General features: G+C 34.4%; 1 long non-coding RNA gene across 1 annotated transcript; it reads right to left on the reverse strand.

The window, feature by feature from the left end:
* Positions 1-8,659: 8,659 nt before the first annotated feature.
* On the reverse strand, positions 8,660-49,629 carry LOC150007385 (uncharacterized). Its single transcript, XR_016511815.1, has 3 exons — positions 49,482-49,629; positions 35,087-35,203; positions 8,660-8,835 (listed from the first exon to the last, which is right to left on the reverse strand). It is a non-coding gene; the product is annotated as an uncharacterized LOC150007385 (long non-coding RNA).
* Between the last annotated feature and the right edge of the window lie 22,460 nt (positions 49,630-72,089).

Consider the following 72,089-nt stretch of genomic DNA (forward strand, 5'->3'; position numbering starts at 1 on the left):
TATATTAAAAACCCAGGAATAGGTACAAACTATTAAAAATAATATATTTGGTAAAGTTAAAAAAACACAATCAACATTTATAAAATAAAGAATTTTTCTTTACACTATCAATAATCAGTTAGAAAAATAACAAAAAGCAAGAACTATTTCAATAGTCAAAATTAACTCTACTACATATTTGATGTTTAGGAATTACCAAGGAATGCTACCAATTAACAGGGAGCATTTTAACCAAGGGCTGTCAGAAGGAAGTGAGGAGGGGAGGACTGGATAAAAGAAGGTGAAGAGATTAGCCAAAGAACATATATGCATGACCTAGGACACAGACAACAGTGTGGTGGTGGCCAGAGGGCAGGGGCATGAGGGCAGCTGGAAGGAGGGTAAAAGGGAGGAAGAGGGGGATATCTGTAATAGTATAAACAATAAAAATAAGTTGAAAAAGAATATAATAAAATACATGAATACATGAAGAGCTTTATCATGGTCATGGATAGAAAGACATTAATTTTCCTTTGAGGAAAAGGTAAAATAAAAAAAAGAACATAGTTACTTTGCATATATTAAAATATACAACAAAGCCAGTTATTAAAGTGTGATATCGGTACCAAACACTAATAGACAAAAGAACAGAATATATATCGGCAGCCGTCCGTCTCGAGAGACGATGGTGTAGCTTCTTAAGAGTCTATCTGCACCGCCGAGAATGGCTGTGCAGTCCAACTCGGGAGTGACACGGTATCTGTCTCCTCCCGTGTTGAATCGACATCTTGCGATGACGCTGGAGTGTCCTCTCCAGTGAAGCTGAAGCTACAGAGCCTGGGCAGGGTGATATGGAGGGTCTGCTGTTGCCCATGCAGCAGACCCCCCCTCTCTTCGCAGCTGAAGGATCCAAGGGAAAGACGGAGTCAATACAGCTTGGCTTCAGGTGCGCCGCAGGAGTTGCCGGTGTTGACTACAACGTCAAACCGCCTTAGGGACTCCGGCTCCGGATTTTCTGTCGGGGTTTACTCCCTTAGCCTTTCCCCTGAAGAGGTATGCCGCAAGGCAGCGGAGGTTTTTTGGAGTCAGAGTTTTCCTTCTCTGATGTGCCCTGACTGGAAGATCGAACCAGCGACACTTAGCTCACAGGCCGACGCTCAATCCACTGAGCCAAACCAGCCAGAAAAGAACAGAATAGTGACCCTATATTTAGTATATAACTGAAGTAACACCACATTTAACAAAATAGGGCTTATCTGGTTGATTGCACTGAGAAAGTTGAATGATACGGGAAAAATTTAAGAAGTGTTTTTATATCACATATGAACATATATAAATAAAAACTCAAGTGGTTTAATACCTAACTGTGAATGGTTAAAAACAGTAAATCTCACAGAAGAAAAGACAGGAAACTGTTATCATAAATCTTAAAAGACTCCAAAAAGGGCAATTTATAAAAACAAAAAATGTAAAATTTCAAATTTGTGGAGGATATTTATAACATCAACACTGAAAAAATTAATAGCTAAAACATTGGAAAAAACTTCTTATTTGTTAAAAATAAAGAACATCCGCTAACATAAATATTAGGAAAGAATGTGAATATCAATTTGCAAAAGAGGAAACTTAAATGGTAAATATTCACATGAGAAAGATATCCAACTTGGCTAACAATCACAAGTGCATACGTTAATTCAATAAAATACTACTTTAGTGTTGTTTACAATTGGTAACTGAGGTGACATGAGTGAGATCATTCTAAACCGAGCAGTCTCTTCAGTAAATAATTAGAGACAACCTAAGTGTCACTAAATAAAACAATATTTAATGTATTATAAATCTACAGTGTGCACTAATGCAGAGCAGTCAAAAGCAAAGAATTATGTAAAAGTGACATGACTATAAAAATAAATATTGAGGTAAAATGGAAAGGAGAATATTATCTATAGTGCAATACTAGTTATGAAAATTCCATAGACACAAAACACATATTATTGGTTCTGAAATACACAAATGTAAAAATACATGATTGAAATATAAATTGCAATATGTGCTTTAAATTCAGTAAAATTAGTGTCTATTGAGATAAGTTGATATAACTGAGACAAAAAATAAAGGTGAATGCACAGATTCATGTTGGAGCCAATAACAATGATTTGGTGTGGTCTGAGAAACATGATCAATCTGGTCCTGTGTACTTTTGATCTTAATTAAATTAATGAAAACACATAACCTATTTTAAAATTTTGGACCATGTCCAAGAAAGTTCTTTTTATTCTTTATTATTTACTAAATGTTTCTAGTAGGAGATAAAGCAAAGGACTACATTTGGGGAAAATCAAATCAAAATAAAAACATTATACCAAACTAAACACTAGTTCTTTCATGTAACAATACTTATTCAGCTCTCACTGATGAGTAATAAACTCATGATTAAAATATTAACTGTCTTTTTTTAAAACAACTTCTAATGTTAAGTATAATCATTATTAAAAACTGAAAGTTTCAATTTACTGAAAGATAACTGGAATGTACTAAATAATAAAGCTTCAGAATACAAAAAGCAATTTACATAAATATGAGAGAAATTTGCAAATATCTATTGTAGTGAAAGATTTTGACATATAGCTGACAATTAGTAACAGTTCAATCAATTAAAATTAGCAAAGTTTGTGAAAGATTTGAAATACATAATTAAAAGCTTGATTTGCTGGAGATTATATTCTTTAAAAATACCAACCATTTCGAGAAGAAATAACAATGTAACACCTAGGAATAAACACAACAAAACAGGTATATATAAAAAGAGTATAAATTTTTATTAAAAGACATTATGGCTAATGTCTTCTTAGGTAAGAAGATTCCATATGATAAATACATCTTTTTTTTTTCCAAATTAATCAATAGATTTCATGTAATTCCAGTGAGATTGAGTACTATAAACAACAAATACTCCTGAAAAAAAATAAGAATAGAGTGTAAAGCTAATGAAGGCCATGTGACATTGTCACAGGAATAGATAAACAAAAGTAGGATGGAATAGAAGTATCAGAAGCAAAATCAAATTTGGCATATAAGGCAAGTGGATTTGAAGAACACTTGGAAATGAGTGAACCAGTAAATAAATGGAGTTTATTTATTGTGTATCATTAAAAAATAAGCAAAAAGAGTTTTCTACTTCTTACCATACATAAAATTATTTCTTCACTGACTGAAAGCTCTAAAGCTTATGTAAAAATAAAAAATAGAAAAGGAGAGAGTAAATGATATGAAACAGTATTTCATAGAAGAGGTTAAAACCTTGGTTAAAAAATCAGTGAAATAGTAAAGACCACATTAAAATATTGTTTACTGCACACTGTTTGGGCAAAATTTAAGAAGTCTGGTAATTTTCAATGTTGAATCAATAGAGACTTTTAAACCATTTTGAGGGGTGTATAATTTGAAAACATGAATCTCCATATAATCTAGAACAATTGAACTATGATGTGTGTACAAGAAATTCTAGTGTAAACATTAAGAAACATATACAAGAAAGTTTATTGCATTCTTGTTTATAATAGCAAAATCTGAAAATAGTCCAGTTTCTTCAATCGGAGATGGACAAGTAAAATTGTGCCTTTGAAAAATAAAAAATCATAAAACAGTGAAAACAGATATGTCACTTATATTAAAACTGTTGAAGAGGAAGGAGGAGAAAAATAGGGGTTAGGAAGGAAAAAGTGAATGAAAAAGACAAATTCAAATAGTAATTACCTTTTTAGAGGAAGCAGAGGCAATGGATAAGGAGCAAACATAGATTTTGGTAATGTTCATGAGATTCTGGTTTTGGGATTGGGTGGTAGGTTCCTAAATTTCCTTTTTTTGTTGTGGACTTTATAACTTCTACATATACACTGCACTCTTTCCTTTGTAATTTAATGTTATTACGCAATATAAATAATCTAAAAATTACATAACATGTAATGCAGCTTCATATTTTTCACCAATAAGACATACCAGCACACAATAGACTCTTTATATGTATTTAATAAACCAAAGGATAAACAATTAAAAACACATTTTAAATATTTACAGTGGAAGGAGAAAGACTTCAAAATACTTAGGAAAAGAAGGAGGGCAAAATAGCGTAGAACAATAAAGCATTTTGATAGAGAACAAAGCCCAAGTTTGGACATAAAAGAAAGTCTACGACTGAGAGGCATTACTTAAGCCACTGAATCCACTTAACCAGATGTCATTTCACTTACAGGTAAAGAGAGCTGTGGAGCTCTTTGTATTTATAATCTTAAAATCTTCTTAGGACCAGAAGACTAAGGCCAAACAGAAAGAAGTATCATCAAAATCTAAGAGGCAGAATTTATTTGTAAAACATTTAACAGGAAATCCAATTCATAAAACAACCTTTTCAGACAGAGGCCATCAGAATTTTAAGATTCTTAACAATTATCAAATACCCTTTCAAGTTTCTAAAGTGCTAAACTTGTTTTTAGGTAGAGTGAAATTCTCAGTACCAAGGTATCAATTACCTCATTTTTATTTTAGGTCGACAAAAGGAAATTAAAACTAATTACTGCGTTTGTGTGAGTGCTACAATTTTCTGAAGGCTTGCAAATGAATAATGTTCAATTGATAATTCAGAGAAAAAGCCTTTATCAAATGGATATATTTCTTTTGGTCGGTTTTACAAATATGTGATTGTTTTACATAAAACTCTTGGCTAAGTCACAGAAAGAGCTATATTACAATCTAAGAATGTACTTCTCACACAAATCACATAACATGGTAAGATTTTCTCATCACTACCCTGCAAGCCTTAACTACATAATTTAGTGGTTAGGAGTCCTTCTGCAAAGCCAGGCGACCTTGTTTCAAATCTTTGCCCTAGAAGTACCTGTATGACTTTGGGCAAATTACTTAATTCCTTTGTGCCTTAATTTCCTCATCTGAAAGTGGGAAATGATAATATTTAATCCATAAATATATTGCCAGAATTTATATCCAACATGTGGTAGAAATATCAATAAATAATTGTTTCTTAAATATTTTTGTAGTGTTACAACAAGAAATAATTTTCAAATAGCATCAAATATCAACTTTGAGGCTTTATTAATATTCCCAGACACATTGCTTAGCATATGGTAGAGATTTAGCCAAGAATTGCAGAATAAATACATTTGGAATATACTGTTCATCCATTTTCTCACAAAAAGTCTTTCTTGGCAAGCTATTAGCACTGATTGTAAAGAACACATAGCACTGAGAAGTGGCTGGGGCAGGAGGTATGACAGAAGTCCGACTAGAGGGATATAGCATAAATGTTGCACGTATTCTCCTCTCGCTATCATACTGTCATCTCTATACTTCACACTGGTCAAAGGTACTAGGTTAATGAGAAATTCACTGGACTCTTCATTCATTCAAACAAAATTTATCAAGAAGGTTCTGGATAACAGTCACCATGCTGTCGTCAGTAAACAAAATGTTCCAGTTCCCATGGAGCTGTTGCAAGCACAGGTGGAAAAAGAAGGAATTGGGAGAGGTTATTTTTTTTATTTTTTTATTTTTGTAATTTTCCTTAAAAAATCCACTGATCTGGGCAAGGAAGCAAATTACCTTACCCCAAATTTATTTGAGCTACAGTGATTGTGGTAATGAGTCCAATTAGAGGGTATTCTCACTTGTTAAGACTGGAGACACTAGCTAGTAGAACTTTAGAGTGTTCCTAGAAAAATAACACTTAATATGCCATCATAAAGATTAATTTATTGAGCGAATCTTGGTGCAAATTGGAAGTCACATAAATATTCTTTTTATTCCTCTTAGCTTGTACTATATAGAATGGGTATAAAATTAAATGTACATGGTATTAAAAACAAGCATGTGCATACACATCCACACTGTATTACTATTCATGATACACTAGCTGGATTAAATTTTAGTACAACGTGAATTTAATAGCTATGATTGCTTATCCTGTTTCCTGAGGCTAAGCTAGTTCCTTTTGAAAGGGTCTGGCCATTGCAGATATTGAATTCAATGTTTGTTCACTTTTAATCGAGATTTTATTACTCAGTCTTTTAAAAGCTATCCCACATGAAAATATCATTCCCTTCTCCCTTCCTTCTCTGCAACCACCAACCCAGAAAAAGGGGGATTTAGAGCTTACTCCAAAAAACACACAAAGTATTATAATGTAGCATGATCTGGCTTTCAAATCTTAAAGGCTGAAGCGTGACTTTGCTAACTTGCAGTAGGCCGTGTAATAATTATGTTGTGTGCTAAATGGCACTTTTTACTTTTCATTTGTGCTTCAACACTCAGTTTTCAGTAGATCATTTAGAGAGGATCAGCATTCTTTGGAAACTAAAAACACACCACAGGTCAGAGCAGCACGGCCTGATGGGAAAAGAATGCAGCCCACAAAGGTGGTCTTTGTGAGACGTGACGACATGCTGGTGTCTGTAACAGAATTGGCAGGCTCACCGCTTCCCCTAGTGTCTGCTCCTGAAATACTAAACTCATCTGTGTTGCAAGGCACCACTAAAGGAAACAAGAAGGCTTTCAAGGCACCCAACCTCTGTTTCAGAATAAGGATTAATTTCATATGTTTCGGTGAAATCCTTCAGTAAAGGAACTTGACCTTGTGTGGTGGGTTTTGGTGAAGAGCCATTCAGTTCGTTAACTTTTTAAATGCTATTAATAACTCCTAAGGTTCAAAGTAATAATCGATATAGGAAAATTGACAATTTCTAGAAATGTATTGAGTGCGCTATTACATTATTCTTTTCAGTGAGTCTTGAACTGTTTTATCAACAAAAACAACTAACATTTTATAGTTGGTGTTCATTTCTTCAGTCCTATTTTGAAAACGAGTCACTTTGAAGTTCTATAAGCTACATCAAAAGTGATTTTATTAGTATTTGAAAATATTTTCTATTTGAAAAGAATCTTAGGGATTTACACTTTGTCTAATTAGCACATTGAATTCTCTTTTTCAATTATACCTCACAAAATAGGCAGCCTGCCAACTTTAGCACTGAAGGTGAGGGATCTAAACTGTTACATCTAAATAAGGCCTAATTCCAATGGCTACACAACTCTGCATTCTAGTTCCTTTTAATAAATTCATTGTTTATAGTGTCATTTTAAAATATTTTTTCTCAATTTAAAATCACCATATTCTTCAACCATGGTAGAATATGTAAGAATGTTCTGTGTTGGAATTATGAGGCAGCAAATATCTTTAACACCTTATTTTTCAGGCAATTTTTTATAGTTTAAAGCACTGAATTATTTCCTTCATCACTGTACGAAAGAGTAGTATTAAACATCATTTGTATCTATAAGTGAATTAAGGTTTTCTTCAAGTGTAAGTTTTATTAGAACCAATGTACATCACTCTACCCTACAATTTTTAAAAAATTGGCATTTTTTTCAAGAATCCTCATATTTTTATCTCTCCCGCCTTTTTTAGTCATTAAATGTTACTTTTTTCTTAGTTTTTATTTTAATGTATATTAACAGTCACACCCTTCTCACTCTGTATTTTCTTATCTTTGTTTCTATAATAATGATGTGCTCTACAGTCAGTATAGGCATAGAATTTTCCACTTTACAAATACTTGTGAGTGTGTTGTCACATTTGTTCTTCACTCTCACCTGAGCTGGTGAATGACTTACCCAACATCAAAGCTCTTCTTCATGGCAGCACAGAGACACATCTGAACTCATGATTCTAAAATCCCCACCCTTTCCTCATTTCACAGTTTTTTTCTTTTGTATTCAATAGCAAAGTATTGCTTTTTATGTACATTTTTTTCCATCGTTAATAATATAGTGCATGTTACTGTTAAATGTCAGCTGAGAAGTTATCTAAAATGTCCTGCCTGGTGGCATGTTTGCCCACAGAGAAAAAAAAGATCTGTGCTCTTCTTAGTCATGAAGTCATTGATTTCCAAATCCATTTTAAACAGAAATCAACTTGTGTAAAGGGAATATACTTTCAGTTAGAATGAGATAAATGAAAATCTCAAAATTGAGAAAAATCAGTGTGAATCTTAGGTAGTAACTGAGAATGAAAAATGTTAACAGTGATTAAAATAAAAAGAAATATCACCTCATAATTGACTGAAAGTTGTTCTCTAAAGTACTAATAGCCTATGCCTTTATCTCTGTAAGGGTAGATTATATAACATTTTTCTGTATTTTCTTGTCTTGTTTTCACAATGAATAATATAATAGAATTACAGATAAATTGTAAATGAATATTATGTCAACCTCTAATTCTAATGTCCTAGTACTATTTCTATAAACTACATCAATTATATTTGTGTCTAAATTTTTGAAAACATCATGCACATCCTATTTGGGACCTTACTGTTATCATTTATTATTATATATAGAAGATTATTCTGGTTAATTGCAAGTGGTTATATTTTCATGACTTCATGTCCAATCATTATTTTTGCACAGCAGTTTTCATTTATTGCTGAGATCTGTGGTTACTCTTTTATGTGGTTTGAGGATAAAATAGATGCTGCTCATCTGTGGGAGGCCATAGGTTTTAGGTAGTGGGATTATATAATTTATGCTCCACAGAGGAATACTTTTGGTATTGAAAAAAAGCACCAGAAATAATTTGAGGCAATAAATTAAAACTGTTATTTTCTTGGGAGAACTGAGATACATGGTCACTTTAGTTTTAAGTAAGTCCACAATAGTCTGTTCTTTTATAAGCCATTTTCTTAGTCTGGTGCATATTGCCACATCATCAGCATTAGCATCATCATCGAGGAGGTTGTTGACCCTTCGGTAAGGAGTGTTCCCAGCTTGGCCTTGTTAAGCAGATATAACCTTAAAAGAATGAAAAATATAAAGTCCTGAGTAAAACTTTTCAATTCTCTTTTTAAGATAAAAGTTAAATCAATTATATTATAAGTATAGACATTCATCCATTCCTTGGTCTTTGCAGTAGAGATTATAAGGTCTATCAGTACTACTCACTGGGAGCTGAAATCAGAGAAACTCTTACAGGATTAACCCAGTGATATGAATGGGGTTAAAGGGACCGATGAATCCTGCAACAACTGATCTTTAAAGAACCTCTGTCTTTTTCAAAGGGTAAGATACATTCATAAGACGTAGCACGTGCACATAAATATTATAGAAATGATAGTGCTGAGATATTCTCACTTTAGATACTCCCATCACAATTTTAAGATATCAATTGCATTTTCTCCTGAACCTCCTTTGGTGCTCTGGTGACTCTGGGTCCTGGGGCAGGGTCTGGGCACTACAAGTATCTTTTATTACAGACATAGCGCATAACTTGATGAGCAAATTGAACATTTGTTTCCTGAGAAACAGTTGTGTATTTAAGTTAGAAAAGTGAGTGCACAATGTGGCATGACTCCAGAGAGACACAAGTGGCTGGTGGCAGAAACTGGGAAAGAAGTGGGGCTGAAGTGTCATAAAATATTTAAAAAGCAGAGTGCAAGAGAGAGCCCTAGAAGGTTCAGATCAGATGTTGGAAACTAATTTGAAACAACGTAAAAGACTCAGTGTAAAACACATACGTGCATTCTATTTGTTCCTAGGACCTGCCTACAGCATTTATTTAAACCAGGATTTATGAATATGGCAAAACAGTTAAAAGAAAGGAACTCAGCCCCGGCCAGTGTGGCTCAGTTCATTGGAGCATTGTCCCATAAATTGAAAGGTTGTGGGTTGAATTCCTGGTCAGGGCACATTCCTAGGTTGTGGGTTCTGTCCTCGGTCAGGGCACGTACGAGAGGCAACCAATTGATGTTTGTCTCTCATGTTGATGTTTCTCTCCCTCTCCCTCTCCCTCTCTCTCTCCTTCTTCCTCCATTCTCCTCTCTCTAAAATCAATAAGCATGTCCTCAGGTGAGGATAAAAATAAAAAATAAAAAATAAAAAATGAACCTACACCATGGGTTGAGAAATTCATACATTTTGATTATTCATCAGCTTTTAATGGTTATAAAGCAGAATTCAGATATGACATGGTAGTTCTCCCTCATCAAAGAATTGGTGGTTGCCTTTGGTCAGTCTGGCAAAATAATTGGAAGCCTCCTACTTTTAAGCCCCTACTTTCACTCACAATTATTCCCAGCCTACTAATTTGGTTTTTCAAAGTGATTTTTAAGAATAACCTATGAAAATTAGTACCATCGAATGCTTTGAGTCCATCAGCAAACACAGCAGATTTCCATCTACTGCTACATAGGCCACAGCTGTCACCCATACACAGTCACCACAAACATGATAGAGTCCAAAGGTAAGGCTGGATATAAGGCTCTTGCCTTCCTTCATCTCCTGCCTTTCTGGCTCAGTGCCCACTCTACCTCCAGCTTTGTTTACTAAGTTTTCAGTTTTCAAAAACTAAAATTTCCAAATGTCCCTCCTTAATCTGTAAGAGTCTAGAGGCTTTTCTACTCTGATTTCAGTTCCTCTGTCATTCTAATGTCATTTTCTCTTTATTTTCAAGAAATATCTAAAAATATTCAGACTGTTGATAGCATCATTACTCTCTTTCCCTAATATTATTATTGATTTGTTTTTATATTCAAATATGGTATGTTCTTTCAAATAGTTTTTAGGTACAAGGCGATAATCAGATTGTGGACTACATTGACCAACATGTTATGGAAGTTCCAGCTTTATTAAGTCTAATTAACAAACTTATAAGATGTGGTGGATATAAGCATAAATTGTGAGTTAACACATTCATTTCCTCACATATTTACCTTTATTTAATTTACTTTGGAGAGAACATTTAATTTCTACTTTCTTAGAAAATTTTAATTATACAATACAGCATTATCAAGATATTCTAATTTACCATTCTATTTTCTAATGAGTAACTGGAATACTTCCATGAAATAGAAACATACCTTTATCAACAACACTGGGGAACACAATTTTCATGGAGTAAGATCTGACAGTTGATTTTGACTAACTTTTGGCATCTGAATCCAAAAATTACTCCAGTTTTTCTCTATCACATCAACTTTTTAAGGTACAGGATACCCTCCCTTTGTCCCCAAAATCAGACAAAATGTACATACAAAGGAAAATAAAGAAGAAAATTACCTGAATATACTGTTGATTTAGAATTATTTTATTCATATAAAGTCAATTGTGTACAAGTAGTAAAGTTCTGCTACCAAACATACATATTAGGGTATTTTATCTTTTCAAATGATAGGCTAGGAAATGCCAAAATGAGATACTTGAAACAGTCTCCTCCAGTTGACAAAGCTTTAACAAATTGCTTCATGAGACCCAGTTTTATGTGCAGACGTGGGAATATGATGTTCTTTCTGTCAACAAGTGGCTCATGTAGCATGTTTGGATCACCAGGTTTGAGGTCAGATCTTGGAGGCCAATTCAACTCCACCCAATGCTTCTCATGAGCTCTGCTGTCTCATAAACACAGAGAACAGGGATTCCTGGTGTATCTGCATTGCTGACCAAGAAGGAAGCATACCATTTGAAGGTCAACACAGATGACCCCGTTGTGCTTGTGATATTGCAACAGATCAATTACTTTCTTTATGTCTTCATATTCTTCATGAAAACAAACTGAATAGCCAATTGGGACTGCACCAAATAAACTGCCATTGTGGAGGAGGGCACACTTCAAGTTCCACTTTGAGCTATCAGTGAACAGTCGCCATTCAATTGCATTCTAGATTGGAATTCCAATTCCTCCATTAAACCATGTATGTTATGGCAATACACAAAGCCACCATCACTTTGAAAATACTGCAGAAATGCACTTTCTCTTGATCAAAAGTAGGATGCCTTCGATTCTTTTTCAAGCAAGTTTTTCTTGTGCAGTCTTGATGCTAGGAGTTCTGAAGCCTTTCTGAATAGTCCCAAATCTTGTGCCAAATCATTCAACTCATGCTGATCAAACCCCTTACAAACTGAGTCATCTTCAATTTCAAAATCTTCATTATTGCTGTCATTTAGTTTTTCACCATGCTTCTGTTTTTCAGAAGAGCGTAGGTCAGTGAAAACTGGCACTGGGATTTCAGCTGAATGAGACACTGGGTGTATAGCTGATGGTAGACTAGGATACTCTATTTTACATTTATTTTGCATGTTCTATCCTGACGTTTTCACTACACAAAAGTTAACAGTCCCTTGAATGATCTCTGTGTTCTCACCAAACCATAGGTATACCATTTGGCCATTTATCACGTGTTCCCTTTGTCCACGTCTGCATCTATGTTAATCCACCTTTGAGATACCAGAAATAATACCCCTCTAAGGCATAACCATCCTAAGAAAACATATAATCTTGTTAACTGTCCTGTAATCCATTCTGGGCCTTGCTTTCTCCTACCTCCATATAATCTTCTTTATGTTCCCTTAATCAATTTGGCACAAATGAACTCTTATAAAAATTGTCTGCAGGTTTGGACATATCTTGTATCAGCAGATCTGAAGACTGAGCATTATAGACACAGGCTAGATATAGTTTAAAAGCTTTCAGGTGGGATCATATTGACAGGAAGAAGTCCAGTCTGCGTAGAGCACAAGGAGGAGACTAAATATAACTCATAAGACTCTTATGAATTGAATTCACATGGACCAGTCCCAGGGAGATGAATTATCCCAGAATGTACTTACTATATTCAGTTTCTAAATGTCTTAAGCAGAGGACTAGACTTTGGTTGTTAATACTCAACGAAAGTATTACCCTTAGAAGACCCTGACTAAGCAGCTAGCCAAATATCTATAAACACATTCTTTTCTTGAGTTCATTAAATGGATCCTGACATTAAAACAACAGTAACATTTTGTGGATTCTAAATTGTACATGTAGACATTATAGCCATGTTATAAAACATTAGATCTGTTGTAGCCTAGAAGTCCTTTGGAAGGATATATTGGCTCTCTATAGTGAAGAAAGCTTAAGGTCAAAAATAAATATATTTTCTTTGTATGTTATAACTTGGCTCTGATTTCTTGTGATGAGATTCTTGATCCTCATAAAGAAGATTATTGGACATCTTGAACTTACCATCCCACCCCCAAGAATCAATGCTTATTCAAGCCAAGTTGAAGCTTATTTTTGAAATTCAGAATAGGGTAAAATATCAATGTATTTGGAAAACACTACATTTGAAAGATAATTTGTCTATATTGTGCACTTCTTTTGTTCTTGATAACATCTTTTCTTTCACATATATCTCTGTGATTTCTCTGTACATTTTTTTTTCAGAAAAAGGTATCAGGTTTCCAAAAATAAGTAATACAACTAAGCAATTTCTCTCCTAGTTCATCTATAAAATAAAAAAAAAATTATGTTATCAGAATTGGAAAATCTCTTCGGCTTATCATTCATTAACTTTTCCCCTTGAAATATGATGACAGAGAGGAAAACATTGGCTCAATGGAAATCTCACTTTACATGCCATTTTAAGATTTCCATAGGAATAATTAAGGGTAGTTTAATGTGTAGAGTTAAATATACTATGCTCACATAGCAATTTAATTTATGATATTTATGTATATTTAAAAAATTTTAATTCCTGGATTCGTCGTCGGCAGCCGTCCGTCTCGAGAGACGATGGTGTAGCTTCTTAAGAGTCTATCTGCACCGCCGAGAATGGCTGTGCAGTCCGACTCGGGAGTGACACGGTATCTGTCTCCTCCCGTGTTGAATCGACATCTTGCGATGTCGCTGGAGTGTCCTCTCCAGTGAAGCTGAAGCTACAGAGCCTGGGCAGGGTGATATGGAGGGTCTGCTGTTGCCCATGCAGCAGACCCCCCCTCTCTTCGCAGCTGAAGGGTCCAAGGGAAAGACGGAGTCAATACAGCTTGGCTTCAGGTGTGCCGCAGGAGTTGCCGGTGTTGACTACAACGTCAAACCGCCTTAGGGACTCCGGCTCCGGATTTTCTGTCGGGGTTTACTCCCTTAGCCTTTCCCCTGAAGAGGTATGCCACAAGGCAGCGGAGGTTTTTTGGAGTCAGAGTTTTCCTTCTCTGATGTGCCCTGACTGGAAGATCGAACCAGCGACACTTAGCTCGCAGGCCGACGCTCAATCCACGGAGCCAAACCAGCCAGGGTTAATTCCTGGATTAAGCATTTAAAAAACAGAAAGTAATTTATATTAAATCCTGCCAAATCAAATTTATTTTATCAGTCCATAAAGGCTAAAGAGTTTAAGATGGGAATAGAAAGTAATTTAAGAATTCAAGAAGTGGAAGAAAATTTTCATTGCCTGACATAAACATTGAGACAATCTTTTCTTTGCCAAATAAGTTTGATTAGTAGCATTTTTGAGTCATCTCCCCTCCATGACAATAAATTATAACAGGTAACCTACAGAATGCTTAGAAAATGGAAGAAGTTTAGAGCTACTTGTTTCAAGAGCCCCTGCTAAAGAACTTTACATTTTAATTCAGTTATTTATAAATTCTACCACTGCTTTTGTAAAAGTAAATCAGAATGAATGAAGAACACTTTTATTTTTATTCCTTAATAACTTAACACTTGATCCTGGAACAAAGCTAGTTTTAAAAATTGATTTAAAAAATCTGTTAAGTCTGAGAATTCAATTGATCTGTGAGGTAATCCAGGGCAATAAATACCTTCACATTGGTGGGCCTGCTTATGTTCTGCTCAGAATATTTTAATTATACATCAGAATTATGTTTGTTGTCCTCAGACCTAGGAACATTGCACAAGGCCAGTCCCATGCCTCCCTTCATTTTTAATGTCCTCTCTCCTGTATATTTGTACTTTTAGAGGAACTTCTTGTTCCCATCAAATGAGTCAGACCAGTTGGGGACACTAATTTATTTTTAATGAGTGAGTGTCAATCCCAAACTAAAGGGGTTCTGTCATTCTGAAGAGCATAGCTTAAGTTTCTGGCAGGACTGCCTCTGCATTCAGATACTACTTCTACCTAGTTTCTGATTTATTAAATTATTTTATTAAGGAGCACTATCTTTCAGTCAACTATTGGAAATAAAGTCTCAAATCCAAATCTTCCTATGGTATGTTTAAATAGCTGACATAAGTAACCAACACAACCAAAGCTGATGTCTTCTTTCAGCTCAGATTTTAAAAGTGAGAGAAGGGCACTGAAAATTTTACAAATATTTTCAGAGTGCTAAACAGGCACGATATTTCCCTTTTAATGTAACTTGAGATTTCCTCAAACCTGGATGTTTGAGCATAAAAAAAGTGAATATGCACCTTCAGAATGCCCTTAAAAAAGGCAGCTCAATGTCCATGCTGTTGAAGTCCCATGGAGAAAATGTTAGACTGGGAGCCAGAAAGTCTGCATTCCCAACCCAGTGCCTCCATTCCATTACCCCAATACCCTTGATGGTTGTTTAAGATTTTGATGTTCCTCACCTATAGAATGAGCCTCAATTTCAACCTTCAGGCATGTAAACAGTGAAACAAAACAGGGTCAACTTGTAGTCACATTTAAAATCGCATACAGCTTGCTGTTTTTCAAATGTGTAAGGCAATCCCTGTGAAATGCTTTACAGATGTATTATGCCACCTAGATTAGATGTCCCATCTCCAGGTTTGAGGCAGAAAAAGAATAAGATTTATTTATTCTTTTCTTAAGAGTGAATGAGAATTAATAAGATTTTTGTACCATAATTGAGTAAAAGGAACTGTAATTGAAAAAATAATCTTTTGTTCTGTTTTCCCCCAATTGCCTCTGTGTGCTTCTTCTATAAAATATATTCTTATAATTGATTTTCCTTCTATTTTTAACTAAACATGAGTTAAATCCATTCAGAATTCTGGCCCTGTGTGTGTTATATTAATGTCCACTAGATATAGATACGAAGTTAGAAGGAAGTTTGGAAGAAGCAATTTTTAAAAACACAATTATTGAGACATTTTAAATGCACAACAGTGGTTGGAAAACTTTCCCATGGAGAGATCCTATAACACTGAGAAGTTAAACTTGGATTCATCTTGAAAAACTGAATCCAAACTTGGTGCTGTATACAGGATGTCATAAAGCCCATCTGGCCACATTGGTGGTGGGGGAACAGTCTGAAAGTGAGTGAAGGAGAAGATGGACTTCACACTCCATCATATTTTGGAAAGACAGGGCCTTCATATGACCTTGGGGCATTTAGCCTGCCAAGCAGTAACAATGAGGAAGAGAGCCAGGTATATTTAAACCTGTTTCAACTTGAGACAAACTTGACCTATTGTTTATATTAAAGCAAAGAAAACTGAGGGCCACTCTAAAATGCTTCAGTCTGTATAAAGTTTCCAAGATTATTTAAATATATGTTATTGATATTAAACATTTGAGAACTGATTGGAATGGAATTTAAATATAAGGAAACCCACTTTTTGGAAGATAAAAATGTATGTCACATTTAAAATATGTTACATATGTGAGGTTAGAGGTAAACCATAATTGAGTCTATAGCCTAGCAGATTGTTGGGGGTTCTTTATTTCATGTGTCCTTAGTGGGATATTTTGAATATGTTTTCTGATTAACAGAGAGGAAAAGAGGGGGAAAAAAGAATCAAAATAATGTGACTTCCTCTGGAGAAATGTGGTTTGAGTGCTTGAGAAATGAGTATATATATTTTTTCCAATTATAAAAAGAACTGGAAATAAAAAGGAGCAACTGTATTGTTTCTAATGCCTAGCTTTTTCAAGGCTCCCCCTCTTAGCTGCTTATGCCTCATAGATAATCCAATTTTTTTACCATGTAAACACCTACGGCACTAGTCCTGGAGGCATCAATTATAGGCTGAATAGGAAATATGAAATAGCCTGGCAAGAACTCTATCCAAAGGGTGTACTTTGCTTTGAGTGGTGACCAGTGGAGCTAATGAGGTCATCTACCTAAAGATACATCATTAATTAACAAATATAGACAAATGGTCGTGTTCCATATGCCTGAAGACACAAAGAAATCAATAAGCAGAAGCTATAAGGAACTAGACATTGGATGACAGTAGGAAGAAGTAGTAAGGAAAGAACATGAAGCAGAGCAGAGAAAACAGGGAGCTATTAACAGTAAGACTATTCTACTGAAATATATGAAATATCTGTTTTTGTGGGCCAAATACAGAAAAATATCCACAATTTTATATGATTTAACCTTGAAAACTAGTTTTTACCAGAAATTAGTTGGATCAATGTAGTGGTTGAAAGTATGTACTGGGAAAATAGCTTCCAGAGTTGCTGAGGTACCATAAGAACTCCCAGTACTGGATTTCATCTGATATTTTTATTCAGGATAGAGGTAAAAATGACTCTATAACTTACTATTTAATATGGCAGTGAACGTCTTTGTTCCACAAGATCCAAAACCATCTAACAGAGTCATCTAAAATAAATATGGAATTAGTAACATTGACATGCCCACAGCACTCTCAACAGAAAATAATCACCTAAATGGCAGAACATACCACTCTTTGAAGATGTACCAAGGTCATCTTATGTTTTGATTGTGGCAGAGGTAGTATCCTAGACATAAGAACATTTTGAGAATGCAAGAATCATCAGAAGTGAGTCCTGATAACTCAGTATATAATCTTCCAGCAATGAAAGAAAAATGAAGTGTATGAAGTGGCTCAAAGTTTTCACAGGCAAAATTTATTTGCCTTGAGAAAGCTCAAATTCTGCAACAGAGATAACATAAGATGACATTCTTTAACCAAAGGAAGCACCATAGTAATAAACTATAAGGCCACTGGGAAAAGTGTCCCCAAATGGAATAAGCAATGGAAATGAAAATGTGAGTTAAACAGTAAAGGAAACAGCAGGAACCAAGAGACAAATGAGGTTAATGGGAACTTGAGAAAGAAGGGCACTTATCTTCAAGGCTCCTTTAGTTTTGTGTATCAGTTAGGGACAAATATATTTTTTGACTTGAGTTATAAATGCTTGTACCCAGGGAGTACACTTGTACACTTTCAGGGGGATATAGGAAATACACTTCTTCATTCATCACCATGCTGATGTTGTCATCCAATGATGCATTCTTAGTCTTGTTTATAGCACTTGACAGTTGCTCAATCATATTTGAAGTTTTTGTATCTTTAGTTATATAAAATACTGTCCTTCTTGGTTTTGAATCTACTGCTTGATGTTTTTTTCCCTCTTGTTTTTAATACATGGTTGCATAAAGCTTTGACCTTGAATATAGACATTCTTAGTAGGAGGAAAATCATAGATGTGTTATCATAATCTTACTACAAGTTCCAGCTCTGCCACATTTTACTTGTGAAAAATTAAATAATTAAATTTCACAAGCCCTTCAAGTGTAATAAGAATCTCATAGGGCCCTGGCTGCTGTGGCTCAGTGGATTGAGCATTGGCCTGCAAGCCAAGTGTCGCTGGTTCGATTCCTAGTCAGGGCACATTACTAGGTTGCACATCAGGTCTCCAGTTGGGGACGCAAGTGAGAGGCAACTACACAGTGATGTTTCTCTTCCTCTCTTTCTCCTTTCCCCTCTCTCTAAATATAAAATAAATAAAAAACAAATAAATTATAAATAAATAAATAAATATAAATATATATATATATATATATATATATATATGAATCTCATAAGATCGCCATGCCATCCAAGTTTTTAAAGAGTACATATAACTTCAACCCCATCCATTGTCAAGGTCACTTTGCTCAGTTCAAGCCATATAGCACACCAACTTAGCATAACAGCCATGTTTGGTTGACAAGTTGCTGCTCTAAATTCACTGCTGGTGTCTGGTGTCTCCATTCCACCAGTTATGTTATATCTGAACTCTGCCTCTGCTGATTAATTCAGCAGTTGAATGCTCTGCTTAGCTCACAAGGGCCTGTCTGTTTCTGAACACTCTCTTGGACACTGCCACACTCTGGTCCGTGGAAGAACCCTAATTCATCCTATAGCTAAAAACACAAACTTATTTTCTTCTTGTTCTGTACTTCAGAAGTCCTTTATGGATTTCACTGGGCTAAAATCAAGGTGTTGGAAGGGCAGTGTTAAGGGGGAATCCGTTCAACTTGGCTTTCGCAGCTTCTAAAGGCTCTCTACACCTCTTGACTCTGATTCTCCCCTTCAATTTTATTTTATCTTTAAGATTTTATTTATTTATTTTTAGGGAGAGGGGAAGGGCGGGAGAAAAAGAGGGAGAGAAACATTGATGTATGAGAGAAACACCAATTGGTTGCCTCTCACATGCCCCAACCAGGGACTGGCCTGCAACCCAAGCATGTGCCCTGACCTGGAATCAAACTGGTGACATTTCACTTTGCAAGACAACACTCAACCAACTGAACCACACTGGTTATGGCACCCCTCTGTCCCTCTCCCATTTTAAAAACCAGCAACATAACCACTCTGACCCTCCTTCCATACTCAAATTTTTTTCTCTGATTCTATTCTTCCTCCTCCTTCTTTCACTTTGAGGGAAATTAGTGATTACATTCGGTCCACACTGATAATTCAGGATCATCTCCATATCATAAGGTCAGTTAATAAACAATCATAATCTCATTTTTATTTCCTCTTTTCCATATAGTCTAATACATTAGCAAATTCTAGAGATTTGGACTAGGACACCTTAGCAGGGGCATTGAATAATTGCCTATTTATAGAACCAATGGGGCAGAGTTTGGTGCAAACTTGGATCAGTTGGGGTTAGTGGACCCAGATTCTGCCCATCTATTTGTACTATTAAAAAAACTCTTATAATAGAGTTAATTGCATCTCAACATAATTATATCATATTGCAATAGAGGTAAACTTGGCTTCAAATTATTACACTAGTTCAAAAAGGATATCCTCTCTGCTGAGAGAAACAATGAGCTATGGTATTCAAGTTCCCAAATTCAATGCACTTGTCCCTGCATCTATCTCCACATCACTCCCAACCAAGGGAGAGAGCAGCTAATTCTAGCACCTTTTACCTATGCTTATCAATTTGTATAGAAATTTGTATTGGTTTCTCTCCTTCAAAAGATAGTATTGTTATTACTTTGTATTTGTTCTACCAACTATGTATTTAAAGAAAAGAAAAAGATTTCAACTTTTATAAAAAAATTTTCTAAATACTTCGCACATATCAAAATATGTTTATCTTTAGATCAGTGCATACTAGGGAAATTTTTTAAGGATTTAATTTCTTACTTTTCACCTAAATATGAGTCAGTTGACTTGGAATTTTAAGAGATTTTGTTTGGAAACTAAAACTAAGCTGAGATAGAATGGTTCTCTAAGATTACTAAATTATACTAAATAATTTTTTGGTTTAATTATTTCTATTAATCATTACTTCATTGAACATTTTTTGTAATTAATTCTATTGAGATTTTCATCTATAGCTTTATTCTGCTTTTTGAGATTGAGAAAATATATACATGTGTGTGGGTGTGTGTATATATAGACGTGTATATGTTTAATACAATATACAAACAAAAATGTAATATAAGTAATTTTGGGGTTCTTGCAAATTTGGTATGTTTATTTTTATATGGACATGTTTTTAATTTACAGAAATTAGGTCATGTTTAATAACTCATTCTATGTTTTCTTTTATCAATCGACACCACAATTTAAAAATAATATATCCATATATATCTATATTTTTATGACTTTAAGGATTACATTTATTTCAGCTGCTTCACAATTCTCCATGTTGCATCTATGACATCGTACTATATAGGTCTCTGGTAATGGAGAGAAGATCTGTTGCCTCCAAATCCCTTTCATCAAATATGATACAACAGTGAACATTTTACCATATGTCTCATTAGGAACCTATTTGAGAGTTTGAGTCTATACTCAGGAGAATATGTGAATCAAATGGCACATATATATTTACTTTGGCAAAGTTCTGTAAGGCTGGTCTCCAGAATGGTTAACACAAGTCTATATTTTCAACAGCAGTGCATCACAGCTTCTATATTCCACATCTCTGCCAGCAATAGTCACTATTCTAGGAGATGCCAAAACAAAAGGGAACTTTTAAAAACAATAAAATATATGAATCAGAAAAGTAGATAGTATTTTATTCACAATTTCTTCTTTTAAACTTGTACTAATATATATTTTAAAATATCTTATAAATAATAAACTCAGACTGTAGCTTAATTTATGAGTTTGTATCAATTCAAAATATGGTACTTATTCTAGATGTTGAGGGCCAACTTAATTGTTTATGTTCAAATGTTTGATATAGAGGAATGGGAAAATGTGAACAAGATGACAGGGGAAAGATCTTAGAGTTATGGTATAGAAATAATAATATTTTGTAGAGCTAAGCCAGTATTTTGTTTCATGAACAAACTTCTGAAGTTATATGTGACAGTTTTGCAATCATTGTTTTCCCCATTGAGGGAATCTAAAATGTTCATTTTTAATAGATCTCAACAGTACAGAAAAAAAAAAAAAGCTGTTGGAAGAACAGATGCTTAATGCACTTACTATAAGTTCTCAGAATCCCCTCCCCAATTAACACACAAACAGATACACACTCATACACACTCACATGTGTACACAATAATCCCCTAAGATGTTTCTACAATTGAGGCCAAGTCATCATGTCCTTAATTATTTCTGTACTCTTCACAAAAATGTTACTTTATTACTCTCAACCTTTAAAAATATAGTAGTCCATAAAATTTTATGCATCCCAGTGTTGTTTATAATAGCAATACATCAGTAAAAAAGAACTTTATATATATTTAATGAATTGTTTAAAAATTATGATACTTCCCTACAAAGGAATACAGTATAGCCATTAACTATTTTAAATACTTAAATCACCATTCTTTATCTATTATTTTTATTGTATTTTTTGAATTACAATTTATCTCCCTGTACCATCTTTTACCTCTATACTTACCCCAGGAGTCACCACCTTGTCTATGTCCATGAGTTCTTTCTCTTTTTTTTTCTTTTTTGCACAATCCTTCCACTCCCCAACCATTTTTTTTGTATATTTTATCTATTATGTTACAACAGTTCCAATTCTTTTCCCCCTTTAATCCACTTCACCTAGCACCCACTTTCCCCAAGCAATCCCCCAGCCCCCGCAGTTCATGTCCATGGGTCGTGCATATAAGCCCTCTGGCTTCACCCCTTTCCATATTCTTCCCTCTTTTTAAAATAATTAATTTTTATGACAATAAAGAATAACAATTCCCCCCTTAGACTTAAGACCCCTTACAATCCCACGAAGGACAATGGTTGAAGGTCTCGTGCTCCTCTAGCTGCTTCAAGCTGGACATGGTCATCGTCCTACCTACCTTTGGGTCCAGAAATCCCTAATAAGAGTGGTGGTGTGGAGGGGAAGGTGGCCTTCCCACATGAGGAAGGATCGTGCAGACTCCAGGTTAGTTGGCTGTCCCCAGACCACAACATACTTGGTTTAACAGGCTGGCATCCTTGTTGTATTCTGGGGGCAACAGATTCGGCAACAGGGTTAAAAGACATCATCCAATCCATAAACACTTGATGAAGAAAGAGAGGGATTAATTTTTCAATGTCCCATATTAGGGGATAAAAAAAAGGCTCTTTAGAGGAAGGTGTGCAATGCACATCACACCTGTCCAAACCCCCCCTGCCTACCATACTTAGTTTGGGCTGAGGGGAATATTTTAAGCCTCCCTCCCTCTCAGACCTCTGGGCCCTTTCTGTCCAAGCCTTTAGGATAGAAAAGGGAAACCACTTTTAAAATGAAGCTCACACACCACCCCATGCTTCACCAACCCAGCTACTAAATTCAGGCAAACCATTGAGTATCAGGAGGCAGCAATGCAGACAGGATTAAGTGAGGCCTACACATACAGACAATAACTCAGGTAATGAGATTATAGGCTTATGCCCTATGAAAACAGAACACACACATTAATTTATGCAACATAACCCACAAACCAGTCTTTATATCTGCAAGACTCTCTTATTGGAAAGATATCCAGTTGCAAAGCATTTGACATTCATTCTTCTTGCCTGTAAATTAAGCATCTTTGATGTCATAGACCTAGTTTAACTTTCAAATGAAAACAAACTTTAAATGAAAATAAACTTTAAACACAGTTAGCTGCACTACTTTATAGTCTACCACTGAGCATTGTGGTTTTTCTTGAATTAAAATTTTTCTCCCTAAGGTTACCCTCCTTATCATTAAATAGACCATATTAAGTCCAGTTTTAATTTATCCTATTTGTATTCATAAACACAAGAGTAGCAAATGATCACATATGATCTTTACATCTGCTTTGCTGGAATTTACACAAGGAACCTTTAGGGTGACTTTGAGTCTGCCTTTCAGGGCACAGGAGCTGAGCCACATACCTGCCATTCAGCCTTGCCTGTACACACCTGTCTTTTCCAAGTCCTTCAGGTTTTCATTTGTGTTTTAAGGTCCCTTCTAGTCATCTTTCAGGAAAGCAACTTTCTTTCCTTCCCTGGAAAGATTGCCATGGACCGCACAACCAACCAAGGTACGAGGCCTTTTTTTCTCGTGGGCTTTTATTACCTTCGAAAGTCAATTCCAGTTCCTCAGGACTTTTTGGTAACAACCAGAGCCCAAGCATGCCTCATTTAGGCATGACATTCCAGTCAAAGTCATGGTCAACAAAACCTCTATTAACAACTAGTATTATTAGTTTTATGCAAAGAACCTTATATTATTGCTTACTTCTTCAGAATGCCAAATTCTGGAGGGATCAGGTAGGGAGAAAAATATATAATGTGAAGGAAAATTCTTGTCCTTCTAATATTCACTAAAATTTCATTTCCATACTTTACATTTTCTTTTACTCACTGTCCTACATGAGAGTTTTTTTGGGGGAGGGGTTTGCTGGCTCATTTATTAATTTATTTTTCTTTTATTTTTTACCCCACTAAAATTTTTTGTTTGTTTGTTTTTCTATTACAGTTGTTCCACTTTTTTCCCTATTGCTTCCCTGTAGCCTGCCCACCCCTTCTTCCAAAGTCAGTCCCTACCCAGTTGTCCATGTCCATGGGTCATTTATACATGTTCTTTGACTAGACCCTTTCCCTTCTTACCCACTTCTCTCCCTCCCCCATTCCCCCTTGTCACTGTTAGTCTACTCCTTGTTTACATACCTCTGGTTCAATTTTGTTCATTTGTTTGTGTTCATTCGTCTCCTGTAATAGGTGACAGCATAAGGTATTTTTCTTTTACTGCCTGGTTTATTTCACTAAACATAATTCTCTCTAGTTCCATCCATGTTGTTGCAAATGCTTGAAGTTTCTTCTTTCTTTCTGCTGCATAGTACTCCATTGTGTAAATGTACCACAGTTTTTTGATCCACTCATCTACATATGGGCACTTAGGTTGTTTTCAGGACTCGGTTATTGTAAATAATGCTGCTATGAACATAGAGGTGCATAGGTTCTTTTGAATTGGTGTTTCAGGATTCTTCAAATATAACCCTAGCAATGGAATTACTGTGATTGTTAGGGTATAATCCTAGCAATGAAATTGTTGGTTCAAAAGGCAGTTCCATTTTTAGTTTTCTGAGGAAATTTCACACTGTCTTCCATAATGGCGGAACCAGTCTGCATTCGCACCAGCAGTGCACCAGGGTTCCCTTTTCTCTGCATCCTCACCAGCACATGTTGTTTGTTGATTTGTTGATGATGGCCATTCTGACTGATGTGAGGTGGTATCTCATTGTGGTTTTTATTTGCATCTCTCTGATGGCTAGTGATGTTGAGCATTCTTTCATATGTCTATGGACCCTCTGTATGTCCTCTTTGGAGAGGTATTTGTTCAGGTCCTTTGCCCATTTTTAATTGGGTTGTCTGTCTTCTGATGTTGAGTCATATAAGTTCTTTATATATTTTGGAGATCAATTCCTTGTCTGAGGTATCACTGGCAAATATATTTTCCCATATGGTTGGTTCCCTTTTCATCTTGCTGATGTTTTCTTTTGCTGAGCAGAAACTCTTTAGTTTAATGTAGTTCCATTTGTTTATTCTTTCCTTTATTTCCCTGGCCTTAGGAGATATATCAGTAAAAATGTTGCTGCATGGAATATATGAAATTTTCCTGCCTGTGTTTTCCTCTAGGACTTTTATGGTGTCACGGCTTACATTTAAGTGTTTGATCCATCTTGAGTTTATTCTGGTGTATGGTATAAGTTGGTGGTCTAGTTTCATTTTTTTGCATGTTCCTGTCCAGTTCTGCCAACACCATTCATTGAAGAGGCTCTTTTCACTCCATTTGATGTTCCTTTCCCCTTTGTCAAATATTAGTTGACCATATAGACCTGGGCTCTCTATTCTGTTCCATTAATCTATATGTCTCTTCTTATGCTAGTACCAGACTGTTTTGATTACCGTGGCCTTGTAGTATAGTTTGGTATCAAGTATTGTGATTCCTCCTACTATGTTCTTCTTACTCAAGATTGCTGTGGTTATTCGGGGTCTTTTTCAGTTCCATATAAATTTTTGAAGTATTTGTTCTAGGTCCATGAAAAATGTCATTGGTATTTTAATAGGGATTGCATTGAATCTATAAATTGCTTTGGGTAGTATGGACATTTTAATGATGTTGATTCTTCCCATCCATGAACATGGTATATGCTTCCATTTATTTGTATTTTCCTTCATTTCTTTCTTCAGTGTTATGTAGTTTTCTGAGTATAGGTCTTTTACCTCCTTGGTTAAGTTTATTCCTAGGTACTTTGTTTTTCTTGTTGCTGTAGTAAATGGGATTCTTTTTTCTAGCTTCTATCTCTGATATTTTATTGTTGATGTACAGAAATGCCTTTGATTTCTGAATATTGACCCAATCATTTTTTAATATGGAATTTTACAGTTTGTTGAATGTTATAAACAATATAAACATCTGTGATCATTTACTATGATTTTATATACATATATTTCTATGCATAGATAAAACCTTGCAAAATATATAACAAAAGTATTAACAGTGATTATTTCTGGGTTGACTACAAAATGATTTTTTACTTCCCCTTTATACTTCCCAATATGTTTGAATTTTGCATAATTTGATTACTTTATAATAGGAAGAAAATTATTTAAAAACATTAAAATTAAAATCTTTAAATGAAATTTGACATATAACTACACAATGAGACCTGAGTAATCAAAATTTAGGAAAAAATATACTTCAGCTGTTGGGACTCCATGAAAATCTCATTTTTTCCTCACCAATATATATTTAAAAAAATTTGAAATGTCTTACTCATTTATATATTCATTTATTGGACATTTTAGAGCACATTCTCTGTGAAAAGCAAATGATATACAACCTGCTTTCACAGGAAGTAAGTACTAGAATTAAACTGATTCAATGAATAAAAAAGCTATTGGTGTTAAATTTATATGTATTTGTATCATGACTTGTATTAATATGTGGTTTTTAATTTTGCTTTTGTCTTTAATTCTATAGTGTTATTTTTTTCCTATTCATTAAATTTACTTTAGACCATGATCTGAAATTCTAAAGTATATTCCATAATATAGATGTACATTTTAATTTAATCATCTCCTATTCAATTTTGCTATTAAATTATGTCTGAGGATTAGTATATAAAATTATTGTCCCATCCATCAGTATTTGGCTATGGTGCCTGTAATGCATCTTTCAGAGCCAAATTCATCTTGTTAAGAATTTTCAACTTGACAGGTGAAAATAAGATTTACTTTTTCTTTAATTATGTTTTTAAGAAAAATTCTGGAAAACTTTTTCTAGTAAACTGTTTCTTTTTGTCAAAATCACTGGGATAATTTTGCATAATTAGTACAAATAACAAATACTTAGAAAAAAATCTCAATTTTAATGAGACCTCATTCAGATACTTGGAGAATATCAACTGTTATGACTGCTTTATTGACAGTAACTTTTTAAAATTATATAGATAGTTTTGGCTCAAAGACCTGAGTATCTGGCAGATTTATTCTTATTTTTAATCATTATCTTAACTTATAGTCTATGAGTAATTTAGAATTCTATTAACTCAATTAAGCACAAATAGATTTTTTAAAAGTACATTTTCATATCACCCTGCTTATCTTCCTGTAATTTACACAAGCTTTTGGAGAAAAAAAATGATGATAATGTGTCCAGTTACAGGCTATTTCAAGTACATCTTGACTATTAACTTAGTCAGGACTGAAGTTTCCTGAATATTTTTTTGATACATAAATTTGTATTAAATATAATCCTTAAAAATTTAGGTCCGCTTCTTTTTAGTATTGAGGCTAGACTCAGCTAAGTTATAGTTGATGAAATTCAAATATAACAACCAAAATTAACTGAAAGAAATGTAAAATTAATGTAAAGTCTCTTTAATAATGCTAAGATGTGTTTCTTTCAAAGCACGTATTGAATATTTTGAAAAATCACTTTCTTTTGACTGTTCTTTTTCTAATGACAATGAGCTCCAAAATCTCTCTCCAGCTCAGGTTTAGCCTCCCTTAAATTTTCTCATATTAAATGTTTGAGCTGTGTATCAATTATCTGTTGTTTTAATAATGTTGCAAAGCAACAACCTCCAAACCTCAGGCATATAAGCAATAAATATTTTTAGCTCACTAAACTGAAGGCTTCATTTGATTTGGACTGGGCTCATACATACATCTGTGGTTGACGACAGGTTTGCTAGACAGCTCTGCTGATATTTGGTTGGATTTGTTCACATGCTGGAATAAGCTGCCTGTTGGTGGATCTAGAGTGATCTTGACTGGGATGCCTGAGAGAACTTGGGTTTGTTCCATGTTTTATCCTGAGCAGTTTCACCCAAACATGTTCTTTGTCTGGTGATAGCAGAAGGTGAGAACTATCAAACCAATTGCACATGTGCTTCAAGTCTGTTTTAATCACATATGCTAACTTATTGAACAAAACATGCTGTATGACAGAATCAAAAGTCAGAGTGGAAGTTAGAGTTAAATGCAATGTAGACAGTAAAGAAAAATCAGGCCATTAATATAAGCAATCTACCAAAGACAATTTTATTTCTCTTATTGTTTCTGTGTGTTTGTGTGTTTGCGTGTGTTTGCGTGTCTGTGTGTCTTCTCTACCCATTTTCAATCTCTTCTTTTCTAACAGAACTTTAGATAGCCCCTTAGGCTGTCTCAACTTTGCCATTCAAGCGTACAGTGGTTTGTATAATTAAAATGCAGAAGCAGTTAAGACAGAACTAACATTAGTGCAAAGGTATAAGCATTGAAAGGATAATCAGAGGGGACAAAAATATAACTTACTTTGGGCAGAGGGACAAAGGCTGTGAATTTTTCACGTTAGTTTTTTAAAATGTCACCAAAAAACAATGTTGAAAAAGAATATATCCTAAGAGTATATTCTTCCACTGCAGAAGCTACCCCAGAGAAAAGATTATACTTTGCTCTGAGCTATTAAGAGATTCATTACGCTTTGGCCTGCCCATCTGAATGCAATATTATTCAAAATTAGATATCCCACTGGAGCAATACTATGGCCCTGATGGTCATATTATAACATCTACTCTTCCATTTTTTCCAGGCTGAAAAAATTTTTCCCATACTTAACGCTGAATAACTGTGGGGTGAAAACTAGTATTTTAGCCGGTGCTTGAATAGATCCAAAGTTTTCCTCATAAGTACTTCAGTGGTCCATGACCTTGGAAAATTGGCATGTGGGGAATAAGACAATCAAATCCTCAGTTTTAACAATAAAATATCTCCCCCTTAGTACAATCTGATATTCAAAGTATTCTAATATGAATCACAACTCTGGGTTATAGAATCAGAGAGAAATGATTTTGTTTTCTGCCCCACTTCTTTTTAATTTTCATTTACGTTCTTAGAAATTTTAATTAATAGCATTTGCCACAATTTTCTCCTCAATATACTAGAGATTTCTTTTTCAGGAATAAATGTACTAAAATTAAAACACCTAAAATTCCTTTTAAAAGAAGTATCAATATTCTTGACTCCTTGGTTCCTATCAAAATTCCAGCCAATATATGACACCTATCATTTCCATTGAGGCAGCACGTCTCTACTAGGGCTATGTGTCACAATCCCCTGGGGAGTTCTGGAAAACTGCAGGTCTGGTTTCTATTCTGGAACAAGTTAGTGAGTATCTCTAAGGTGATGGAGCCTAGGTATTCATTTTCTGTTTTAAATTCCCGAGGTGATTGTGGTATACAATGAAGGTTGAGAACTATTACTCTAGTCCAGAGGTTCTCAGTGTGGCTCGCAGGCCAGCAGGAGCAACAGCACCTGGAATGTGCCAGAAATACAGATTCTCAGGCATTCCCCAGATCTGCTAACTCAGAAATATCAGGGATGTAAATGACAGGCTATATCTATAACAGGTCCTCTCAGTGATTCTGATGCACAATGAAGTTGAAGAACCAGTGATGAAATCAATGGTAGTCAAATGTAGTGGATAAAAGCATCACTTGAAACATTTGCTTAAAACGTGGATTTGTGTGTCAGTACTCACAAAATTTTACATTAAAAATGGTAATTGTGTGGTATTATTTTTTAATCTAAAACAGAACCTCAAAATATCAATCTGAGGATTCTACTATCAGAAATTCTGAATCAATATGTCTGGTTTGGATCTCAGCAACTACATTTTTAAAGCATGCAGAAGATCCTGTTCCAGTGGACCAACCTCTAATATGGGTGATGTAACCTATAGTCCTGTATAGCTGTAGAACTAATAATATCTGTGTCAGTTCATTTAACCAGCAACCGATGTGTTCTTTTTTGACATCCTCACAGAAATGCTTTAATGGAAAAAAGCTTTCATGCTACTTTTGATATAATATTCTTAAGGGTCAAAATAAGAAATGGTTTCGAGAGAAAATGTTTTGCATGTCCTCCAAAAAATGTTTTTATTGTTTAGCAATCTTCTTTATCAAACCAATATAATAGTGTCCTTATAAAATTTATTTCTAAGTGAATTGTCTTCTATACTGATTGCAGAAACACATTTTTTTATCCATAAATTAATACAAAATATTATTATTTTATTTTTGCTAAAAACATGTCAGATAATTTAGAGTCACATTTAATGTCAGCTATAATACTATATTGATTTAGGTTTTTATATATTCTTTTTCACATAGTATTTTTCTATATTGACAATTTTCTTGAATGCATTATTTATGATGTCACTTTAAAAACTTATATGAACATAACAAGATAAAAACTGTAATAAATAATAATTTTCATGGTAATTCAAGTGTCTTTTAAGACATTCGACTATCCTGAGATAGTGAATGTAGTCCATTAATTTAAGAAATTCTAAGAAAAAGGAAAATCAGGTACTGGGCAGTTTTTAAAAAGACACCTGGAAATTATTTTTTAATACAAAAATACTGGTTGTGTTTTGTGTTTAGATAAAGCTGCAGTCAGCACCTTTCGTCAGTTGAATACCAGTGGCAATCCAGATGACAAGATTGTCGTGAAAACTTATTTCTGGTTTTCTGTTAGGAAAAAAATGTATTTTTTAGAGTATATAAATCTATATAAAAAATGCATGACCCGTTGGCATGAACGTTCCTTTAACTGAACTTATGACTCTAATAAACTCTCTGCTGCATGGGTCACACTCACACACTGTAAATCTCTGGTCTTTTTTTTCTGCCTTTGAGTGGAATTGTTCTCAATCCCTCTCTGTGGGGTACAGTCAAAATGTAAAATCTCCATAATGAAGAGACTTTAGAACTTGTAACATAAATATCAGAATGCCTACAGGTTCTTTTCAATGGGCCTCCTAATAAGTGAGTTAGGCTCAAAGCCATGGTGTGTATAAAATAATAATAAAAAAAAATAAAGGTTAACTTGGGAGTATATCAAACTGCAGGCCTATGGAAGCAATTCATTTTGTTTTTAAAGGCAATCAGGTTTATGAATGCTTCCTTAGAAAATCTGTGAGAGATAGAAAATCAACATATTCTACATATTTTCCACTCTTCATTAAGCTTTTATTAAATGGAGAACTCCAATAGTGCATATAAAAATTCATATTTCTATATTCATAGAAGTTCCTGGACAACTCTCTTTATGTATTTTGATGAAAAAATACCATTGAGAAGTCCGATGTTTGTGATTATCTTTTTTTCTAGAGAACATGTGCCTCTCTCTGAGTGTGCCACATCCAGGAGAGAATCTCAGAACACAAAATGAGCTGATTTATATGTCTTCACAGGAATTTAACTTGAAAATCTTAAAAATGTTTTTACGTTAAAAAATTACAAATCTTTTTTGAAAAACAATTAACTATGTCTTATCAGGCAGACACTTTTTTGCAGCACTAATCACCAAGAAAAGTTGCTGAATTTTCAGTTGAACTAATTTTTAAGCAGTTGTGTATACATTTTAAACTTCCAAACCTACAAATGTAACACATAAATTCAACTGCAGAACAGATAAACATACAGCTTAATGACTTAGCTTCACTGCCATTTGTTGTATAAAAAGTATGAAGTGAATAAATCGTTATTAGGTTGCTAAACAGCCTGAGGATTTAGCAACACTCTATGGATGAATTTTAATCATCTGAGGAAGACCAGTCTAGAAGGTGTCTGGGTTTGGCATTGATGAAGAGAAATTTCTGGTCTGCTGGTTTGTAATAAAGTATCTAACTTTGTTTTTGATGTTTGATGGCTGACAGCTTTTAAGAAAATAAAACTACTATGAGATTTCCAAAGGCTTTTGTTTTTCTGTGTCCATCACTGAAAATACCCCTCTTAAACTCATTCTTAGAAATCTCATGTAAGAAAGTTCAGCTTTAGTTTTGTATTAGCTAACTTAATAATATAGTTTTTATTTCATAAAACTGATAAATATGCAGCTGAACAGAGAATTTGCTTAATTCTCCCTAATGTGAAATATGGCTCTTTTGTATATCAGTCATATATTATCTCGCAAGAAATTTCAACTTTTGTTAGTTGTTAGAAAACAACTTTTTTGCTATATGAATTAACTTATCCAACTGGTATTTATTAAGTTCTTCTTATGTGCCAGAAATTATACAGGCTTTTGAAGTATTTACACAACACAGAGCTTCTGTGGTCTAAGCACATGTGGTTTAACAGAGAAGACTAACATATAAAAGATTATGTGCACAGTGCAGGAAAGGAAGAGAAATATCTGGTATTGATCTATAGACAGGAAAAATTATTAAATATCAGTTCATTAGATCAGAATTATTTTCTCTTTTAACAGATAAAGAGAGTAACTATCAAAGAGGTCATCTCACTTGTCAAAGATCATAGTGATTTGAGAAGTCATGAGGGTTGGATCAACTGTTGCCAGCGTACTTTCATTTTAATTTTATTTCTTAGCATGAATATCTATTAAAACAAACAAGACAAATATGCTATTGTATTATCAGGTATTGGGAAGAGTAGCAGCTAGTTTATTTTTCCTTTTCAAATCCATGCCTACTGTAGACCATTCTATTGTTTCTATAATGTAAGAAACCTGAATTATAAAATTAACAATATTGCTCCTAAGTGTGCTAAATTAGCCATCAGTAATTACTTTACAATTTTATAAAAGGGTGACTCTAATTTTTAACATAACTTTTCAAATGCAAGAATCTTGTCATCTGTTAAAGCAGGCTGTTATTACTGTATCATTTTGGAATGATGCACTAAGCTACAATTATCTTGTATTAGAACATAACAAACCATCCAAAGAATTATTTATGTATAATTATGGTGAGTTAATCTGTTTCCCTTTGAATTTATAGGACATAAAATATTTTCATATGTGTATGAGTGTGGGTTTACAACACACAGTCTCAGAAACATCAAGACAAGTGTTCCTTGACACAGTTTGCATTAGGAAACAATAAACAAAGAGACTAAATAGTTGATGATTGGGCTATTTTGGAACCCCAACAGTGACTGTCCTCAGGGAAATTCTAAAAAGTCATATTATAGCATGTTACAGTGTGGGAGCAAGGGAGGTAGAGGTAGGAATAAGTTGACCTGGCCAGGACACCATCTAATAACCAATGTCTTGGTTTAGGCTCTGTGCAGTCAGAACTAAAATAGAGGTTTCTGTCTAAAACATTATGGGGCAGAAAGAAGCACTGCACAAGGCAAGTCAAATCAGAGTCTTTGGGGGGAAAGCTGAAGGTTAGGAGGACATTTGGTAGTATGGCTGAGAACTGGAGTTCGGGACAGAACAGATAAATAAAAAATGGGAAAGCTTTTGAGCAATCATTTTAAATAATGCTTTTGCAGTTTGGGCTAGTGGCTGAATGGATGTTAATTGGTTTGGAATGGCTTGAAGTATAAATGATACAAGTTGTAATAATGTCACTTTTGGATAGGGCTGCCTAAATCCAGCTGTGTTCTCTGCTACCAGGGATACTTAAGCCCATTACTTGTTGCCAGGAGACCACCTGATCTTCCCCTTTTATCACCCCTCTATTGAAATACAAGGCTCCAGACAAAGGCTAAGAGAGCAACCTGTGCACAGTATTTAGCTGTTGCTGTACCTAAGGATCATAAACGCTGCTTTCATCCTTTAAGCATGTATATGTTTAATTCAGTCATAAAGTGTATTTGTATTAGTTGATTACTAATCTTTATTCTTTCAGATAATGCTCTCATTTCAGAATTCATATAGGAAGCTGACAGTAATTTGATATATTGCTCAAATGGCTAATTTTTTGCCCCTTCTTGTGCATTTAAATACTTAAGTCAATTTTTAAAAATTTCTCTTTTATGCTAGAAACCTCACAATAACGTCCAGAATATTATAAAAGTTTAGTGATATCATCTCCACATCTGAATCATAATATGGTTATGAAATTTATCCATAATGCTTCAATGTAGAAATGAACAGGTAGAACCTTCCCTTTTTCTGTTTTTTTTTTTTTTTTTTTAAATCAGGTGTCTGATAAAGGGGACACAAACATTCTTTTGCAAATTTTTTCTTTATTTTTATTGTTGACACTATTATAAATGTCCCCATCCCACCCCCTTTGCCAACTTCTACCCAGCCCTGGACCCCCTTCCCTCTGGCCATCAGCACATTGCCATTGTCTGTGTCTATGGGTTATGTTATGCCTATATGTTATGTTACAACTGTATGTTCTTTGGCTAATCCCTTCCCCTTCTTTGATTCAGTCACTTCTCTCCCTTCCCTTCTGACAGCTGTCAGTCTGTTCCATGTATCCATGCCTCTGTTTCTATTTTGTTCGTCAATTAATTTTGTTAATTAAATTCTGCATGTAAGTAAGGTTATATGGTATTTGTGTTTCTCTGACTGGCTTATTTCACTTAGAATAATAGTCTCTAGGTTCATCCATGCTAATGCACTGTTGGTGGGAATGCAGACTAGTACAGCCACTGTAGAAAGCAGTATGGAGTTTCCTCAGAAAATTAAAAATGGAACTGCCTTTTGACCCAGTGATCCCACTTACGGCAATGTAGCCTAAGATTCCCAAAACACTAATCAGAAATAATACATGCACCCTTATATTCAGAGCAGCATAATTTACAAATAGTGAAGGTCTGGAAACAGCCCGAGTGCCCATTAGTAGATGAGTGGATTAAAAAAGCTGTGGTTCATTTATGCAATGGAATCATACTTGGCCATAAAAAAGAGAGAACACATAAACTTTTAAGTAGTTTGTTTTAGTCAAGTAAAATAAAATGGAAACAGTTAAATATATTCATAGAACATTTTCTATCAAAGTCAAACGTTCATGATTCAAAAGTGGCTGAATAACTACTGATGTTTTTGTTACATTGAAACTTTTCGTAAAATATGTGATATATTATTACTAAACAAAAACATTTTATACAGAAGAAAAATCTACAAAGTTAGAGAAACTACTACTGGGCATCCTAGAGGCCCTGAAAATTCTGAAAGACTCATTTGAATATATTTGTAAGAAAGTGCCAGAATGCTCACATGGCAGGCCTGTGAACATCAGAGAAATGCTACTCCGAAGAAGAAACCCAGGAAACAACCCAACAGTGCCTGTCATTATAATATCTGCACTTAGAGTCCATTTTCTCATCAACATGCAGGATGTTTTATTGAACCCTAAAATATGATGAGACTAGCAAAACCAGCCTGCAGTAAATTTATTAAGCAGGGGACACTTACCTGTATTCTCCCCCTTGCCCTTGGATGTTTCAGTTGATCTTGGATATCCAAGTGAACTTTTGTACTATCCATCTCCCTCTGTAGATCATTCTGTGAATGTCTCTCTCAGTGAGGCACCTGATAGCAGAAACATAGTGGAAAGTGGTCTAAATCTGCCAATAAAAGGTATTTCTGGTCCCATTTTTCCTACGTAATTCCTCTGTGTTTTCTCAACTTTAAACAATATTATTTAAGCCATATTATTAATATGAGGAGTAAATGAAGTAGCATCTGTAAACTATCTTTAAAAGTCTGAAGCACTTAACATCCAAAGCAACATATGATTAATCTTTAATAATTAATTTCCACTGATAAATATATCACTTTATTAAACTCCAGCATCATGCTTGTGTTTTTTTCATGTAATAAAATATTCATAGAATCTCTCCATATCACCTCTGGTTAAGCTGAGATCCAGGAAATGAGGACAGGCATGTGGCCACACACCTTGCTTAAAGATAGGATACAAGTTCTGCTACCCTTAGTCTAGTATCTAGCTTCTTACTAAATAAGTCTGGAAAATTATAAAGGTGAGAGTGAGAGAAGCTTTCTTTATTGAATTTGTCAGTCAAGAAGAGAGTTCTTAATGTGTCATGGTGCCTCGTCATTGGAAAGAAATAATGGGTCTCTTCCCACCACCTCAAGCCATCATATGAGGATCCAAGGTTCAAGTGCATCATGGACTTATACATAGTATCTTCTGGAATTTGAGCCTCACAAGACTAATCCTTAACTCTGCTGGGGGACTCTACACGAGAGAATGATTAGAACTTCCACTGATAAGGTTGAGCTGGTGTCACTGGAAGTGCCAGAAATTTAGAATTTTCCAGGAAAAAGGTGTCAAGTTTCTTTTGGGGATAAATGGGTACAAGAGAGAATTCTACAAACAGAACTTTCTGCTAGGGTATCTCTTAGGATTAACTTTACTTTCGACTAAGATAAAACTCAAGATAATGTTACATTAAACAATGTAGTTTATTTCTTTATTTATTTAGCAGATAAGTAGCCTTGGGTTAGAATAATACTCTATATTATCAACTAACCAGGTTCCACCTTGCATGGTCTCAAGGCAACCTGTGATCCAAGATGACTGCTTTTCATACCTCTAGGTCTGTACCAGTCAACAGCAGGGGTCAGACATCAGCAGAAGGAAAACAAAAAGAGATGTGAAGGACACTTACTAGAAATTACATATAACACATGTCATACCATTGGCTGGAATCAAATCACATGGTCACACAAAACTTCAAAATATCTATGTGATCATTTTAGAAGGATATATGCTGTTAATTACAAATGAAGGAATTGGTCTGAACTTGTTATCTCATACATGTAACTCCAGCTTAATTATAAGACAGCTAAAACTATATTATGCATTACATAAAAGTTATATTTTATTTCACATAATATTGACTGGCTTTTTGCTACTGACTTTGTATTTGACCATGGCCTACTCTCTTTTTTTAGACCACCACACCTAGTTTCCATATTTCTGCATTCTAAACAGTTGGATGCAGAACAAAGTTTTATTTTGCCTTAGGAAAAAATTACAATAGAGGAAATACTGTGGTCAGGAATAGATTATTTAACTTACTAAACCACATGCTCATTCCACAGAGTTGAACTTCAGATGAAGGCATCTGGCCTTGTTTTTCTCTCCAACAATGTAAGCTTCTGACCTAAATTAAAGTTTTCAGGTTGTCAGACACAAAGTCTTTTGGAAACCGATCTCAAAGGAACTGTTTTGTACTCACTAAGATAAGCCCCAGCTGAGTTGTTATGTGACAAATGTAATTCATCCACTCCAGAGTTAGACTCTGGCAGAAGTGCCTTTCCACTCCCTGCTCATGGTTTATTACCAAGAGTTCCAACGTAGACTGGTTGACATTAAATCTGGATCTGCTAATATAATATACCTAATTTCTTTTCTGAGACAGACCTTTTTCTAAAACTTTGGACTGAAAATAAGAGCAATGAAATCACAAGCTATCCACTATTTCATCAATTAATTTGTTTATAGGATTTATGCTCAGACTACTTCCAAAGGCTTTGAGGTAGTTCAGTCTTCAGAACAGTCTTCTATCACTGCCAAGGGTGGTTTCTGGCTGGGTCTCAGGGACAGTTTCACATCACAGAAAGAGTTCATTGTGGATACCCTGATGGTATTACCCTAGCAATGTGACCTCCCTCTATGTCAAAATAAAAATATCCCACCATTCCCATGACAACGCAAGGGCTCTTCCATCACACTAACATGCCAGTGAAAGTAATTATAACCCACCCGGAAAGGACCCTCTCATAGTGAAGAGTATAGTAACTATACTATAGACAAACACTCCATGCATGGGGCAGAAAATGAATCCCAGTGAGCATTTTTATAGTGAATAGCTATTTGTCTTAGTTCCCAAAGGATGGAATATCTGTCGTATTCATTTTGATGTCTTGCCTGAGATGAAAACACATTCAGTAGCCTCTCCTGTATTTTTTCATAACCATGGAAAACTGTATATTTCCTTTCCCCTCTTCCAAATTTCTCTCTCTCGCAAATCATTAGACACATTCTATGAAACATCCTAATCATCTATACCAAACAGTCCATCTCTGCCTTACCTAAAACTTGACTTCCTTGAGGATTCCACTGCTCTTTGACATCCTGTTCATTCTGTCACAGCCATCTTACCTCAGAATTCACTCTTAAGATCAGTGATGCCATTTACAGACTAATATACCCTCATCTTCATTTAATAACCCAAGTACCTTTATCTGTGATACACTGAAGCCTTCATTTTTGCTATTGGTTTTTTATTTCCTACTTACTGACAGTTTTAGCAATTGTGTCATGTTATTTTTCCAACTAAAGCCATGCTACCATCTGGGTGACCCCAGTATTCATCAGTGCTAACCTTCTTCTAGCCTCTCAGTCCCTGGCCTTCTTATCCTCAATATCTTTCATTCCTATGCCATGTTAGCCACACCCCTAGTAATCCAGAAATGCTTCATTTATTAGTTAATTAATTTAATTCAAATATGCCATTGATATAACTCCAACCTTTATTTTTTTCACTCCATATTTTTAGTAGACTTTTAAGATATGCATGATAATCTCTCCACATTCTTTTCTCAATCCTTTTGCAGTCAGTTTATTTTTCCTATCTATTATCTCTCTAACTCTCATTTTGCAATTCTAAGAGTAATCTTTTATTGTGTCCTTTTTCTCACCTTCCCCATCCTTCTGATGAATCATCTTTCTTTTAGTGTTTTCTCATTCTAGCATACTATACAGCCCATTCTCCATCCAGCATCCAGAACTATTTTTCATTTTATATATAAATTAAATGTTTTATTTTTAAAATAATTATAGATTTACATGCAATTTAAAAAATAATTCAGACAGATCTTGGGTACCCTTTACAAATTTTCCTCCATTGACAACATCACAAAAGCTATAGCACCATATCACAACCAGAACATTGATACAGTAAAAACACAACATTTTGATTGCCATAAAGATTCTTTCTGTCATTATTTTATAGCCATATACATTTCTCCCAGGCAACCATTAATCTGCTACTCTTTTCTATAATTTCATCATTTAAAGGATGGTATGTAAATGTGATAATATGGTCTATAATCTTTTGAGATTGATTTTTTTTCGTATAGCATCATTCTCTGGAGATTCATCAAGGTTTTGTGTTTATGCTCCATGATATGTATGTACCATATTTTGTTTGATTATTTGTTCTTCAAAAAACAGCTGTTTCTGAGCTTCGGCTATTATCAACAGAGATGCTATAAACATTTGTATACTGGTTTTTACTTGCACACAAGTCTTAATTCCTCTGAGGTAAATACCCAGAAGTGCAATTGCTGGGTTGTAAAGTCATGTAATACATGTTTAGTTTTTTTAAAGAAATTGTCAAGTGGTTTCCCAGAGTATCTTACCATTTTACATTCCCATCACCAGTGCATAAGTGATGCAATTTCTCAGCAACCTTTCCAGCATATAACATTGTCACTATTTTTATTTTAGCCATTTTGATAGGTGCCTGGTGATCTCTCATTGTGGTTTACCTTACATTTCCCTATTGATTATGATGTCGAGTATCTTTTAATTGCCACTGTATATCTTTGGTGAAATGTCTGGTCATGTCTTTGCTCCTTATTTACTTGAATTTTTGATTTGTTTTGCTGTTGAGTCTCAAGAGTTCTTATGCATTTATTCTAGATAAGAATCTTTGAAATTTTTTACTATGGTAAGTCTTCTAATTCATGTACATGGTAGGTCTATCCATTTATTTAGATCTTTGATTTCTTTCATCAGCATGTTATTGTTTTCAGCATATAAGTCTTATATATGTTCTATTACATTAACATTTAGGTATTTCTTTTCATTTTTGAACAACTGTAAATGGTATTGCAGTTTTATTTTTGATATTAATGTGTTCATTGTTAGTCTATATAAATACAGTTGATTTCTGTATGTTAAGTTGTATCCTATAACTTTGATGTACTTGTGTATTAGTTTTAAGATTATTTTTTATTTTTATTTTTGGTATATTCCTTGGGATTATCTACATAGACAATCAGGGGATCAGAGACAGTTTTCATTCTTTCTTTCATTGTGTATGCTTTCCATTTTTTTGTATTGCCCAGTTGCAGTAATTAGAACTTCTATCACTATGTTGAATAACAGTAGTGAGAGCAGATATGTTGTCTTGTTCTTTTCTCAGAAAATTGTCATTCCTTCATTATTAAATATAATATTTTAAATTAATTTTTGCTTGTTTCTTTGTTTGTTTATTTATTTATTTTTAGAGAGAGGGGAAAGGAGAAAGAGAGGGAGAGAAACATCACTGTGTGGTTGCCTCTCACTCGCGCCCCCAACTGGGGACCTGACGTGCAACCTAGTCATGTGCCCTGACTGGGAATCGAACCAGCGACACTTGTCTCGCAGGCCGACGATTAATCCACTGAGCCACAGCAGCCAGGCATTATTAAATATAATATTAATTGTATATTTTGCTGTACTCTATCAAGTTGAGGAAGTTTCCCTCCCTGTTTTTATTTTCCTGAAAGTTTTTATAATAAATGGTTTTTAGGGACCTCTAGTTTCAGCTCAAACATGTAAAAAATTTATAAGGTATCATTTCCATGTTACAGTAGGAAAAAATGCTGAAAAAAAGTGAAAGCCTATTACTGTTCTTGGACCCCTCAGGGAATTGAGGTCTCAAGGCAAACCACCACTCCAAATCTGAAGGGAAAACTGAATAAAGAAAATTATAGCTGAGATCTGCTTATCAGGAACAGAAGCCTCTGGAACCATAAACTGATACACTTAAGTGATAATTTTGGCAAATTTCTGGAAGAGGGGGAACGTTAGCGTAAGAATGAGAAACTCTTGGGGGCTGCAGTCTTAGAGGATCCCAATACTTTCATGAGTTATTCCAGAAACCCCACCAAGTACTTACAGTGAAAGACAAGAGAAAATCTTTGTATTTCTGCCAGGGTGTTGGAAGATGAAACTGACCATTTGAAATATACCTAGAACATTTGCCATAGGACAGCCAGTACTCTAAGAGAAATAATTATTGCCTTATATGATACGGAGGAAAAGAAATGACAAATCTCTAGCACTCTCCTGTCGTCTGTGTTACCTAATGAGGTAAAAGAAGCTTAGAAACAATTGTGAAGATCCCAGGACAGGAACATAGGCCCATTAAAGACTGAGAATCATAAACATAGAGAATGTTTCCCCTCCAACCATACATGTTCCCACCATCATATCAATAGGGCTTGAGTATAATAATGTGGATTACAGCTGAAAGAATTGCAAAAAATTATTTAAGAAATAATTTTGATGGAAACCCCACATAGTAAGGGAGACAAAAATCAAGAACACTAGAGGGATATGAAGCCCCTGGCACCTACAGCTATAGCAAACATTAATCACAGCTGAACTGCTAGTCAGATTAACATTAAAGCTTCACACTAAAGCCCTATTTAACTCTAGATCTATTACTCAATACATCTTGTACGGCTTTCAACAAAAAATAAAAGCCATGATAAAAGCCAAGAAAAAAACACGGGCTGATGAGAAAAAGTGAGTATCAGAATCAGATTCAAATATAGCGGAGATATTGAAAAACCAGACCAGGAATGTAAAACAGCCAGCAAGATGACAGCTAGTGGTGGCTGGGGATGGGGGAGCAGTAGAGGAGGAAGGATTGAGCAAAAAGGGAAGAGGACTCATGGACGTGGACAACAGTGTGGTGCTTGTTGGGGGCTGGGAGAATAAGGGGGCTAAATGGTAATGAGAAATAATAAAGATTAAAAAATTAAAAAATTAAATAGCTATATTTTATGTTAATGGATCTAATGGAGAAATATAGAAATTCTAGGAAAGAATCAAAGGAAACGTTAGGAATTAAAAACACTGGAGCAAAAATTAATAAATGACTTTGATAGTCTCATCAATGAACTGAAACAAAGCTAAGAAACAAATCTGTGAAGGTATGTCAGAATAAACTTCCAAAACTGAAATGCAAAGAGAAAAAGAATAATAACAGACATATACAAGCATACACACTATTCAAGAACTGTGGGACAATTTCAAAACATTTAACATATGTACTATAAGAATACCAGAAGGAGAAGAAAGATATGAGAAAACAAAGTGAATGCTTAGAGTAATAATGGGCAAGCCTTTACAAACTTGTTTTATCAGTTGCTGAAGAGAGGGGTGTTGAAGTTCCCAACTATAATTGTATTTTTATCTATTTTTTATTAGTTTTTGTCATGTATTGAAGGTCCTGATTCTGCCATATGGCTAATATTACTCCCATCTTACATTATTTGGGATTGCTATGTCCTCTGTATGGATTGAACCTTTAAGCAAAATATATCTCTGATAATTTTCTTTGTTCTGAAATCTATATAATGTTAATAAAACCATATCTGCTTTCCTTCAATTAACATTTGCACGATATATCTTTTTCTGTCATTCTACTTTCAACTTATATAACTATATTTGAAGTGAGTTTGTGTAGACAGCACACAGTTGGGTCATCTGGCAATCTTTATCTTTTAATTGGTGAATTTAGACTTATTTTACACAATCTACAAAATGACAGGCAATCAATAAATGCTTGCTAGAATTAATTTCATCCTTATTTGTGGATTTCTTATACAATGACTATTGCTGTGTCTGATGTTTAATAAACAAGGACTAAGTATGTCTAATATATTCTTTCCCTTTTATGGTGGGAATTTCCTACTTTTCTCTAGTTCCATTCTTATCCTCCACATGCTTTTATAGCATTACTAATTAATCACTTTGAATATTCCTGTGACTAATAAGAAATATTTATAGGTATCAGGAACAAAACCAGAAAAATCTGGAATTTGATTCTACTTAGTTTTTTCCAATTTGATAAAATTCAATTTGGGTGGCTTTAATATTTTTAGTTTTATTCCTTTAAAATAGCAATGGTATTTATGCATGTTAATATTTGTAAAGCAATTTAGTGTAGCTGATACAATATATCCACTCTAAGATTTCTTAACCTCAAGCTATTCTTTAGCTATGTATTTTAAGCCAAATATTTCAAACAGTAAAATTTTGCTGTTATATCACTTTATTGTTATCTGACTTCTTTTATTAAACAGTTAAAAGCCCAATCCAGTTTATTTTTTACTAACAGTTAAATTTTATTTGAGTGAAAGTTTTTCATTTTGTAAAATGAAGTAGTTTTCATTGCATTGAAACATTACAAAATTCATTTTTGAGGTGTTAAGTTTATTAAGACTTTGGGGTACACCTAGGGGAGTTTCTCTTATTAAACTTCAATGAGGTTTTATTTTCCTTGAAAATTAGTAATTAATTTTGGCTAAATAAATACCAATCTTTTGGTTAGTATGTAATAAAATGATGAGCCATGTTGCAGACAACTCATGACAAGTAAGATTTGTTTCTTCTACATCTATACTATATTCTTGTTGGTCTTCTTGGAAAACTAACCTCTTAACATTTGCAAGTTGTTTTTTTTTTCCTTTTTCTTCTTTTAAGAAGTAGTTTTGAGGCCCTGGCTGCTGTGGCTCAGTGGATTGAGTGTCGGCCTGTGAGCCAAGTGCCGCTGGTTCGATTCCCAGTCAGGGCACATGACTAGGTTGCACATCAGGTCCCCAGTTGGGGGCGCGAGTGAGAGGCAACCACACAGTGATGTTTCTCTCCCTCTCTTTCTCCTTTCCCCTCTCTCTAAAAATAAACAAACAAACAAACAAATAAATTATTTTTTAAAAAATTGTCTTATTAGAGAAAAAAAAAGAAGTAGTTTTGAGGGAGAATAATTTTATATCAATGTAAAAAGATATATGTTCTCAGTCTGGCACTTAATTCAGAGTGTTTTACTCTTAATATTTTATTATATGTAAAAGGTTAAAACATAGAATAAAGTATAAAGAATTTTATAGTGAATGTCCACATACCCACTACCTGGATTCTAACATTATATTTTATTATTCTTATTTTATTATATATATGCCTATTTACCCATCTGAAAAGAGATTTTAAGTGTGACATAATTAGAAAAATTGAACAAATACTGGTGTTCAGAGTGTTTGAGGTAATCTGATATCAGACATTACAAAAATTACCAGTTGCTGGTAGTGACTATTACAACCTTCGCTTGATCTTGTTAGAGATGTAATTAAGAAATCTCTCCAATTTTGTCCTTGTTCTGTCATTAAAAAGAAAAATGGGGTATACCATCCAAAATAATAAATATTTTAAAGCATTAATGATACAGGTCTGTATGTCTATATCCATCATCACGGAAGTTTTTGGCATTAAAAGAAATTCCAGCTATATATGATTATTCTAACTTTATATATGACAAAATAGAAAACCAGAGGCATAAATAGATTTCTTTACATCATATACCTAGTAACTGGCAAAGACTTGATTCTGGCCACCATCAGTCTGGCTCTATATCCTATTTCCTTTCATTACCTCAATGTACCTCTCAAGCAGTATGTCAGAAACTATGACAGTGGCCCAACAGTATCAAAATGTAAAGGGCTAAACATAATTTACAAAACAAAAGCCAGTGAGGAAATATCTTAATTTTCAAGAAGTCAACATTTGTGACTTTAAAAATACAGACAGTGATCCCAAAGAAATGTTGACTGACAAGTTCTTTTCAGCTCATGTTACCCATATGGCTTTCGGAGGCTTAGGAGATCTCAGAGGCCCAGCCTCATGGATTTGTGTTGGGTGATTGGAGTAGTCTGGGGCTAACTGCTAGGGTCTATAGGCAGAAACAATGGAGACATTTGCAGATGTCATTTAAGAAGTTTCTTTCCCAGAGAAGTTGAAAGAACTAGGCTAAAGGGAGATTTTTGAGGACAGAGATTAAAGATGAGACAAGACGTTACCAACTGAGAATACCAAGACGTTTCCAGAAATAGGGAAAATTGTTCTCAACTAAACCATAAAAGAAGTAATATTTCTGAGAATCCATTTGATTCTCCAGTGGCTTTGGTCATTTGACATGAATTTAAAAGTGATAAACTTGGACACTTACATGCTTTTAATTATTCTCCATTGGTTTAAGTATTTATTCAAAGCCTATAACCAAATAAGTAGCTTTTGGCATTTCTGCAGCTCATATGAATCTCAAGTAAATATGGTTCACATATGTAAGAAACTATTTTACAAAAAATATTATTCTAATTTTCCAAAAAGCATAACATTCAGAACAGTAGAGATTGTATTTGAATCAACATGTGATTTAAATCAGGATTAAATTATTAAACATATTTTCCTGGAAAGGACAAGTTCTTCTGAGTAAGAGAATAGGTCAAGTTAGAAGCTATGAAAAAACACAAAGAAGCATTATTTATCAGAAAATTTCCAAAATAAATATGAGATAAAAATCTAATAGATCAGCTACAATTAAGTGGCAATACATAAAATTATATCAAAATAAAGAGAACAGAATATTAAAGTTTCATTCAGATTCCTAGTATTTCACAAAAATTATTATTTGGAAAATCAATTCAAGCAAGATGCCAAGGGCATTTCTGATTTAGAATGATTTAGAAATAGAGTATTTGTTTTGCTTCTTTCTTAACTATAGTTCTTTATTGACTTTTCAAATTTATTTTTATGAACATCTAACTCACACCATCAATTCAATTAGGAAACATTATCATACTGTAAAACCAAAAGCAGTTATTTGGAAAGTTAAATAATAACATAGTCAAGGAAATTAGAATAATGTCTTATGAGGAAATGGGGTTTGAAGGTGGAGTGAAGGAACTTTCTGGGGCAATGAAGGTGTTCTATATCTTGATTAAAGTGTGGGACTCATTGATGAAAGCCCATTTAATTGTATGGTTAAGACCTATACATTATTCCATAAGCATATTATTAACCTTATCTACAAATATTAAATCAAATCATCTTTATCAGTTTCTGCTTAGTGTTCTAAAGAGAATTAAGTTTAGGAAATAAAGAAGGAAACTTCTGTATCATTTATAAAACATATCTGAAGAAAAATACGGTTCTCCTTATCAAATAACTGGCTGGATGGGTTCGAAAAGATATGTAACACTAAATACCACTGAGAAGTAAAGCATAAAAATGGAACTTGGAAAAATATAAATAGGAAGTTACAGTAACACAGAAAATATTATTTTAGCAAAGGGTGGTATGAGAGAGTAGGAGTAAGAGCAGAAGGAGACCTGAGTTTAATTCCTAGTATAATTACTTACAAACTGTGACCTCAGCAACTTAGTTCCTTCTTGTTATGGTAAAAATAATCTAACAATAAATGCAAAAATTTCATAAAAATTTTTAGTTTGATTTAGGTAGGACTCACATCACCAACATTAAGCCTAAATGATTTGTGAATGATATAAGGATGAGTATAGAATTTTACTGAAAAATTTTAAATTTAGACAGAAAACAAAGCACATGATATGGTTAATAAAATAGAATCAATTGAAGTATTTTAGGGTTTGTTTATTTTTGGTTGGTTTTTAAAGTTTGTCTTCTAACAATTGGAGTGCGATATCACATCTAAAGATTTGTGACTGGTAGTTTTATAAAAGAAGAGTGATTTGGGGAGAACCTTTCCTTGAATTGATGAGTGTGATCATTACCAATTAGCAATAAAGTTCACTGCACTATTGATTTTAATAACAGTATGTACACATAAGTGATACATAGTTTTGTGTGTATGTGTGTGTTACAGACTATGTAAGAATCTGATAAAATATCAAATGTCTGTACTGAATAATACATATAAACATATATATATATATACACACACACACACACACACATATACACATATACTATATATATAAAATTTCAGGTGTTTACAAACCCATAAAAACTTATTTTATGAGGTGCAAAAGTACCCCTAGTTAAGAGGCTCTAATGTAGCTCCTGGTGATTGTTGTATCTTTCTATAAACACAAAAATAACTGTTACAGAGGTATAAAATTTTGCATCAATATTTTTGAAATAAAGCTATATCATACACACATTTCTATGCAAAAAAACCCCACCATCATGTTGTGGAGACAATAGTTTCTGTCAGGCCCTCTCACGCTGGATGCCCAGGCATGGGCTGCTTAGAGATAATAATTAGATTTGCATGCACAGTGCGCTCACTGTTATATCAGCATTGATGTCATATTTTGGCAAGTAGCTGGCTTTGTCTATGCACAGTATGTAAGGGGGTGGAATCCCCATGGGATCACACATGTGGTGGCATGGCAGAGAGAGAGAGCAAGCAAGTGCACGTGCTGTAGTACCCACAATAAGGGAATGTCAGACATCCCTTTGCTATCTTGTCTATTTTTCCAGTTGCCCAAATCAAGATTGAACTTGCGTTGTCTAGAATGGTTCCACAACACATGTCAAATATTTTTAAAAGGCTGTCTTATTCTAGGTTACTCTGGATTAGAGAGAGAGATATCAGTAGTTTAGAGTCTAAATGATTATAGAGTAGAGCAAAACAGACCCAGAGAGCTAAATGTAGAATTTTAGAATAAGATATTGATAACAGGCATATGTGAAACATGAAGAAATGCATAAGTGAATGAGTGGAGCAATGTGTGAGTGAATGAGTGAGTGGCTGAGTGAATGAATAAAATGAAAAGCTGATTAGAGCCAACCAATGACACTGAGGAGGGCAGGGAGTTGCCAGTTTTTATGTCCAGGTAGCTGAGAATACAAAGACAAAGTCAGTGAATTAAATGTAACCCATCTTTTAACTTCTGGAATAAATTAAAAATATCTGTGCCTTTATGATTTTCGCAGCGGATGACTTTCTATTATTATTTTCTTATAAAACACACCTTCTCCTCAACAAATCACTCCCATGCCTCATTCCACCTCTCCCCAATGCTACCCTCCTAATCAGACTCAACCAATGAAGGATTTAAAACTTGGCCAGTTGTGAGGGGAAAAAGTCTCTCTTTTATGAAACTGTGTCTGTAAAGGCTGGCTTTTGTTCAAGCCACAGGAACTTTAAACAGTCTGCTAGCTCAGTTGGCACAGACAGGTTCAAGCAGAGTGGGATGAAAGCTGCTACCAGACTTTTAATCTTTCAGGTGGCAGGAATTCTTGATGTTTTATGTCTTATCCTCTTGAAGATGCTTCATAAATGTATCAGCACAGAGTGACATATTGTTAAAATTTATTTGAATGATATATCAAAGAGGGAAAAGTAGAAAAAACAGATAAATGATTCTCAATACAGGTACTTATTCAGTTTCAGGTGACTATTCAGATTATCTGATTGGTTAGGAATCGCAATCCTGATTTTGAATTTAATTCAATTCCAACATTTTTCAAAAACAACCTTTATTTTCATTTTGACAGCATAAAATAGAATGAGACCAGCTCTGTTTCTGGCTTATGTGACTTGTGAGATTTTTAGTGTCTTTGAGCATCAATATCTTGATCTATAAAATAGGAATAATTGTCATACTATATTTGTTGAAAAACTGTATAAATAAATATAAGAAAATGTAAATAAAGTACCAAGTACACACAAAGAAACTCTTTAATAATTTGTCATTTTATTAGTATTAATAGCACTGTGTCATTTTAATTGGCTTTTTACACATACTGAGAATTGGGTCCTTTACCTTTTAGAATATTCAACTGATTATGTAAAAATAATATGATTTGCATTAGTACTTATACTCAGTACACAATTTTGGAAAGTATTACTTTGCATTTATCACATTGGTGAGATTTCTAACTCAAACGTTAAATTCACTAACTACACCTAAAATGCTCTATTTCTAAGGTTAGTCTTTACAAAAGACAGGTATCAAGTGTCTAAGTGTTGTATTTTAAGAGGTAATATTTTTTTCCCCTTCTCTTGAAGCTTAAAGCAGACACAGAAAGAAAACACAGTGTAACATTTGGGACCCTGATTCATTCTGATAAGTATATGATCCTTAAGAAAGGCCTTCTTCATGTTCTTTCAAAACACTTTTTTTCCAACATGAGATTATATTTTTATTTGGATATACCATTGTTCATATGTAATATTTGAACATCAATAAACTGAAATGCTTCAAATGTATGTCTGTGACAAACTCATCAGGAAAATGTATATAAAAATAGAATTACTTAAGATAGATTTTAGAAGTTAATTTATAAATTGTCCTGAGATGATAAAGAGGCCTTAAAATAATCTATAGATAGTCCTAACAATATAATTACTTTATAATCTATGAGTTCACTCTTCATTTATGTTGCAGTTTCTGTAGCTTTTTTATTTCAGTTTCCTGTCTAGCTCAGAGTCTTTAAAGATTGCATTCATGTTTCTTTTTTTTGTGTTAAGTCTGAGTATATTGGCCACAAAGTAAAGTGATTTGTTTCCTTATGTTGCTCTAAGCAGAGGTGGGTATAGTTAAAAGATGTTCTGAAAGTTTTTGGTGTGTTTGGAAAGGGCTTGAATTTTACACAGTGAGAATCTTTGCACATTCAGAGGTTATGAATTTGTATTGTTAACTTTGAACTCCCCAGACTGAATCACATTAAGAGTATTTGTTGGAAGATGGAAAAAGATTGTTTAAAACAATAGTGCAACTAGTCGATATCTACTTTAGTCTCATGGCAAAGAGCTTTGCTGCTTTCTTATTGATTTAAATTTAATTCAGCAGGCTCATGGGACAGTAGACCAGGTGTGATGGAAAGTAGCCATAATCTATCTTAAAAACCCAGTTTTGCATCATTTTATAATGTTTTGCCTGATTATTTTCCCCTATAACATCCTCTTAAAAATAACTACTAATAGAAAGTACTCTGAAAAAATCATCGTCTTACCAACTTCATGTGTATTATGTCTTCGTCTCACACAGCTGTCGCTGCTTTGCAGGATAAACTCGGTCTGTGATTGTGGTCTCACTCTGGCAGGCTGTACTGGTTTGCAGCAGAAGTGAATGAAGGGTTTGGAAGTGGAGTCAAAAACCTGGGAACCACACTGTTTACCAAAAGAAAGAGAAAGAAAAGTTGGCCACTGTTCATGCTTATCCAATGGTTGATGATGTCTATAGAACAAGGAAATGATGCTCACAGCCCTGTCCCAGTGTGTGTGTGGTGGGTGGGAAAACAGGAGAGGCAAGAAGGAAGGCAGGGTCTCCAGGGACCTGGATAAAGTTACTCAGTTACAGCAATTCATTTTGCTTTCTAAATTACTCTAAAGTGAAAAAAATAAATTAAAATAAGAGAAGGGTGTGGAAAAGCTTCATAGTTTGGGACTCCATGATTATGACATTTAACTTCATAAGAAAATGAAGTTATTATTAGCTTTAAAAGGATGCTTATCATTATTACTTATTAAAATTTTGTTTATAATATAAATGTACAAGTGGACTTTGAAATATTATTTTAATCTTCACCTGAGGATATGTTAATTGACTTTAGAGAGAGTAAGAGAAACAGACAGACAGACAGACAGAGAAGCATTGATGTGTGAGAAAACATCAATAGGTTGCCTCCCATATGTGCTCCTACCAGGACTGATCTCACAACATCTTGGGGTACTGGGCAGTGCTCCAACTAACTTAGCCACCCAGCCAGGGCTGAAATGCGTCCATCTGAATATTCTTTTGACAATTCTTGCTGCACACAGTCTACTGATTTGTGCACAATTACCATCCTGAAATTTGAAGCTATGTAGAAGCATTCAGCACATGAGATGATTGATTCACTTCCTACACACAGAGCAAACACCAACATTCAGCACAAAGGTAGCAAGTAACTCACAGTAATAATCCAGGATTATTACACGGAGGGCAGAAAAAACTCAAAATAATATTTTTGATTTTCAAAATGTGGATTTTCTTTACTTCTCTGAGTCTCCTGACTCATTATTGGACAGAGGGGAAAAATCGATGTCTACAAGATAACACGAGATTAATGCATTTTATAAAGGATTTATGTAAACCCTTTCAGGTTTTTATAAGGGAAACAGTATTGACCTGTGTTGCATTTTATGGCCAATAGTCTGAAATGACTTCTTAGTTATGATGTGAAAGGAAGTGGAAAATCCAAAAAATTTAATAGAAAATCATGTTTCTTTCTGTTTTAAAATATGCTTCCCTTAAATTGAGTTTGATAGGTGAAATAATGTAATGATAACAAGTCAAGGAAGTTTAAAAACTAATAACAAGTTTGAATTTAGAAAGTGTGACTCACACTTCAGGTTACTCATTACAATATGCTTGATGTTTTGTAGGAAGGAATAGTTATATACATGGAAATATCTGGATTAGAGGTTGAATGTAAGTGAATAACAATTCCTATAAATTACTCAATATTTAAATGTGTTTATATCATCTTAAAAAATTACCTTACCTCCTTGTTTCCTAAGATCTCAAAGTAGTTACCTATGAATTATCTCATATACTGTGAAAATATTTCTGTAAAGTAGAATAGTACTTTTGATATTAGCCTTGCTTTTAAAAATCAAAGGATCACAAAATAAATATTAAGTTCCCTGAAATTAAAGTTGATGCATGAAAGAAGTTAATTGATATCCTGTATAATCTTCCATTGGGATAAAGGCATGCAAAGCAGAGGGTCGAGTTTTTTTCAAAATGAACTTTTTTACTGATTTAACTTTTGCCTTCTTTTTCTTAATGATTTGTTTTCTCTCTTGGAGTTAGAAGAATTTAAAAAAAAAAACTAATTTATTTGTTTCTTCATTTACTAATATAAGGAAACAATGTGAGAAGTACTCTGTGCTCACACTGCTGTTTGACTCGGTTATAGCAGCACCCGTTCTTAGATGTTTTTAGAGCCAGTCAGTCCCTAAGAACTTCCAAACCAAGTGAATAAATCCTCAATAAATTGCTTGACATTTTCAAGTGCTAAAGTAGTTCAAACAGTTTCCTATATCCCGTGTCCCTCATTTTTTCACATCTGTGTTTCCCACTAATCAATACCATCACTTTTTAAATTATTCTTCAAATATAGAAGCCTTAAAAATATTTCCCTCTAAGAAATAGCTGATATGAAATATTTTATTACTATATAGGTTAATTTGACTGCCTTTTTTTTTTTCCTAGTGTAAGAAAAATTTGAGGTCTTTAGGAAATGTGTATGAAGTGGTATTTATAGCAAGGTAACAGACATTAGTCTTATTTACTTAGGTATAAATGTTACTTTAATTATTATAGCTTCCTTTTGAATTTTGCACAAATTTGACCCAAAATGCTAAATCAAAAATAAGGAATAAAGTTTAATTTAAAATTTATTTAAAGGAATAATATTGTATTTATTTACAATGCCATTTATTCTGTTTTTCCTCCTTATTATTCAACTTATTTTCATATGCATAATAAAGCTTGTTTTTAACATGAGCCCCTATAATCATTCCCTCATCACTCTTATATACTCATACAATATATTCCACATATAATGACACTCACAGACAATGTCCATCCTAAAAAATTCCAGATTCATTGGTAACTATAGAGTCCTAAACATAGGCAGTAGATACCTTATACAGGAGTGCCAAACATAAAGAGAGACTCACACTAAAAGATTCTAGATTATTAGCAAAGCTTTAGACCTATACAGGGAAACAAAGATTAAGAGCTCTAACTGTGTGGTTCAGTGGGTTGGGCATTGTCCCACAAACTGAAAGCTTGCCAGTTCAATTCCAGGTGAGGGCACATGCTTGGGTTTTGGGCCAGGTCCCAGTTGGGGGTGTGCAAGTGAAAGGCAATTGATAAATTGATGGATGTTTCTCTTACACATCAATGTTTCTTTCCTTCTCTTTCTCCCTCCCTTCCTCTCTCCTTAAAAATAAATTAATAAAAATCTTGAAAAAATAAAAAAGGGCAACACTTTTAAAAAAGAAAACAAAGATGAAGGGAAAAAATTTAAGGGAGTAGTAAATTCGAATGGTTTTATATTTACACAGTGTCAGCTTTTGAAATGTGTACAGCACAAAATAGGGCAGAAAAGCAGTATCTCCTTCTGTATTCCTTCTACCCTCAAACATTTTGGAAGTCTGAGTCAGCCAACAATTGGACGTGAAGAGCGTGCAAGAATTATAATAGTAATAGGAAAAAGAGTATATATTCTTGCAAAACATTACTTTTCATTCCAGCAGGAGAAAATATGCATGACTATTTATCTTGGTTTTGCTGCTCCTCTGCACTGTTCAGTATGGGCTGGCTGTCAGGAGGGCTTTCCACAGTCGCTTACAAGAGAGTCACTATTCGTTAGGGTAATAAGGAGATGCTTTTGAGAGTGTTGAGTTAAAAGCTCCATTTAGTCTTTCACTCAATCTGCTTATGTAACATAAATATTTTTAGTGCCCAGGAGTTCAAAGAAGCTAATATGTTGTGTTTCAGAATGACAAATAGAACACACTAAAAACAGCATTAGAATGTTTTCCTAAGCAAGTTTCAGGGAAATGTGTGGTGCTCTGAATGGAACTCCACATAGCATTTTGGCCATCGAGCATTTCCTTCCTTGTGCTCAGGCCTGAATGAGTCATTGTGCCTGGCCGTCCCTGCTCCCTAATAGGTCTGGGCCTGGCCATGAAAAAGCAGCAAGCAGAAGCCTAATTCATATTTGGCTCCCAAGTGACAGAAAGGAAATATTCCTTCTGGTAATTTATTGATGAGCTAAGTCCAGGTGTAGGTGCCCATTTCACTGAATAGAGCATCTTCGCAGCTTAGCTCTCATCCTGAGTGGCAGCCAAGGAATTCCTACCAGTAGTTACCAAGAGAACACACTCTTTCTTATTGAGGTGTGAGATATGAATAGCCTTGTACAAATAATCCATTCTGGGGAACATGTTAGGAGGCATTTCTACTGCATACTTATGGTTACCAGGAAACTATTTGAGGTATTGTGATATCTCAATAGCCTTCTAGCTTTATTTCATTTCCAGAGACATTTGATTGATGAAAATCTTATTAGTGGAAGGTATCACAATCTTGACTCACTTGCTGACATGACCAGTTGTGACACAAGAAGTCCTATCTGGAGAAAAAAAGAAATTTTTACTAGTTTACTGTCTTCAGCAGACACTGCTGTAAAATTAAGAACATTTAAAAATATTGACTTTTATTCACATGTTAATATCTTAATTAGAACAAAAGAGTTCCAAAAACACAATCACAAAGCTGTTTTTATCACCTGAAATGCAAAGAATACCTGAAGTGCAGTTGAACATCACATAGATTTTGAACTACACGGAAGGTTCATTGAGTGCACTATCAGTGAGAGAACACTAGAAGACCTTAGCGGTCATGTTTTATGACATTCTTATCACAAGAGGACCCTAAAATATAGATTCTTTTTGAATCTTGAATAAATCTTCATGGGCTTCTATTTCAAAAAGTTCCAGGCTACAAACCATGAATTAAGTTTGATTTAGTCAAACAATTAATATATGTTGAAGAAATGTAAATTTATCCCAGAAGGATATATGTGACTATGAAATTTGATAAAGCTTATCAATTTTAGGACCTATTTTGAAAATATATTTCTCTTCTCAAGAAATTTATGTTTTCTGTGTTTTAATTGCTTAGTACATTCAACTTTATTTTTCTTTACTCCTCTTTCTTTACAATGTCTTCCTCTTTCTTCTCCTTTAATGAATTCCTACATAAGACCACTCTGCACTGCAACACAGTGGAGTAACTCATGTTTACGACTCATTTTTTTCTTTCTATATTTTCTGCCAAATCCAGACATACAAATTAGAACATATAAGGAAGGCTTTGGTCATTATTTAATATAACTTTCTTCATCTTATCTTCTCATAGCAATGCATTGTAAAAGCCATTTACATTAGCTTGTATAGCTCATTTATTTTTTAACAAATACAAAAATTTAATTGATTAGCTGTGCCTTTATTATCCATTTCTATATTGATTAGCATTTACTTTTTTCTAATTTCTCTTTACCCATTACAAGGTGAACATACTTATATAAAGGAATTTTTACTTATTGATGCTTTTATTTTCATGTAATGAGATCCTGGGAATGAAATTTCTTGATCAAAGACCTCAATGTATTTTTAATATTAAGAGATATTGTCATACTGCTTTCCAAAGCAGGCTGTAACATTTCCATTTCCATTAGTCACATGTGAAAACTACCCTTTCTCCAGAAGCCATGAGAAGAATATAAGAAGGCAATAGAACAATATATTTGAAATACTGAGGAAAAAACAATTCTGTATTCATCAGACTATCATTTCAAGATCAAGGGTGAAGTAATGATACTTTCAACATATAAGTATTTAGAAGGCTTACCCATGCATATTTTGTCTACTATCTCTAGAAAATATACTGTAGCATATATAGAAGAAGCAATAAAAATCTATTAACATTTTAAACTCAGAAGGTTTATATGACATAAGGTTATAATTTTTAATTGAAATGTAATTTTCCTCATAGAATCATTTATAGCTACATAAGTAAATTACATATATAAATTATCTAAGAGTAAAAGCTTACTCTTAAAATTTAAAACATGTAATTTTAACTTTAAATTTAACATTAAATTAATTGTCATTGATAATGGAAACATCTAATTGATTAATTGAAGAATTCTATGTACTCTCCTATAAATGAGATTTGGTGTTATCTGAGCTATCACTTAAAATAAATGTTAAGACAATTACATACAAATGTTTCATGTACGTAAAAATAAATCAAATACTTAATGTCTAGAGTTAAGAGAGCCACACAGAAATTCTATTAAACTTTGTATATCATTAGGGAGGCAATATAAATAAGTAAAAGAAACAATTAAGTTAAATAAAAATATCTCACAGAAATATCAAGATAACTTCCACATGTATAAAAGTTAGGGCTACTCTTTTCTAAGAAAAAAGACTATATATAAAATGTACAATCCTTAGCACATCTCTCATGTGATAAAATATATTAAATAATTCACCATATGGTATTAAACATAACATCTAAAAGAAAAGTAAATAATGCCTGGGCAAAGCCATTAAAGTAGTGAATCGTTGTTAAATTTCCACATATGCTTAGCTATGTGGATTTATTTCCTTGGGGAATGAGAGTTCTGTGGTGTGTCCTTTATTGTACCTTCAGTAGTCACTCCTCCACCATTTTCACCAGTTTTCCAAATCCATCCTTCTTATTTACTTCCTATATGACTTTCTAAAGACTCATAATTCATTTCTCCTACACAGCTTCTATGCACTCTAAATATATTGTTCCTGGGTTTTTCTTCATGAATTACATCCACAAAAAAACAAACAAAAAACCTTTAACAGCTATTTGTTCTTTATAACTTTAGGCCAAATCCCTCAATGAACATTTCAATACCTTAAAAACCTCTGTCCTTCAATTACCTTCTTTATTGCTAATTAATATATAGTATATTTCTTAAACATTGAAATACAGGTGTGCTTCTTACATAACTTTTACCTTCAACACTTTACCTTACTTCCTTACAATGTTTCTTTTTTCTAAAATTTTTAAAGCTTTTATTTATTTGTTTTTAGAAAGAGGGGAAGGAAGGGAGATAGAGGGGAGAGAAACATCAATGATGTGTGAGAGAAACATCAATCAGCTTCCACTCAACTGAGGATCTGGTCCACAAACCAGGCATGCACCCTGAGTGGGGATCGAACCAGCAACCTTTGGGTTCACAGGCCGATACCCAATCCACTGAACCACATCAGCCAGGGCACAATGTTTCCTTTTTTAGAAATTTGTTTTTCTACATTTCACAACTCCAAGTTTTACTTCTGCTCCAAGCTTCAGAATAAGTGACATCTTCTCCATGAATCATACTTTGATCCCCCAGATGGAAGTTCTCTCTCCCTTCTCTGGAATATTACTTTATTTATGGAGAACAAAAGAAAATCCATTCATATTTGTTGAATACCTAATATGTATTAAAATTGTATTAAAGCTTCACTTACAGTAACTAATAACAAAACTTATTAAGGCTATCATCCATTTCTCATTTTAGAGCTGAAGAAACTGAGTCTGATAGAGGTCAAAAACCCCATCCAGCTTTTTCCATCTTATATATTGTGGAAATGACCAAGCTTGTCAAAGGGCAGGATCTCACATTTTCTATTAAGTTCAAGAGATATATTTTGGTATGTGATTTAAGCATAAAAAAAGGGTTAGGGATAGATGTGCTAGTTTTAGAGAAAACATTAATGTGGCTTAAACTCATACTAAGAAATGTGCAAAAGATAAAGAGGAATTCCACGCTGAGTAATAAGGAAGACCATCAAGAAGTGAGAATAGGAAGTGCTTGGATACAGAGGGAGCCATAAGAGTTCCACGCTGCAACCCTCCATTCCCTTCCCTCTTTGGAAGTGTGCAGTTTTCCCCTAGGTAGGGATCATTTTAACAATGAAGCTGCAGGCTCAGCTCCATTGTAGTCCTTTGAAGTCCTAAATCTGACATTCAAGCCAATGTCTGCTAAAACCATTTTCATGACATTACTTCTAGCCTTCTCTTTTTACAGGTAAAAAACACCCAACTACCAATTTATAAGGTACTTTTAAAATAGTATCTTTACCTGCCATTAATCCTTTATCTCATAGTGAGAACTTCCAAAATGTCTGAGCCACTCTGGTGCTGTCAGGAATCTTTACCCAGAATTGGAAATGGTGATAATAAACTGCAAGTGATTGTGACCCACATGTGATGGTAACATAATGTTCTGTAGAAGAACAGGCAGATGCTGACTGTTTAATCATTCTATCAATGTCAGTCAAGGAGGAAGAGACCGGCAGGAAGCCAATCTCTCATTTGTGTTCAGAATAACACTTAGCTTAGTGGTTATTTAAGGCTGCAGTCTAATTAAGTCCCATTAAAGCAACCTTGAATGAATTTCACATAAAGATTTTAAAATCTACATTATCTTAATTTTCTATAATGCCCTTCTAATTACAAAAATAAAAATGTGTTATTTCATTTTGTATATATCTATATCTATTTATTTTATATATTAAACTTTTATAAATAACTTACTATCAGTAGATAAAACATACATCACACAGATACCTATAAAACATCTCTGAAATCAAAGTGGAGCACACTGTCTTGTCAAGGCCACGCTGTGAAACTGCAGCCATGAACCCAAACTAGAGTCCTGTATGTTTGATTTATATGGCCCTAAGCTTACCAAGAGTAACAGGATATAGAAATGAAGCTATTGCCTCATTTTCAATTTAGACTTCAGTTCAACAGACACCACAATCGAAAGGGAGTTCACCATGCAAGATTTGGAAAAAGAGATGGAAGACAAGTAGTATGTGACACTTTGCTGACTGCCACCTTCAGCCTATAAGAGAAGTTTGGAGAAAATGAGAACAGAAATGAAGGTTAGGAGAAGATTTTAAAGGGAGTCAGTAGGTGTGTTTCATCCCACCACTCATCTTCTACTCTAAGGGATAACAGGAAATACTTCTCATTAGCCTAGAAAATGAGGCTTCATTGGGATTCAGTGCAGCCAATTGAAGAACTTAACATATGGTTTCACAGTGCTGTGGACAGGGCAGACACAGGCTGACTCACCCAGCAAGTTAGAAGGGCCAGAGACTGGATCCTTTGATGACAAACACAGAAAGAGTGCTTCATCGAGGGGCTTCCAGAATTGTTGGAGCAAATTTGAGAATTTCTCAATGTCTCTACTTGGGCTACATACAACAGCATGCTAACACAGGTTATTTTTATATGCTGAGGACATCTACAGGGAAGCACAGACACTAATTTTGGAAGAAGAGCTCTGGATGTCCAGACTCCAAGAACAGAACTATAAATAATCAACTGAAGAAGATCCATTTGATCACAATGAAGGAAGAATCTGAAAGTGAAAAATGCCTAAGAAGAGGCAATCTTCTCATGAGACCATGGAGATTCTCATGATAAGAAAAAGATGTTTTAAACAGCTGCCAAATGCTAGGTGACTGAGCCAGTGACATCTTGGTTGGTGCCGGTCAGTTAAGGCCAAATTAGCACTAAATGTTTCATTGATCATATTGAGGTTATACTAGCCAACAAATAGAAGGATTTTTTTGTTAATTTTTGAGTAGTCATTATCTTCACAATAGAAATGAACTTAAAAAGAAAGAGCTTGATTCCCCCACTGTAATTTTCTTTTGTCAACAAAATCCAACTACTGTTTTCAATATTATTGCTATTATTTTTGTAGTTTAGTAAAGGCAAATGTGCAATGAAATGGTGCAGAAATGCCCAAAGCACACATGCATATCTCTGCAGTAGTTAATATATTTGTGTAACACACCGAATGTTATTGTAGCACTGTACATCACGAATCAGGATTTGGTGTAAAGAAGGTATCTCCTTGGTATCACATAAGGAAATTTAATTACTGGAGAACAAAAGGACTTTGTTAATAAGGCCTATAGATTTGACCCACAACCTAGACTCTGGCCATGGCAATGTTGGAAGTCTTTATTAAGGTGTACAATAGCTTCTCAGTTTCTTCTCTCCTGAATTACTGGTCTTTTGTAACCCATTAAACTTAACAACTGAAATTCTTATACTCAATTTATCATTTCCCCAAAATATTTGTTCTTATATATATTTTCTATTTTAGTTGTAAAATTCCATTAAAGATCTTATATTCTATGCTTATGTATTTGTAAGTACTACATGGTCAGTTGAACATAAAATAACAAAGATATGACAAGAGAAGAGATATCATTTTTCTACAACATTAATTCAACTTTGGTTTATCTTATGTGTGAGCAGACCACTTTCATCACACTGAATTGATAATATAATGAGACAGATTCATCATTAAGCTTCATTAGGAGATTAAAAGTATTGGGAAATATTTAAAGGAGGAATGACATACTAAAAGGAAGGAGAGAAAGAATTATGACAAGAAAGTTTTGTTCTTGATATAATATAACAAGGATTATGTACAACAGAATTTAGTGAGAAGATAATGAACAAGAACAGATAAGAGGAAAAAAATAACAAGGTTTATTTGCCTGATGACTTTGAGAGATGAAAAAAGATAACTTCGAGCATCCAAAAACTCTGGAGTTCAGAATCAAGGATAAATTGTATATACTGTTAAGAAAAAATAACAAATCTGAGAATATATGTAAATGGAAGGTGTTGATGAGCTATTCATATACAAATATTGCAGAAGATCATGTAAGATCATCTGTATGCGGATGCTAACTAAAACCTGGAGTTGTAATCATGCTGCATGGAAAATGGTGAATATACTCATGCTCCATGGAGAACAAATACTTCCTCATGTTCACTTAATTTTCACTGGAAATGGAGGATGGGCATTCCCTCTGTAATAAGAATCCATGCCCTGGCAGCCCATTAAATAATCTTTGTTGCTTTCGACAGAGCACTGCCATTTCTCTACTTTGTCTTCAGTGGCTCTGACATTTGAGCCACTCAAACAGAAAAAAACACTGAATACATCTCATATTTCCTTCTTAATTTTCTACCATGGCAAATTATTTTCTGATTTCTTTTTACCTCTCTTTGCTAGTATGATCATTTGTGATACAATAGTTTTAAATGACCTTTTAAATTTTAAGCTAATTTAATTTGAATAAGCATTATAAGCCTATAGTTAATAACCAAAAAAATATCAAGTGAAAATCTCCCTTCCATTCTAGTTCCTAAGTCAGCCAGCCCTGTCTTCAATACTTCCCAAGGTTGACACTGCTATTAGTTCCTTCCACCTCTTTTTTTTTTAACTTCCAGACTTCTTTTATGAATATACATGTAAATATAAAAATAGATTATTTTCTGTCATTTTACAATAAAGGGCATTTTATTATCCACATTGTTTTGGATCTTGCTTTTCATCACTTAAATATCAGAAGTTGTCTTAATTCTTTTGTATAGATATCTTATTTTTCCTATAATCTGTTTCATCCTCAAATGATGAACATTTAGGTTATTTCCAAATGTTGCCATTACAAACAAAGCTGCAATGAACAGATTTATATATGATCATTTTATATTTCTGAGATTAATCTGTAGGTTAAACTATAAAAATAGTTCTTATTTTTTATTTCTACAGACCAAAAATAAAGTCAATCTAAAATGTCTTAAAGTTAAAAGATTTAATATAAATTATATTAATATATTACTCAAACAATGTAATTTTTAAAAATCCTCCAGACTGCCTCCAACCAATTACAGCTGTATGACCTTGGAAAAATTACTTAAAATCTTTGTGATTCAGTTCCATCATTAACTAAAGGGTGAATAATAGTCACAACTACTGTATAGAGTTGTTTAAAGACCAAATGAAATAATATATGTTATGTATTCAAACATTCCCTTGAACATACTACGTTCAAAAAATCTTATTGTCATTACTGTGCTAAAAATTAATGAAGTTAGTTATATTTATTGATATTTCATAAAGTACTTGGACTAAGCATTGTCTCACTAAACATTGTTGAAAAGTAATTGAAGGTTAAATCCTTATTTTTTGTTTCTTAATTTTAAATATCTCTCTTATCAGGATGGTTTATACCTCAAATAGTTCATATAGATTCCTAGATCAAGGTTTAATATTAATGATAATAGGTAGAAATTCATATTTCAAGAAGTTTTCTTAATGATTTCTATAGCTGATTTCCTTAGAGCTTTCATCATATAATGGTACTGATAAATAGCTGTAGAAGTTTTAGGATTGAAAATATCCCCTCTGCCATTTTCTGGTTGTTTTTTCATGACCACATTATGGTTATAAACACAATCTATAGATTTTTTGCAGTAATATTTTTCAGGCACTTTCCATTTTTGATGTTTAGTTAATGGTACTGTGTTGAAATACACTGAAATAATCAAATGAGAAATAGTGGTTGAGTGTGTCCTTTAGGGAGTCAGACTCTCACTGTTGATCATGCTATCTTCATGTGCATATATACACAAGTTATATGTGGACCATATAACATATTGCCCAAACTGAGCCAATTTTGAGAGTGAAAGGGAGTGTTTTGTTCCGATTACTCTGGGCAAACTGAGAGGAATTGTCATTCAACCTATGTGACTGTGATGTTTGGAATACATTGTTAGAGGACTTTAATTTTTTGTTATGATAAAAGTAAATGTAAGTGGAAATTCTAATAGTTTTTCCTTACCCTGCAGTGACTAGTCATATATTATCTGGGGTTCACTCACCCTAGGTAGGAGACAATTGGCACAGATGACTTTAATAAATTTTGCTGCAGATTGAAGGATACGTTGGTAGAGAAGGAAGATTTTAAATTTGTTTAAAAAGCACAAGTGGATAAAAGTATTTTGGTTTAGTGTGGCAATGGAGTGATCAAAGACAGAAGAGCTTGAACATATGGATTCCATTCTCAAATCAGCCAGTTACTAACTCAGTGGATGATCTGCATGTCTTCAATAATTCCCACTGGTCTGCTTGGTCATCTGTAACGTAAGAGTCCAACTGATGGTCTTTAAATTTACTTCATTGGTTTTTGCACAAAACAATTACTTTTAACACTGCAACATTTTAAAACTTCCAACAAATTAGAAATATAGTTTGTATAATCCTGACTTTCTACCTTGAAAAACGCTGCTTCCTAAAACTCGACAAAACTTATCACTGTTGATTTTGACTTTGATCACCTGGCTAAGGTAGTGTTTGTCAGGTATTCCCACAATGAAGTTACTCTTTATTTTCCTTCCCATATGGTACTTTTAAAAAATAACTTATTATGTGTAGACACACTTTAGGAGTGTGGCTGCCAAGTCATCTTATTGCTACTGAAGTATCATTTCTTCTAGGCCCTCTCAGCTGACAGAGGAAGGGACTATCTGGATATATACTGACCTGTGTGTATACATATATGTGTAAATATTTCTATATGTCGGCATCATATCTATCTTAAGCTAAACATGACTTCATACTTATGCATCCAACTCTACTCTATCACCAAATGGATCCTTCCAGATTTCTCACTTTGTTTGTCTAAAACCTTGTAACATCAGTGAGAAAATCTAGCTCCCTTATTCATTTACTTAAATGTTCAATTCCAATATATATACACAGTGGTTTCATAAATTGTTAACATGTTTCCCCATGGGAAATGACTTTATGAACTACAGTAAAATGTTTATATCAATATCCTCTGTCTTTCGTCTTATAGACTTGACTCATTGTCAGAGTTACTTAGGTCAATGCTTTTATTCCCACATCCCCTTCAATGAGGTTGTTTCATATGTTAATAATCGTCGTCGTCGGCAGCCGTCCGTCTCGAGAGACGATGGTGTAGCTTCTTAAGAGTCTATCTGCACCGCCGAGAATGGCTGTGCAGTTCGACTCGGGAGTGACATGGTATCTGTCTCCTCCCGTGTTGAATCGACATCTTGTGATGACGCTGAAGATATAGAGCCTAGGCAGGGTAATATGGAGGGTCTGCTGTTGCCCATGCAGCAGACCCCCCCTCTCTTCGCAGCTGAAGGGTCCAAGGGAAAGACGGAGTCGATACAGCTTGGGTTCAGGTGCGCCGCAGGAGTTGCCGGTGTTGACTACAACGTCAAACCGCCTTAGGGACTCCGGCTCCGGATTTTCTGTCGGGGTTTACTCCCTTAGCCTTTCCCCTGAAGAGGTATGCTGCAAGGCAGCGGAGGTTTTTTGGAGTCAGAGTTTTCCTTCTCTGATGTACCCTGACTGGAAGATCGAACCAGCGACACTTAGCTCGCAGGCCGATGCTCAATCCACTGAGCTAAACCAGCCAGGGCAATATGTTAATAATAATATTAGATTATTTTGTCAGAGTCTGCATTCTGTGCTGAAATTTCCTGACCTTCTATTTGATTACTTATAAATTTTACATATGTTTAAGTTCACATCATGCTGTAAAGTTGTATGGGTTTTGACAAATGCCTGGTGTTGTATACTACTACAGTGCCATACAGAGTAATTTCACGGTTAAAAAAAAAAATCCCTTGTATAATACTTTATTTATTCAACACTGCTCCTACCACTGAATCCCTCAGTAACCACTAATCTGTTACCATCTACAAAGTTTTACCTTTCCCAATATATATCATGTAAAATGAATCACATAGTATGTAGCCTTTTTATACTGGCTTCTTTCACTTGGCAATATCATTCTTCTTATCATTGCATAGTATTTCATTGTGTGAATGTATCTCAGGTTTTTTATACATTCACCTATTGAAGGGCAACTCCATTACTCCCTATTTTTGGCAATTATAAATAAAGCTGCTACATGGAAGGATCCAAAAAATAGAATTTACTTATAAAAATTTGTGTATTTATTCTTTCATGTTAAAACTTCCATCACCTTCAAAATACTCTCCATTTGATGCAATATACCTATTGAGGCTTTTTTCCCACTGCTCACAACATTTTTTATATGTTTTATTGATTATGCTATTACAGTTGTCCCAATTTCTTTTTCCTCTGTTCCCCTCCACCCAGTGACCTCCCTTCCTTCCAGTTGCCAACCCCCTTAGTCCATGCCCTTTGGTTGTGCATATAGTTCTTCTCAACCTCTTTCTGTCTACTTCACTCCCTCCTACTATGCTTCTTAATTTCTGCACCATCTCCCTCCCTTTCCCCTCTTCTCCCTCACTGCTGACCTCTCCCCAGTATGTTCCCCATACCTATAATTTTTTTCCCACTCTCATTGCCTACTTAGTTTGCCTTTGTATCAGCTCTCTAGCTTCTGTTGTTGGTTGTGATACAGTTCTCATTCTAATGTTCATAGTTTTGATCCTCCTTCTCCTAAACAAGTCCCTTTAACATCTCATATAACAGTGGTTTAGATCTAATGAACTCCTGGAAGTCCTGGAAGCACTTTCTCTGCCCTTCTATTCTGAATGACAGTTTTGCTGGATAGAGTATTCGTGGATGTAGGATTTGCTTTTCATTACTTGGAATATTTCTTGCCAGTCCCTTCTTGCCTGCACAGTCTCCTTTGAGAAATCAGCTGGTAGTCTTATTGGGACCCCTTTGTACGTAATTCTCTTCTTCTCTCTTGCTGCTTTTAAGGTTATCTCTTTATCATTAATTTGTGACATTCTGATTATAATGTGTCTTGGTGTGGTTCTCCCTGGGTCCAGTTTATTTGGAACTCCCTGTGCTTCCTGGGCCTGTAAGTCTATTTTCTTACCCAAGTTCAGGAAGTTCTACTTCATTATTTTTTCATATAATTTTTCAATTTCTAGTTTTTCTTCTTCACTTTCTGGAAACCCTATGATTCAGATGTTGGCTCACTTATAGCTGTCCCAGAGGTTTCTGAGCCTCTCCTCATTTTCCTCACTTTTTGTTTCCTCTTTCTGTATTGGTTGACTGTTTGTTCCTTCCCTATATTCTGATTTGTTGATTTGATCCCTGATTTTTCTTTCCTCACCACTTGTTTCATATGTGTTTTTGTTCATTTCAGCAGGACTAGCCTTTCCTTCCCTGTCTTGATTAAGATCCACTGTTAGTTCTGCAAGCTGTCTTATAACTATAGCTCTGAACTGAGCCTCAGAAAAATTATCTATCAGCTGGTCTGATAAATCATGTATTTACTGTCTGGTCAGCTGCATGACTGGGATCTCTATTATGATCCCTGCCATCCTGTCAGGTTTGTTTACCTTTCTTTCCTGGGTGGGGTTGTCACACCTCCTACGCTATAGGGGGTAGAGCTCTGTGCACTGTCACTATGGGGCAACCCTTCTCACCACACTGTGGGGCTTTGTTTGGGGGCAGGGGTCCAAGATGGGTTCCTGCCATTCACTCTCTGCTGAGAGACCAGGAGCCTCCTCCTCTGTTCCCACACCCTCTGGGCCTCACAGTCTGAGGCAATGGGGGTCTGCCTTCCCTGGTGTTGGAATCGCAAGCTGACAGGTTTGGTCTGCAGCTGGGGGTGCTCCCAGGAGCTTCTCACCTCCCCTTAAATACAGGTGCCTGTGCTTACCGCAGTCCCACCACCCATCACTGCAGCCACCACCACCAGCACTGCTTGACCTCTCCTCCCCGGCTTCGCCCTTCCTACCCATTCGGATGAGCACCACTTGTTTATAATTTCATACTTTGGACTTCCATATAGCTTTACTTTCTAGAACTTCTGGTTATTTATGGTTTTGTGGTAGTTGTATTCCTTCTTAGTTGTGGAGGGAGATGGAGTGTGTCAGTGTAGGCCTCCATCTTGGCCAGAAGTCTCACAACAGTTTTTGAACTCATTGATTTTGATGCTTTTAGTGCTTCGGCTGTGTTTTCTTTCATCTCTTCCACATTGGCAAAGTGTTTCCCTTTGAGGACTTTTTATCTGGAGAAACAAACAAACAAACAAAAGGTGCTTGGGGTGATATTGAGTAAATAGGGAGCGTGGGGCATGGAGGCCATTATGCTTTTGGTCAAAAACTGCTGAATATTCAGCGTGGCATGGGCAAGTGTTCTCATAAATCACCCATCATGAAATGGACAAATATCTGAAAGAGTCTTTAAAAAAATATTCACTGAAGCAGAACACAGCTACTCACAAAAACACTAGCTGGTACATTGATACAGATGGTTCCTATAACAATTACCTAGTGGAGAAAACCTATACTACATGGGGCCTACCCTCCAGAAAATAATTCCATTTTGGGGGGTCCCACCTCATATACTTTTGTATGCAAGATTTTTTTTGTGGGTATAAATTTTCATATTAGTTGAGTAAATTACTAGAAGTGTGAATGCTGGAAGATAAGATAATATTATATTTATCTTTTCAAGAAACATCCAACTATCTTCCAAGATGGTATACCATTTTGCATTTCCACTAACATTAAGTGAAAGGTGTTGCTCCTCAACATTCGCAATCAGTACTGTCAGGTTTGAGGATTTAGACATTCTAATAGGTATGCAGTCATAGCTCATCGTTGTTTTAATTTCCATTCTCTAGTGACAAATTATGTATATAATCATTTTATCATAAGCTTGTCATCTGTATATTTTTCTAGATGGCGTATCTGTTTAGATCATTTGCCTATGTTCTAATTTGTTTACAATTGACTTTTGAACAATATGGATTTGAATTGTGAGGGTTCACTTATACATGGATTTTTTTTACAAATATATACTATAAATGTATTGTCTCTTCCTTGTGATTTTTCTTTTCTCTAGCTTACTTTATTGTAAGAAGACAGTATATAATACATATGACATATGATATATGTGTTAATGTTTTTTGTTACCAGTAAGGCCTCTGTAATGGTAGGCTATTAGTAGTTAAGTTTTGGAGGACTTAGTGCTAATTGTCAACTGAAATAGGATGTCAGTGCACCTAACCCCTGCATTGTTCAAGGAACAACTACATTTTTCCTTATTATAAAAATTCTTTGGTATTTTTTATTATAAGTGCTTTCAGATGTGTGTTTTGGAATTTTTTTCCCAAGTCTGTGGCTTGACTCTTAATTCTATTACCAATATCTTTCACAAGGTAGAAGTTATTTAACATTACAAAGCCCAACATTTGCATTTTTTTCATTCATGAATTGTGCTTTGTTTATTGTATTTAAAAACTCATCAACAAACCCAGGTAATATGTACTTTTGCCCATAGTTTTCTTCTAAAATTCTTATAGTTTTTCATTTAGATCTATAATCAATTTTGAGTAAATTTTTGTGTAAGATGTAAGGTATATGTTTAGATTCAAATTTTCACATATGAATATCCAACATTTTAGCACCATTATTGAAAAAATGATTCTTTTTCCATTGAATTATGTTTGTGCCTTTGCAAAAATACCAGTTGACTATATTTGTGTGGGCCTATTTCTGGGCTCTTAATTCTTTTCAATAGTATGTGCCTCTCCTTTTATCAATACTACACAATCTTGTTTACTGTAGCTATTCCAGTTCTTTATCCTTGTAAAAGTTTTGATAGTTTGTGTCTTTCAAGGAATACATTCATTTTTATCTAATTGATGAAATTTGCAGGTATTGAGTTGCTGATAATATTTCTTTATAATCATTTTAATATTCTTGGAATCAGGAGTAATGACCCTTCTTTTATTTTTGATATAGATAACACTGGGGAACACAATTTTCATTGAGTTAGATCTGATATTTGTTTTTGACTAACTTTTGGCATCTGAATTCAAAAATGACCCTAGTTTTTCTCTATCACATCAACTTTTAAAGGTACAAGATTCCCTCCCTTTGTCCCCCAAATTATACAAAATGTACATACAAAGGGAAAAAAAGAAAAAAATTACCTAAATATACTGTTTATTTTGAGTTATTTTATTCATATAAAGGTTTTATATTGTTACTGTAAGTCAAATTGTGTACAAGTAGTAAAGTTCTGCTAACAAACATACATATTAAGGTATTTTATCTTCTCAAATGACAGGCTAAGATATGCCAAAATGAGATACTTGAAACAGTCTCCTTCAGTTGACAAAGTTTTAACAAATTGTTTCATGAGACCCAGTTTTACATGCAGAGGTAGGAATATAATGTTCTTTCTGTCAACAAGTGGCTCATGTAGCATGTTTGGATCACCAGGTTTGAGGTCAGATTCTGGAGGCCAATTCGACTCCACCTAATGCTCCTCATGAGCTCTGCTGTTCCATATACACAGAAAACAGGGATACTTGGTGTATCCATGTTGCTGACCAAGAAGGAAGCATACCATTTGAAGGTAAACACAGATTACCCAATTGTGCTTGTGATATTGCAATAGATCAATGACTCTCTTTATGTCTTCATATTCTTCATGAAAGCAAACTGAATGGCCAATTGGGACTGCACCAAATAAATTGCCATTGTGGAGGAGGACACACTTCAAGGTTGGCTTTGAGCTGTAGATAAACAGTCGCCATTCAGTAGTGTTCTAGGTTGGAATTCCAGTTCCTCCATTAAACCATGTATGTTATGGCAACAGACAAAGCCACCATCACTTTGAAAGTACTGCAGAAATGCACTTTCTTTTGATTGAAAGTAGGATGCCTTTGATCCTTTTTCAAGCAAGTTTTTCTTGTGCAATTTTGATGCTAGGAGTTCTGAAGCCTCTTTGGATAGTCCCAAATCTTGTGCCAAATCATTCAACTCATGCTGATCAAATCCCTTATGAACTGAGTCATCTTCAATTTCAAAATTTTCATCATTGCTGTCACTTAGTTTTTCACCATACTCCTGTTTTTCGAAAGAGGGTAGTTCAATGAAAACTGGCACTGGGATTTCAGCTGAATGAGACACTGGGCGTATAGCTGATGGTAGACTAGGATACTCTATTTTACATTATTTTTCTTGTTCTAGCCTGATGTTTTCACTACACAAAAGTAACAGTCACTTGAATGATCTCTGGGCTCTCACCAAACCATAGGTATATCAAATGGCAATTTATCATGTGTTCCCTTTGTCCACATCTGTAAACTCTCGACACATTGATTGCACACCTTGTGAGGGACCCAAGACATATCTTGATCACCAAAACAAATGCGATGATGTTTGTCTTTTGGGAATGATTAAACCGCCACAGATAAAGCAAAATGAATCAGGGTTGTTTAGGCAGTTACAATGAAAAATAGCAGAGGCAGACATGATCTGAAGGAAAAGAAATAAGTACTTATGTAAATAAATAAAATTCTGCTAACTCCTTGTATACAGACAAGAACTCGGACTACATTTCAGAATACGATTCTCTATATAGAGTGTCACACAACCTCTCACCACATTGTCTCATGTGTAACTGAATAGCCTAGACAAGTATGAACCTGTTGCTGGTCTCCAAGGTCATCCCTCACCCCTCCCCACTCAAGGGAGGTTTGCTCTCAGCCAACAGAAGAGCACTAGTGCTTCCCTCACTCCAAGCTCAATCCAGTCTAGAATGGTCACATTAAGATAAGATGTACAGGGAAAAGAAAAAAAACTTTATGTGATAGATGAAAACTAACTGCAGTTTTGAAATCGAAAAGCTGATTTAAGTCTAAAACAGCTGAAAAATCTAACTCAACTGGAATTATGTTAAAAATTGTTCACCTGTGTAATTTTTGCCGTTTCTTTTTTTCTGAGTTAGTTTGGTTAGAGTTTATGATATTGTTGATCTTATCAAAGAAATGAGTTTTGGTTTTGTTTTCATCTGTTGTTTTTCTGGTTTTTATTTTCTTGTTTTCCACTCTAGTTTTTATTTATTAATTTTCTTGTTTTAGTCTTAATTTTCTCTTCATTTTCTATCTTCTTAAAGTGAAAACTTAGGTTATAGATTTTCAGACCTTCTAATTTTTTTCTTTTTATTACTGATTTTTCTTTTTCCTTTTTTTATTGTTCTGTTACAGTTGTCCCAGTTTTTCCCCTGTTGCTCTCCCCTACACCCCTCCTCCACCCGCTCCCACAGTCAAACCCCACCCTGTTGTCTATGTTTCTGGGTCATTTATACCTGTTCCTTTACCAGACTCTTCCCCTTCTTTCCACCATTATCCCTCTCACCCCTCCCTCTGGTGACTGTCAGTCTGTTCCTTGTTTCCATGCTTCTGGTTCTGTTTTGCTCGTTAGTTTTTTTGTTAAATGTTCTAATACATACAGTCAATCCTATATAAGTTTCCTTCTAAAAACCAATTTGAAAGCATCCCACTCATTCTTGTAAGCTGTGTTTTCATTTTCATTTAATTCAAAACATTTTTCAAGTTTCTCTTATAATTTCTTCTTTGACCTATGAGTTATATGAAAATGTATGATTTGATGACTGAATGTTTGAAGATCTTCCAGCATTCCTTCTATAATTTATTTCTAGTTTAATTCTCCTGAGATCTCAATATATACTTTGATTTTTATTCTTTTAAATGTTTAAGATATGTTTTATGTCCCAGAATGTGATCTTTCTTAATGAATATTTCATGACAACTCATATTCTGTGCTATTGCTGGATATAATATTCTATAAAGGTCAATTGGATCAAGTGAATTGATGGTGTAGGTCACCAGTGTCCTTAACTGATTTTCACTTCACTCAGTCTGTCAGTTCCTAACAGAGAGGTTTTCTTAAAGTCTCCAACAAATATAGGGAATCTGTCAACTCCTCACTGCAACTCTATCAATTTTTGCCTCATATAGGTTGATTATGTAAAATATTTTAAGTGATCAAGTATTAAAACATATCAAAACATTTTTATTTGGTCCACTCATCTACATATGGCCACTTAGGCTGTTTCTAGCACTTGGCTATTGTAAATAGTGCCACTATGAACATTGGGGTGCATAGGTTTTTCTGAACTGATGTTTCAAGTTTCTTCGGATATAATCCTAGCAATGGGATTGCTGGTTCAAAAGGCAGTTCAATTTTTAGTTTTTTGAGGAAATTCCATACTGTTTTCCATACTGGTTGCACAAAGGAACTCCTACCATTTGTGGCAACATGGATGGAACTAGAGAGAATTGTTTAACGAAATAAACCAGGCAACGAAAAACAAATACCATATGATATCAGCTAATACAGGAAACTGATGAACAACACAAAAGAGCAAAATTGAACCAGAGGCATATAAATAAGGAGCAGACTAACAGTTACCAGGGGGGAAGGGAGGGAGGAAAAGAAGGGTGTAAGTAAGGGAAAGGTCCAGTCAAGGAACTAGTATACATGACCCATGGACATAAACAATGAGGTGGGGATTGACTGTGGGAGAAGGGGTGGGCTGGATGGGTAAGGGGAAGTGGGGGGAAAAGTGGGACAACTGTAATAGAAAAACAATAAATAAATCAAAAAAAGAAAAATATTTATTTGAGGTAGTAGCTAAATGAGTATACATATTTATCTTTAACCCATTGAATTGTACACTTAGGTTCACTAATTACATTAACTCACTGAAGTGTATACTTGTCATCTGTAAAATTATAGTAAATTTGATTTTGTCTAATTTCACTTAACATAATATTTTTTAATTCCAAACATTTCATTGTTCATATCAGGCACTCATTACTTTTGCTGTTTTTGTTGTTGCTGTATAGTATTCAGCTGCATAAATTCACTTCAATTTTGCTATTTTCCCAATGGACATTTCTGTTGCTTCCAATTTGGAGCCATTATGAATAAATCAGCTATAAATCACTCTTATACAAAAAATATTTTTAAAACCTTGATTAGCTCATACACAGAATGTAAGTGCTCTACTGTGACAGTTGGAAATAGCAATTTTAATGTATACTTTTGTTACTTCAAAAACCACAATATGAAAATATAATTTCTTTAAGTCATCTTACAAATAAAAATATGAAATATAGCTATGGATTTTCCCTATTTAAAGTCTTCACATTTTAAATACATTAAAATTCAGAATTTTTTGTTAAAAAATGGTGTAGTTTATATATAAAAAAAAGCATGACATTAGGTCTTTCAAGTACTAGTTCTGAGATGCCACACAGTTATTTACAAACAAATTATTTTCAGTAGAAAAATAAATGTGTGTAGATATTTGGAAGAAGATATTTATACCTTT

The sequence above is a fragment of the Furipterus horrens genome, unplaced genomic scaffold, assembly GCF_987537825.1.
Source record: "Furipterus horrens unplaced genomic scaffold, mFurHor1.1.pri manual_scaffold_6, whole genome shotgun sequence".
Classification (NCBI taxonomy): Eukaryota; Metazoa; Chordata; class Mammalia; order Chiroptera; family Furipteridae; genus Furipterus; species Furipterus horrens.